This window comes from Mytilus californianus, unplaced genomic scaffold (genome assembly GCF_021869535.1).
Source record: "Mytilus californianus isolate M0D057914Y unplaced genomic scaffold, xbMytCali1.0.p SCAF_2, whole genome shotgun sequence".
NCBI classification, from domain to species: Eukaryota; Metazoa; Mollusca; class Bivalvia; order Mytilida; family Mytilidae; genus Mytilus; species Mytilus californianus.
In genome coordinates, this window is record NW_026262668.1 from 15,405,493 (window position 1) to 15,477,581 (window position 72,089).

The following is a 72,089-nucleotide window of genomic DNA, read 5'->3' on the forward strand; positions in this document are numbered from 1 at the left end:
GTCTACTTTGATGAAATTTCTAAAGGTACAGTTCTCTAACTGTAGAGTACCTCTATAATACAAAAGTGGTCAAATTTGTCTCCAAATAGTATTCGCTTCAATGTTATCTTTGAAATAATATTATCATTAGATTAAGATATATCGGATTATTTGATAAATTTGTATCATACTATTTTTCAGCATATACCATTTTAACAGACAAAATAACCTACCTTTTCAACCAGATTAACCACTCTTTCACATCTTGCCATCATGCCACTCACGTCACTTCCAGCTTGGTTCCAAGCTATCATAGAAGACATTTGACCTTCTTTGTCGGGAATCTGATAACATAAAAAAATGCCATATCTTATATAATTTTGTATCTATGATGAGCTTATTTGAAATAAGAATTTTATCCCAAATTTCCAAACAAATGGATTTTTATACATTATATTAGATCAATTTAAATGCGAAGTTTTAAAAAAATATTTTATGATCTCTGTCTTTGCTTTTTGATGCTAAAATAGTCACTATTCTGATATGTTCTACCTTCGTTATTGGTTTAACTGGGAAATTTATTCAAATAGTGTAAAGATAAGTTGGTTGGAATACTGTAAATCCATGTTCAATGAGGTGTTGATTAACGGAAGCAGAAATAGGTAAGCCAATATTTTGGTATGAGAAAACCCTAAATAACTAAGATCAGAAATAAAATAGCAAGTGCACAAGTTTCTGCTCCTAGGGGATCTGCGCAATGTTTGTTAAGTTCTGCTAATTCGTTTTGGTTAAGTGTGGATTAAAAAAAGAGTTACAAGCAGAAAGGTGTAAGTCCGTGTAAATCCCAAAACTATTTAAAAGAACCAGGAGCCAATGGACTTTCAAACTGATCAATCGAAAAAAAATGACAACCATGACATGGAATGTAAACGACGAAAAGACAATTAAGTCTACAAAATACTGCATAGAAAACTAAGACTGAACATCACGAATGACACCCCAAGAAAACTGGGGATAATCTCAGTTGCTCCGGAAATGATAGAAGATCCTCTCCACATGTGAAACCTGTCGTGTTACTCCTATACAATATGTTGTTATGTCGTATCAAGTTATCAAGAATCACGCAATATCGGATTGGTGATTGACTTTTATCTAACTATTACACATCACCACATTAACTGACGCTGAAACTTGACCGAATGAGAAAGTTTGAGTTGAACAACATTTTTTAGAACAAAGGAAAGACAAAACTGCAGAAACAACGCAGACATTAAAAAATTAATAGCACAAAGTACAACACTGAATCAGGTAGTGGGTATTGAAAATTAAAACCAAAGCAATTTTTTTCAAATTGAGCAAATTTCTGATTACTTACGTCACACTTATACTTTAACATCTCCTCGTTATTCTGTACCATTTCCTTTATTCTATTTATAACTTCTGGTTCAAATAGTTTCCTGCAAAATGCAATGATTAATCATATGTTTGTTGCATCACAGTTATAAAACTTAAGGGTGGTGTGTAATTAATTATGCCAGTACCGAAAAGTGAATACTGAACTGTTGATACCCTCGGTGACTAGCAGTCTACCAGCAGCGGTAACGACTCATTGTTAGCAAGGGAAAAACACTATATAAATTTGGTACGTCCGAAGCGCTATCCTGGATTTAACTTTACTAGGGACGCTCATACTCAAAACTTTAAAAGCCAAGAATGTATAAATACTGTCCAAGTACTACATTTTATTCTATGCATATAGATATAAGAAGATGTGGTATGAGTGCCAATGAGACAACTCTCCATCCAAGTCAAAATTTATAAAAGTAAACCATTATAGGTCAAAGTACGGTCTTCAACACGGAACCTTGGCTCACACCGAACAGCAAGCTATAAAGGGCCTTAAAAATTACTAGTGTAAAACCATTCAAACGGGAAAACCAACGGTCTAATCTATATAAAAAACGAGAAACGAGAAACACTTATGAACCACACAACTACTGAACATCACAACATTTTAAAAGATTCCGTGTGAATATTTAGCTTAGGATTTTAGGATTATATTGTCTTGTCGGCCAATATAATACTTTTATCGGTTATTCGTGCAATTCATTGATTTTCCAAAGAATTGTGCAATGGTTACTACTGCATATCAAAAAATACTTCTTTGTTATGTACATACAAGACCTGTGGAGGCTTCGAAGATTCACTCTTTTATAGGAAAAGTTATGCTATTTAATATACTGTCATTCCATCCACTGCTTTAAGAAGGTAAACATATTGAATTTTGGACTGCTATATCTTGTAAAGAAAAAAATGATTCCGACTGTTTTATCGTGACCAGAAAGCTTGTTTGTATACGATTTTTAAGATTTACTATCTTACCAGGCAAAGATAATCTTACCCAGTTGGAATAATTTGTTTGGCCCTTTAGCTTCCTTTGATATAATGTTTTATTATACTTCACGTAAAAATGCAAAATTTTTATTGGCTTATACGAGGGTGTTAATTTACTCTATTCTATGGTAAATACTCTATTACCCTTCACGGAGACGCTTGATCAAGTGTGCGCTTTATTAAATAAGGATGGTTGTTATGTACAAGACGTCATAGTTTATTACTTTGAATTTGAAATTTAATAGACAGTAATAACAGAACATTCAGTATAATAAATTAAATAACACATATCTGAGAGGGTGATAGAGCAGATTGTTACCCCTCGAAAAGACATTGTCAACCTTGGCTTCGCCTCAGTTGACAATGTTTACTCGGGGTAACAATCTGCTCTATCACCATCTCAGCTATGTGTTATTTATATAATGTTAACTATTTTTTTTTGTCTTTTAGATAATACATAAAAAAAGATTCTGGGAATTACAAAAAGACTTGAACGGTACAAAAGATCATTCTAACCACCAATACCAAACTCTTCCGTTTTGTTGCGAGTGTACCTGATCAAATGTAAATAATGCTGGAAGTATTCAATGACAACAGCTTTACCGAAGAAGAAAAGACTTGATGAATTCACGCTTCCATGTTTTTTTTCAATATTCGGTAGTTAAACTTACATCAACAAAATGTCACGCAACATCATCTTACATTTTATTTTGTTTAGTTCTAAATATATGACATACCTGACTAATATATATCCATATTCATCAAACTTCTGCTGTATTTCATCATTGATCTCAAACGATGCATTATATTCGTATTCTGAAATGGAATCAAATACATTATATAAACAATAAACTAAAAAAAATATTTTGAAGTAATAAGAAGAAATTGTTAAACGGATTGTGTTAGATTTAAGAGCACTATTCGGAAAAACAGTAAAACTTCCCGTTTCGACTTTCCGGGAAAATATTCATAACTTAAATAAAAGTTAATTGAAAGAAGTGTTATATATGGCATAGATACCAATTATGTATATACTGTTTTGGTAACATATAAACAGCGAACAACTCTGCCATCTAAATGTTGACTAGATATTAAAAGAATTCAAAAAAAGGAAAACCAAATTATCGGTAAACACATGGAACTATATTAGAAAACACTACCAATAAAAAGCAAAAAAGTAACAAAAGTATGTATACAATAAACTCAAAATGCTTGCGCATATCTATACAGCAGACACAACAGATGTTTTTTTTTTTTTGTATTTTTTGTAAATTAGCGAAAACGACAGTAAACCGATGTTAAAATCTCATAAATTAACAAAAAAGATTAAAAAACTGAGGAAATCGCATGAATTTCAGAAGCAGCGATACAGGGTTCGTCGACAGCCATGAGAATTAACACTCAGTCAAAATGTCACAATCTGGAATAGGACACAATCGGTAAATTTATAAATCAGGTGACATTTCTTTTATCTAAGGATGTAAGACCGCTAAAACATGTCGCTAGTGAGTAAAGACACATACACAACAGGAACGCATCCCAGTTAATGAAGTCCGTTTAATATGAACATCCAAAAGATTACGTTTAAATTGAGATATGTTTCCATTAAACGATGGAGTAGAGGATATGTTACTGACGAGAAACGGGAAGTTGACTATTGGAAAGTTGAAATCATAAGAATTGCGTTTTTTTCATAGATTTTAGTTTGAAGTCGTCTATATGTGTCAATATTGAGAAAAAAGGTCGTGATATGAGGTAGACCTTCTAGTTTTTTTAGGTATCCTACATTTCAAGTTCACTGGGATATGAAAGAAGCAAGCACTCACTGGAATGTAGGTTTTTGAGTGAAAGGACATCGTCAATATATCTGAAAATGAAATTAAGGAAATGTACAAGATGCTTTTTCTTTTTTGTATTTCAGAAGGTTCTGTATGAATTCTGCTTCTTATGAGTACAAATTAAAGATGTTTCTAAGCTTTGACTATACATCTGTTTAAAGAGCTCAATTCAATTTACAAACCAATATTTTTGACATTAAGAAAATAATGGTTAAAAAATGTTACTTAATTTTTTAAAGTTTCGTTCACTTTAACACGTCTGTATCTAGGAGAGTGATATTTTTGTCGCATAAGGACAGACAATTCTCTTTTGAATTTTGTAACAATACATTTTTCTCCTTCCGGTCCAAAACTGAAATGTACACGCTGATGAATATTGTTATAAATACCTCAGACATGTTTGTTAACATGTGTAAATGTATTTGTTAATAAGTTTGTTTAGCTTTACCCTTTTTGGGGTCGTTTGTGCTATATTTTTTTATGCTTTATGAAGTTTTAGAATTTCTTATGTCTGTCAGCTTTGTGTTGTTGGGTTATTTTTCCAATTGTACACTCTCTTAGGTTATATCTCTACGTGAAAAGTTGTCATCTTCTGTACAAATAGATAAATATATCGCCCAAATATTTGACATATTGTAATATACTGATAAAATACAATAGTATTATACTTTACGGGACACATAAACAATATGTGTATCATCAAAAGTTAACATTATTTGAACATTAAAATAGAACACTACAAAGTGAAAATTTGTTTAAATGTAAAGTTGAAACATTACAACTTACCATTCATGTTCTACATTTATCTAAATCCACGTAATATCAAATTTAGTATTTGATAGCCTTGATAGATATATCTTAAATAGTACGATGGTGCATAGGTGACATATTTATTACACTTTTCAAAAGTATATTGTTAGTAATGTGAGTTTGAATATCCCTTTGGTATCGTTCCCCTCTCTTTTAAGTTCGAATAAAATGTTGACACAGTTTATGTACACTTAATCTGCACAAGGTCTACATTGACTACCGACTGCATGTAATCAAAATCTAACTTAAACTACAAGCATTGATTTTTATCAATGGAAATGTAGTAGAGTTCAGTTAATGTGTTGAAGACAACAACATCGAGTTCAGCTCAATGTTAACACTTCCTAAATTGCTGAGTGGACCTTTCCTTGTATAAACACCCGAGCTTTAACTCCAAACGGATTGTAGATACTATTACCCGTTGATTTTCTTTCTCTCTGAGTGATTGGTTTATCTTCTGACAACAATTGAAAAAGGAACGTGTCGGGCTTTACTTCCTACCCTAATCCAAAACTATGTTGCAGGGGGTTATTGTCTGCTTCTAAGTCTCGGTCAGTAAATTTTGATGCCAAATCTCTGGCATTAAATCCACAATTAGAGATGGTAATGCTTGCTTGGTGTCTTTCATGAATTTAACTGATTCTTCCGTTGTAGCACATGACGCAAAACCGTCGTCGACATCAAATTTCTATGTAAAAAAAATGTGACATGTGATTGATGATGCCTTGGCAATTTTACTGGCCCTGTTAAAACATTTTAGGGAGACTCTGTTATATTTTACGGAAGAATTGAACACATATCTGATCTGCTCAGGTTTCTCAGATCGAAAAATCTAAACCATAGTAAATACCAGCATTCTTCGTGGTCGTTTATATAAACAAAAACAATACAGCTTCTACGTGGTTGTTGTGCAAAATCTTACTCATAAGGTAAGAAAGTGGATTGGTACTATCAAAACGTGTCGTTTATTGATTGGAAACGGCTATCTTGGCACTCGGAACGTTAATGGTGCTACCCTTTAGAGTCTCTTATTAATTCTTTGTTCATTCATTTCATGAATATTTTATCCTCAAGAGACATTTTTATCATCGTCCTTTTTTTTCTCAAAGAGAGCTCGAGGCGTTTGTAAAAACATTTTTTAAAAGGGTCTGTGAAACTTTCCGTAACGTTGATGGTTGTCTGATTGGCAAAATGTTTATTCATTTTAGTGTTCAATGTATACCAAATCCTGTTTCAATTGTTTTACATATCGGTTCATGGTGGTTCCAGGCTTTGGTCATTGACCAAGCGTGCCTCTATTAGGTCTACTCCAGTGAAATGAAAAATCCTCGATCGCCGGAATGCTTCATCTTTGTCCTTTTAAATGAGGTTAATACTTTAGTCTCGAGATAGTCCGTTTTACCGTGTCCCATTTCATTTTAATTCCTGATTAATCGAAGTATCCCAGCAAACATCTAAGTTAAGAGTTTCTTTGACATTAAATCGGATAGTTCGTATAGGAGTTTGTTTTCTTTGTTAGTTAGTCTAGGAAGGTTGACAAGATCATTTTTGGGAGACGCATGACCAATAACGTTCATCAAGCTATCAATGCCATAATCTGTCTACGCCTTTGAGTTTGGAAGACTCAGCTCATGATTAAGTAACATATCTGTTTGTTCAAAGTTATTCTTTTTTAACACTGTTAGCTCCAATGTCTCTCTCCTTCCATGCATTGAAAGATTTAGCCCAGTCATTAACGATGGTTTCGATGTGCATTGTCAATAACTTATACCATTATCAAGGTTGTATAAATTATGATCAAGAAGTCAAGAAGGGCATTATTTGTATTTTGGTGATGAACATGCGCATACCGGAGGTTTTGATCTAAGGTTCTAATTTTTGAAATTTTAAAGAAACATAGACAGATCTATGAATGTCCAGGATTTTCTCAACCTCATGTCGTTTGATTAAAGACATTGGATGCAATAGTTTTAGTCTAGGTATGAGAAATGACAAGTATAGGCATTTAATTTGGACATATTTTTGATTGAAGAAAACTTAATCTCATTCAAATCCGCGTTGAATTCTAGTGCTCCAAAAAATGTATGCAGTTCCTGCTCAAAAGGTGGTATTGTCGTCGTTGACTTTACATTGCTCTTATGTGATGTTGTCATTAGTTCTAATAACTTTGTCTGGCAAATTCATGAAAAGGATTTTAAGAAGCAATTGAAATGCTGCTACATATAAATAAAAGGTTAGAAATATTATTCATTATATATTTGTTATATATATATGTGATGATATCGATATCAGTCACGATTGCAAAGGCTGTATAAAACCCCGTAATCTGTATGACTTCTCGTCATCAATATCAGTCACCTTTGCAAAGGCTTTATCAAACCCTTAATCTGTATTACGTCGACATGTCATGAGAAAAACATTTACTTTTACATTTACATTTAAGTATATAAAAGTGTTATGATCTTTTTTTTAATATCACACAACGTTTCAAACCTCAACCAATATAACCCCTCGAGCAGAGCTCTTGGGATGATATAAGTGTCTCGTGTTGATACAGATGTGATATTGAAAAAGCCATATGAACTTCTCTATTTATTATATAGTTACAATGATTTTTAAGCTGAGTTTGCTGGTTTCTTGCTATAATTTTCTGTCACCAATGCATTGTGTCTCTCATAATCCACAAATGTGGAAATATATGCTAAACATGGTGTTTCTGTAGACTTGGACAGTGGTTCTACCATTTAATAATAAAACAAAATATAAATAAAAGAGAGGAGAAAGATACCAAAGGGACATCACAACCTTCATTACGTTCATATGTTATACTATGATGTTGTCTGTCTTTCGGATGATGTTACAATCTTTTCTATGACCATCGTACGCAATATGAATTAGATACCTTAAAATCCTACACAGACAAAAATATGAAATATCGTTCTGTCATTTTGAGACATTATATGCGGTAGAATTGTAACATTAGTTTTTAATTTGCAATCTTCTTATGTTTACAGTAACCTGCTATTTGGAATTGTAATGTATAGCCTCTATAAAGTTTTGTATACCTAGGAGACGACCAATTATATACATGAACATATGAAAAAACATAGTCTCTGTGTTAAATAATTCCTGCGTTGAGTTGAACGATGCACCATGGTTGTAATCCTTTTAACTCTTCATCATAAATGCGTCTTTTATTGCATGTTTATCAAATCTAAACAAACAGAACACGAAACCATACAATTGGAGATATTTAACAGCAACTGTACTCGAGTTTTCCAGAAAGATTTTATTTTGGCTAATAAATCAAGTATTCGTCCTTGATTGTGCTTCACGTTTTTTAGGAAAATACGAACGGCAACTATGTTTCGAAGATTGAATTCAATGCTCTTAAATTTAAAGTCAGTGCATTAGAGGCAGAGGTGGCTAAAGGTAAGATGGGTAATAGGCATTTATACGTTTAATACAGTCGCTGTTCCAAAGGGTACGAACTGTTAACCCCTACTGGACGACTTGTTTTTGTGCTCATATGACGTAGAATTCATATAATACCTTCTGAAGTATAAAAAGAAAAGCCTCTTTAATTTCAATTTCAGATATATTGATGATGTTCTGTCACTCAATAACCCACATTTCAGTGAGTGTCTGCATCTCATATATCCCAATGAACATAAGATTACGGATACTACCGAAACTAGAATGTCTGCTTCATGCATTAATCTTTTCTCTATATTTAAACAGATGGACGACTATTAATTAGAATCTATCACAAACGTGATGATTTCAACTTTATAACTGTCAACTTCCAATTTCTCAGCACTTACATACCCTCTGCTCAAATGACGTTTACATATTTCAATTGATACGTTGCGCTCGTACATTTTCACACTATACGGACTTCATTAGCAGGGGTATGCTCTAGACACAAAAACTGCTCTAACAGAGTTATGAGGAAGACGCGACTGAAATCGACACTACATGAGTTTTACGGTCACAATCACGAGTTGGTTGACCGATATGATATGTATGTGTCTCAACTCACTAGCAACATGTTTTCGGAGTATTAGATCTTTTAAAGATACCAGAATAGTCATCTAGTCTGTAATTTTACAAATTGTGTACAATCCCCGATTGTGACATTTTGATTAAAGTGTGGATTGGCATGGCGAGAGAAACATGCACAGCAGGAGACGCTTACCCTGTCGACGCACCAGGTCTCACTCCTATTGAAGTGCATGCGATTCCCTCAGCTTTTATTTCTTACCTTGATTTGTCTTCTTTATCGTTTTATGAGATTGAACATCGGTTAACAACTGTTCCATTAATATCCAAGCGAACTTGTGAATGACACTACCGAAACTAAAAGGTCTGCTTCATGTCTCGATCATTTCCTGAATACTAGTATTGACTTTCAATAGAACAAATGACAAACGTGATGATTTCAATTTTCCAATTATCAACGTCTCAACTGATGTGCATCTGACACAAAAACTGCTCCAAAAGTTTTACCGTATTAGTCCTCAACCAATATGATCGACCAGAGCTCTTGAGATTATATTGGTGTGTCGGGTTGATACGGTTGTAATATTGAATTGGCTATATAATATTCTATGTTTATCCAAATAATACTCTTGAAAAAACGGACATCCGTTAAAAAAAAATGTTGGTTTCTAATATTCAGCATAATCTGTAATTAAGTCAACCTAAGGTCGACTAATAATATGCATCCACATTTCCCAGAAAACACGCATACGTTATCAAATCAGTCTCAAAGTCAAGAGAGATGCTATTTATAGAATAACGTAAAATCTACCGTGGGACAAGAAGCTCGATTTAAATCAATGACTGGTTACTTTTTTGTCACCACAAATACTCAATAAATCTCAGAGATTCGTATAAAGTTATGGTGTACGGATGGAAGCTTACAAGACGATGTGACATTAACAGTACATTGCGGCGCTATTATGCACCAAAAACAGAAATGATAACTATTGCATTAAAAAAACATGGACTCCATCTTTTTCTTTTGCAATCGAGAATGTTTGGTCTTAATTTCAAGGAAAAAAACAACGCTAGTTTCTTTTTTTTTTTTTTGCATGCATTTGTAGTAGCACGAAAGCTGTCTGCTGCTTTCTGCTATCGGTAATTGCATGATTTTGCAACAACTTTATTTTATTTCACCTTTAACTTGGAACTATTTTAAAAGCTTACAAAGTAAGTATAAAAGAACCCTTTACAAAACATTGGGTCGAAATTTCTCGTTTCATTTGAAACTTTTGCGATTTTGAATCTTTAGAACAATTATAACGTGAAACTAAATAATACAAGTTTGTGCTTTCTAAAAAGCTGTGGACTGCTTCGCTCTATCCTAATTTAAGGTAACATGTGTGCATGTGGTTGTTGATTTAGTATTGCAAATGTGGTATTTTTACATATTGATTGATATAAAATGGACGTCTTAGACTTGGAATATCAATTTTTGTATATATATTAAGATGAACTTTTCCGAAATTTTAAACTGGCTGTTCAGTGTTTAGTTTTCATTGTGTTTTTGTGGAGTGTGGTTTTCTAGTTCTTTCAGCTGGTCATTGAATTGCGATTTTGATTGCTAGTTCTGTATATAATTTATTTAGATATATATGAATATTTAGATATGTTGATTAAGAGTAACATGATTTCGAGTGATGAAGACAATAACAATCAAAACCAAGGAGTAAACAAAGACTTGTACAACCAAAGATATTTACAACAGTTAAAATAAATAAGAAACAGCAATAAATACTGAAAATGATGTTGTTCTACTTTAAGAGTGTGCGTTATACACCCATGCTTTTAAAATTTGTTCACTTTACTTGTTGAAAATTAAAACATTTACAAATAGACACGACTCTGGAATTGTGCCTCTCTGGGGGTGTGCCTAGATTGACAGAAGTTATAAAATACAGATAATGCATTTGTGTAAACATTATATAGGAACATTGTTTACCAAAACAAATCGTGCATATTGCAGATTAACAAAGCAAATAAACACGTATTAATAATTGATATTTCAATATTGAATTTCAGTGTGCAATATATACATAATAAAAAGAACATGAATTAATGACAGTTGATCGGAACTGAAATACACATAGTTAATTTTCCAGCATTTGATGTCAGACTCTTATCCTGAGACGAGAAAAGTCTGTAATTCTTTATCTCATTTTAGCCAATAGCAGATAGATCTTGACCGGATGAACAATTTCATTCCTGTCAGATTTGCTCTAAATGCTTTGGTTTCAGAGATATAAGCCAAAATCTACATTTTACCCCTATGTTCTATTTTTAGCCATGGATGGCCATCTTGGTTTGCGGGCCAGGTCATCGGACACATTTTTTTAAACTAGATACCCCAATGATGATTGTGGCCAAGTTTGGTTAAATTTGGCCCAGTAGTTTCAGAGAAGATTTTTGTAAAAGTTAACGGAAGACGACGGACGCCAAGTGATGAGAAAAGCTCACTAGGCCCATTGGGCCAGGTGAGCTAAAAATGGAGAGACGGATGATAAAATGGTGTGACGGATTATAAAATGGTTTGACGGTTGATAAAATAGTTTGACGGATTATAAAATTGTGAATACCTCCATTTCAAATTTATGCAATTCATTTTATATACATTTCAATGTTTGTCCGGTTCATACTTGGGATTTCTTATAGTTGGTACACTACCTTTATAACCAGACGCATTGTTTTAAAATCGAATTCTTGTGTGTTTACGGTCATCTATTATTTTAATATGTCATATGCACAGTATCTATACATTTTTGCAGAACTGGAACATCGACAGAAAATTCAAACCATTAACCCACTTTTTAGTCATAAAGCTAAGGAAGTAATTCCTATGTTGATGCATTTTAAATTACTTTGACCTCTTTATCACATACGAGTCTTTTATTGATAAAACAACCATAGAGAGTAAGTTATTCAACAAAAACAGAGCCCAAAATGTGTAGCATAAATCTACTTTGATAATATATCCGTCATTCATCTTTAATCATGCACATTTACTTCTACTGGAAAATACGGACGGATTATATGTTTCCAAGACTGAATTCAATGCACTTAAATCTAAAGTTAGTGCATTAGAGGCAGACATGACTAAAGGTAAGATTAGTAAAGATGAAAGGAATTTAGACGGATTTATTAAATTTATTGAATTTTAATGAACCTTTTCGGGACAAATGTGTACCTTATGAGACTGGGTTGCTAACATGTTCAACTGAGTATTGTCATCCAGATGAGACCGTTGAGCAAACAACAATCAATCCAAACAACACTCGAAAATTAACTTTTCATATTTTTCCTTCAAACAGAGTAAATTGTGAACAAAATGCATTTATAATGCATAACATTAACTATGTTTTTTCAACATTTGGAGAATTTACATATTTACCGATTGGTTTTGAATTTGGTGATATCAAATTGTTATAAACTAGAGATATTCACCATCTGCTATTTTATAATATTTTATCATCTGATATGACTAGTCAGCGAATTTTGGCAGGAGTAAGAAGGCGGGTTACACTAGTGGAACAGGAGCTGCCGACACTTCCGGAGTGCTTGAGTTCATCTCTCGTTTTTAGAGGGCTTTGAATTTCTGGTGGTCGTGGTGTTGTTTGTTTTATGTTTTTATTGTCATTACTGTACCCGCCTTTTTAATTGACTATATCACAAGTTTACCCCCTTTTCAACTGTGCTTTCATCATATCTGGCCTTGCGGTCATAAAACTTTCGAGCACAAATTTTGTACTCCGAGTACTGAGTAAAGTTTTATGACCGAGAGCCCTGGTTAGAACTAAATGTCACATTCAGTTCCCGTTCCTTTCGGTTTCTTCAAGCAGCATTTGACATTTTTCGAATCAACATGCCAGAGGCTGTTATTTGCTGTATATATTAAAAGAAAGCACAAAACAAGCAAATGCTTAATAGAAAACGAGCAAAAATCTATATCAAATATCTTGCCTTATCGATATGTAGCTCCATTATCTTAAAGGAAGTACCTGGATTTAAGACTCAAAGATTGTGGAGTAAATTCGTAATATGTTGAAACACCTGGAAGACGTTTTTGATATGAAATACACTGTAGAAATAAACTTCAAATCTAAAGTTATTCCATTTTCCGTGTCCCCAAATTGAAAATAACGCCACGTTATTGGTTGAATATCCATTGCCAAAGACGTTTTCAACTAATCGAACGTTGTGGTGCATACTTTTGAAAATATAACCCAGAATGCATTACATTCTGAAACGACCAACTGAATACTGATTCAAAAATTTGCCAGTTTTGACGTTACATTTGTATTAACATCACATGTTCAATGATGTCAGTGTACGAGTCGCTAGAAAATTTCCTTTATGTTATGTTGATATAAATTTCTATATTGTATTTAGGGAAATTTTTTGAGTTTTCTAAATGGCGGCCCAATTCATCTTTTTTCGGGTCAGCCGCATATTTATCTATTGGCACTCTTAAACAATGGACATCTGTAAAAAAAGTAACATTGGTTTCATATTACCTGTTATTCTGTTATTTAGTCAACAGATTCTGATCATATTTACTGCGGAACAAATTAGCTAAATTATTAGAGACGTCCGGACATTCTAGTTGTGTTTATATATTTAACAAAGGTGGATATCGTATTAAAATCTAACATCTAAATTTATTAAGTTTGTTACATATAACACCCAATATGGTCCCTTCAAAAGAGTGAGATTTGTTTTAAGCTTCTCGCAATAACTGCCGCTACATACATGTAATATGTTGTTATACAATAATTCTTAATAATGATTTGTTATTGTAACCTTTTAGATTCTTTAACTCACGAATAATTATGGTTCATTTATCTTTCAGAAAAGAAGATAATAGCTTTTGTTGCAGAATTAACAAATGATATTGTTAACCCAGGAATTAATGTCCATATCATTTTTTATCCTTGGTAACAATTATAATTCACGACATGGAATATTTGTTGCACCTATACCAGGATTGTATTATTTTGCAGTAAAAATTACAGCCCCTCCTCAGTCCACATCCGGTCATGCCCTTCATGTTCGTATCATGAAAAAGAATGAAGCAGTTGCCATAACTTTGGTTGATTCAAATACCCATCAATATCTTAGACGAACGGCCTCTATCATTCTTCAGCTGAACAAAGGGGATGATGTGTGGTGCAAGACAGACTATATTGTTGGATCAAATACTTTTACTGCTGGGAATACATTTTCAATGTTCTCAGGGTTTCTTATTCACGCTTTGTAATTCCGCTCGTACTTACGTACAAATAAAAATTGTAATAAAGAGTAAACATAAACGTAGCTGATTTTTCATAACAGTTACAATCTTGGCATCATGCTTTATGTAGTGTTACGCATCAAGTTACAACAAGTGCATGTAAATTTCGTATTTCTATTTCCTATGTATTCCATTAAATTTTAGGTTAATTCGATCAGTATTCCAACTCAAAATTTACATTAGAGAAAATTATAAATTATATATAGGATCGATGATTTATGGAATCTGCTCTATGATTTGTCTATATTTATTACAAACCTGAGTATGGTATAAGCACATATCTAACATATGTGTACTAGCACAATTTGGTTACTAGTTTAGTCAATGGATATCAGAATGTAAAGAGATACTCTAAAATATAGCTATGTGCAGACAAATATATTTTATTTATTGGTCCCCTAACTCGGTTGAGAAGAAAAGTATTACACGATTTTGACTGAGGATTTTGAAATCTAGAAAGAAAATTTCAATTTTCTATTTACCTTTATATATAAATTTACGGTCATTATATAAGTTATGCTATCTTTTCCATTCTTATATTCTTTACTGTCAATTGAATAATACAATGTCAAAAATAAAAAAGATGTGCTATGACTGCCAATGAGACAACTATCCATCGGAGTCAAAATTATGAGCATGTCAGCAACTCTAAGTCACCGTATAGTCAGCTGTAAAAGGCATAGAAGGCCGTACTTTGACCTGTAATTGTTAACTTTTTATACATTGTGACTTGGATGGAGAGTTGTCTCACTGGCACTCATACCACATCTTCTTATTTATATAGACATGACAAAATGGAAAACAGTTCAAACGAGACAACCCATGGCATGATTTATGATAATAAGATAAAATAATTAACGCATTGGAAAAACAAATATGGCAGTCAACTTCCAACTAAAACCATAGAGTTACAGGCTCCTGACTTTGAACAGACACATACAGAATGTAACCGGGTTAAACATATTCTACACATTATATATATATACATTTGCGACTAAGAAATGTTAGTAATTCTTTACATATATATGAACAGCTTTACAAAAAAGAGAGAGGGAAGATACCAATGAGCAATTAAAATCAAAGTCCAATAAAAAAAAAAACAGACAACACTTTGGCAAAAAACAAAAACGATGAACAGATAAACAATAACAATATACTTTGGGTGCTCCGGATAGGGAAGAAGTTCTGGTCCCACCAGTGGCATCCGTTGTCTTACTCACTGCAATTAAAAATACAATGATAAGTTGCATTCGGTAATGTCACAATGAAAATTAAAACGTAAGAATCCTGTTTCCTAGTGTGACCTTTACAACTAAAAGAGTATCAACTTACTAAAATTTCGAGAAACTTATCCAGCACTTTACCACTCGAACTCTACGTGTTTCAGCTATAAACTGGACCCTGGTGTAAGAGAAAAGGGAATTTGGAAGGAATGCCGTTGGATTGCTGTATAATTGAAGTTTATCCCACATATCTTCTTTTATTCATTATATATTGATCTTTCTAAACCGCATAATGTTTATATTTTATGAAAGTTTCTATGTTTATTCATTTGAATACCCTTGTAAACCAAGGTCAATTAATTCACGATTGCGATTAGAGGACACCCATTTCATATTCGGGGGGTGGGGATGGGGGTGGAGGGGGACAAAATTGAATTTAATGCTTACAGAATATTTATTTTCACCACGTCTCGTTATTTTTTTATTTTTTTTTGCAGTGCTTAAAAAATTATCACTTTTGAACACGTTTTATATTTTCCTTTTATTCATTTATATCTTTCTTTTGGGCAAGTTTTTTTTTCAATTCTTACAAGTACAGAAAATCCGAAATTATAATGTCCCCTGCCCCCCCCCCCCCTAAAAAACACCTCCAGAATATCAAATAGTCGTCCCCTTGTCAAGTTCCATAGTAAATCAAATTATATCATTTTATAAGAAGCCTCTAAATCTAAATTCGTCTCATTTGCACCGTTCGTAACGCATAGCTTACTTAGCAGTTTCCTTCATCCTATAGAATTCAAATAATCTGAGGACCAAAGATTTATAAATAACTAACCAACTAACTAACTCATTTAGTACCAAAAACTCATCCAAGATACCAGTCGTATAGTTTTCGGATCGTCGTTAAAATACAAATATCAAAACATTCAAAAGTATCATTTTGAGACGAAACAATAGAAAAAGATACATCAAGTATTCAATCACGTCTATTATTCCCACAAAACAATTTCTGAATATGATACATTATGTATGTATAGAATAAATCTATTGAGAAAATCGGTCTCGGAACAATTCGTTAATTTTTTAAACTGAGCAAAATTACAAAAATATGAAATAATGTTTACTATTTCATCGAAATTTTTTTTTCTAATATCTTGATACAGATTGCATCCAAAAATAAAATAAAATTAGTCGTCAATTTTATTATCAGTACTGTATTTATTATATGTGCCTATTTCAATTGGTAAATTGTGATTAGAGATTATAGCTGTCAAACATTGTTTTGATACATTGAAAAAGAAATCGGGTAGAGACCAAATTCTTCCATACTGGTAAGGTTTGCTGCATATTTATAATTAAAAAGGGAGCTATATGACCTAAAACGGACTGTTCTATTTAAAGTCAATGGTCAAATCAGTCACAGATCAAATATGTTTTCTTCTTTTCCCTATGTTTTTGTTGAGTTCGGATGTGTATTGTAATAAATTTATTTTAATGATAGATTATCTCGCTTTTACTATCATAAATAGTTACATATGAATACACCCTGTGAGGGTAGATAAATCTTGTTTTCCCGACAATTATTTCTAATTTGAGTTAAAGTTCTTGTGACTTAACGCAGCTATTTTACAATGCATCCTCTCTATGGTCATCTCGAACTTCCTTACGTTTTTATTTATTTTTAACAGTTAGAATGATTTCGTTTACTTTAAAATTCTCCAGTTCAGGTGCGAATCCAGGATTTTGAAAAAAAGGGGGCGGGCTTCCAAACTAGAGAAAGTTTGGAGTGGAACAGGTAAAAAGTCTGAATTAACCATAAATATAGCTCCATAAGGGGACATATGTTATAGTTTGTGTCTTTGCTTGACCCATATGGGTTAAATATGCAAATAAAATTATTGTTATATTATCATTTTTGTACAAACTTTTTTAGTTACTTTAACGAGACATCAAGTGAGGGGCAAATATTTCACGCATTTTCAGTGAATTTAAGATAAGAAATAAATTACTACATGTAATACTACTGTATATACATAGACTGAACACCTTTAATGCGACATCAAGATTTTTAAATGATAATGATGATTTCGGCATAATCTTTGATACTAAGTATTCAAATTAATATTATAAGAAAAGTATTTATAAAGTAGTGAAACATTATTTTTTTTAAATAAAATTAGTTGGCGATATTGCTAAAATCTATATTTGGATGACTCTACTTTCAATTGATTTCAGAAATCATACATATGTGATTCTTTGTTCTGTTGAATTCTAAAAATAAATATAGTTTATAATACAATGGACACTGATATCATTTGTAAACCCGGAACTAATTCTCATGTGACAAAGATGTTTCCATCACAGGACAAATTATTCACGTTTTTAGACTTTATATTTCCGACAGTGTGCAAGTTATATAAGATTTTTCTTTTTTCTTCCTGTATTTTTCCTATGGTTTTCACCTTGATTAGTAATAAATGAATATTCAATACCCAATATGTTCATTTATTTATTCCATCTCGAAGATAAAATTTTACAATGTAAAAATCCATTGAATAAACAATGCCACGTTTACATATTTTTTGATAATATCAAAGGTCGTTTTTCATCAACTTGTTTGTATGCCACGTCGTGTCAATACTCGTAGTAAATAGTAAGCACATGACCTACTTTGTAAATAACCTTTTTTCAATTTATCATGCTTTAATGATGACGCTATTTAAAGAGGAAAATAAGTCGGGCATGTTGCAGTGTAAAAAGTTTTTTAATGGTAAAACGAAGTCTCTATGTGAGTGGGTTTATTAGATTAAATCTGTCATGGTTAAAAAGCCTTCATAGGAATGATTAAGGGGTATGAAAAACATACAAAATGTAACAAAAAATATCTAGTAATGTATAAGAATATTAACTAGTTAAAGGAACAATACATCCCATAAAAAATAAGAAAATGCTGTGTTCACCTGTTAGGAAAGTAAAGACTAGGTGCAATGAAATTCAAACGTCGAAGAACAGACAGCACAAGGAAGGGTAAAAGAAAAATACTGTACAGAAAACTCAAGATTGGGTAACACGAAACCACGAAACGCACAAAAAATCGTTACCGGTGCGCGCTCTAGAATAGTAAATTAATTCATGATCATCTAGTGTCACCCGTCGTGATACCACTGATACACATAAATCAGACGATTTATCACATTCAGTAACTCTCTCTCTCTCTCTCTCTCTCTCTCTCTCTGTATAAGATGCTGTATGATGGTTGTCATAACAGAAAAGTGAAATCAATTGTGTCCATTGATTGATGGGTTTGTTTACGTCCAGCGGTGATAGCATGTTTATGTGGTATGAAAATATCACATTCACCAATACGTAGAGTCTGGTGTTAACTTAGTAGCTACAAGGGAAGGAGTTCACAGAAAGATATGTTTTCCTATACTTTATCATGGAAATCTGACTCTGTGCTGTACAATTCTATATGTTATTTCTCCATTATACCAGGTGCTTGGCTATATATTAAGCCTGTTAAAGACTACCTATGACCTGACCAGTGGTCGCGCCCACACCTCTCGCACACAAGGCAAGTGACCTATAGTTGCTAACTTCTACGTCATTTGATATCTGGAGGAAAGTTGTCTCATTGGCAATCATATACCATATCTTCTTATCTTTATATTTATTAGCAATCCAGCGATTGCATGTCAAGACCAATGCTAGCATTATCTGCGAAGTGAACAATCAAGATTAGAATAGCTTTTTAACCCACAGATAAATAAGCGGCTAGAGATATGAGCATAGGGTTTTGTATTGATCAGGAGATTTTGCCGTATGTAAAGCTGCAAATTGTCCATGGCGTGATCAGTCATGCAGCAATAAAACAGAACAAACGTATTGTTCAAGGAAACAGAGGACGCTATATGGGTCATTTTAAAAAAATGTCGAATTTTCAGTACACCTATGCTAAAATCTTTATTTTTAAAGGAAAATGCAGTTGTAAGTGTTTAAATGAAAGTTTGTAGGATTTATGAGTCGGAACATCAATAATAAACACGATTTAGATCTATTTTGATAAGATTAAAATATATTTAAGTAAGAGTTTATTTTGCGTAATTTATGTGCGTACAGTATCAGGGTAACACATTGATTTTTTTTGTTTTTCTGATTGCCTTGGTATCTGCAAAAGGAACTGTTTTAGAATGTTAATAATAACTCTTACAAAAAATCACAGCTTCTGTATTATTCTATGTAACATTTTTTCTACAAACTAAATTCAATCGATGTACATGAAATGCATGTCTATTCTGTTACCGCTACTAAATCAACCGTTAAATTGTTTCTCCCTATAAATATGGAACTATTCAGTGATGATTTCAAAAGCACAAAGCATCCTAAAAATTCAACATAGCACGTTTCTTGCGTAACAGTGTAGAGAAAATAAAGTTCAAGACATTTAGTGAAAAAAATGTGTGGGTACCCTTTTGTCATGTCTGTGCTGTTACCAACATATTTATTAATTACACCAATATTATGCTTGTAAAAAGTGCAATTACGTGTTGGAAACCAAAATCACAGCAGAAAAAACATTATTACTTCATCAAAGGGAGTAGTTATTTCACTACAGCATTCATAAATGAAGACATTTGTCTATCCTGTTACTATGGTTACTATGATTACAGTAATAGGATAGACAATATTAAACTGGACCCCTGTTTTGTACACTTATTGCTACACTAACGGAGCGCAGATTTAGATGGAATGGCGGACCAGTTTAAGACAATATTTGATAGAAACGTCTTTAAAAAGTTTATGATTACATATATTTTTACACATAATGAAAAGTTTGGTTGTTTGAACTCATTTAAGGATTACGACATTTTAATCTTCGCAATGCAGCATGTTCAAATGCATTACTGCTATCGGTAACAGGATAGAACTTAATATGGTGTTATATCGTTAACCGTTACGTTCCTGTTTCAAAAAAAAAAAACCAAAGGCAAACCAACATGCGAGGGAATTACTTGGGTTTATTAGGAAGAGATAAAAATATGAACATTATGAATTACTATCTTAAACTTGCGCTGGTGGTGATTATTTTTGTAACCTTCGAAAGCCAATGTTTAGAGGTATTTTTCAGTACAACATGGAAAATTCAAAAATAATCTATCATTACACAGAATGAAAATATATAGAAGTTTTTACTCTTGAAAACCATGCATCTTATTGGCTATGAAAAACAAGCTTAAAATTTTATCGAAACCCTTTCTAAATAACCCGAAATTTCTTTTGAACATGTTTCAATATATTCCTGTATGACATTATCTAGATAGCATATTTTTATATGTTGTTCCATAAGTTCTGTTTTTGTTGATTTGCTTATTAAGAGGGTTGTTTGAATTAGTAACTTTAATTCAATTTTGCAATTTCAAAATTCAACATTTTTTGAAAATGACCCATATAGACAAACTACAAAAATGGAATCTATACAATGCACTTGTCTGTGTGCAAAAGAGTCCTTACCAAATGCAACAGATGTTTTAAATGGATGTTTAAAATAAGAAATTTTTAAAATTGATAATAGAATGTCTTGCAACATGTTAAAACTTGCCTTAGCGTAAAGTAAAGGTCAATATTTGCCGCTTTATCTATGGGACAACTCTAATTCAAGAACCAGTAAAATCTGAAAAACAAAATAATAACTAGGGAAAACAAACACCAAGGTCTAAAGAAAACAAAAGAAACTCACACAAAGAAAGCACCTGTTCAATGAATTGTGAGTGACAAAGGTATACGATTGATTCCTGGAAAGATTGGTATTATGTTCTCTATGTAATTCTATCCGTCTTTTAATTACCACAGGTAATGAAAATCAATATTTGATGACAGATATAGTTAAAAGTTACAAAGATTAATTTAAAAAGATAAAGATTAAAAGTTTTTCTTTGCTGGTCTTTATAGGGATTTTGTGTCATGAATTATTCTTCATATCCTTCTTTTCAATTAAAAGTACAGGATGAAACTACATTCATCGTTGGTATACAATTTATTTGTTATCAATTGTAAAATTTTGATACATATTTTTTGAATTTCGATCAAATCGCTCAAAACTTTAGTACAGTTAATATTTTTACCTGAAAATTGTCGAACAATGTCAAAACAGGTCTTGCAAATCAAAACTGAATTGTTTCGGTGGTGTTCGCCATGGTTTTTTTTACGACGTTGGCTATTTGTATTGTCACTTTGGTGTCTTCTGTCTTTTTCTCAACTGCTTCAAGTATTTATGGCGTTTAGAGTACTTGTTTTTAACCGCTATATTGGTGAAATATTCGTATTATCTACTAGATTACTGAAAGTGAGAATGAAATGATAATTTACATATAATAACATTATAGCTAAAGGTTAACATAGCATTGGAATACACAAATATGAGGACGACTTGGTTGGAAATAAGATCAAAATATTGACAATCCATAGCAAAATAGAGGACTGAAAAAACTTAAATATGCAATTATTCAAAAACGAAATAGACAACTTTAGATATACGAACTGTTATAGAGACCAACGTTTTCATCAACAAAAATTTTATAGTCCATGAAGAATAATCAAAATTTTAGACAAAAGTTATTGTAAAAATAAGAAATACCAATGCATTGTAAGAGGGGGACAAATTTCCACCTTTATTTGTTTCACTCACAGATCAAAATCTGTGCATTGTTAACACCATCTTAGAACGACTGTGTGACAAGGTAAACCAGTGTGTTATAATACCAGGCTGAAGCTAGCGAACAATAACTAGCGAACAATAAGCCAGCAAACAATAAGGCGATATATCTAAAAGCCGAAAAAATGAATAAGACAGCAACGGCCGTTAAATGAAAAATATTTAAACAGGCAGAAATTCCGTCCAAATATTGCAATTTCAACTCTATCATGAAATGGTATTTATCCCATCCATTGATAAAACAAGTCACATCTCTTTTTAGTCTAATATTCAGTACCACAGTAAATCTGCATCTGTCAACGGATTATTTGTAGGTGTAAAACCACCAATGCACCCACTTCCAATTAGTACGTATGTAAAAGTAGTCCTTCCCTGTAAAATACAGCACCTTTGATGTCATTGTTTAATTGAACTAAGATACACATTTGCAGAAATGGGGGTTGGCCTATTCCATGGCTTCTTGAGAAAAATAATGAGGGGTGTCACGGGGTATGACTATATAGGTCTTGTAGAGGAGAAACAGGCGCATCTTTTGCGCAAGGTATCGAAGGGCGCTATGTTCAAAAATCTGAGACTAGAGCTAAAAATTTGAAAAAAATTTGTTAAAAACAGGGGAAATGGCCTATTCCATGGCTTCTAGAGAAAAATAATGAGGGGTGTCACGGGGTATGACTATATAGGTCTTGTAGAGAAGAAACAGGCGCATCTTTTGCGCAAGGTATCGAAGGGCGCTATGTTCAAAAATCTGAAACTAGAGCTCAAAATTTGAAAAAAAAAATTGTTAAAAACAGGGGGGTTGGCCTATTCCATGGTTTCTAGAGAAAAAATAATGAGGGGTGTCACGGGGTATGACTATATAGGTCTTGTAGAGGAGAAACAGGCGCATCTTTTGCGCAAGGTATTGAAGGGCGCTATGTTCAAAAATCTGAAACTAGAGCTCAAAATTTGAAGAAAAAAAATTGTTAAAAACAGGGGGTTGGCCTATTCAATGGCTTCTAGGGAAAAATAATGAGGGGTGTCACGGGGTATGACTATATAGGTCTTGTAGAGGAGAAACAGGCGCATCTTTTGCGCAAAGTATCGAAGGCCGCTATGTTCGAAAATCTGAAACTAGAGCTCAAAATCTGAAAAAAAATGTTAAAAACAGGAGGGTTGGCCTATTCAATGGCTTCTAAAGAAAAATAATGAGGGATGTCACGGGGTATGACAATATAGGTCTTGTAGAAGAGAAACAGGCGCATCTCTTGCGCAAGGTTTCGAAGAGCGCTATGTTCAAAAATCTGAAACTAGAGCTCAAAATTTGAAAAAAATTGTTAAAAACAGGGGGGTTGGCCTATTCCATGGCTTCTAGAGAAAAATAATGAGGGGTGTCACGGAGTATGACTATATAGGTCTTGTAGAGGAGAAACAGGCGCATCTCTTCGGCAAGGTATCGAAGGGCGCTATGTTAAAAATCTGAATCTAGAGCTCAAAATTTGAAAAAAATTGTTAAAAACAGGGGGATTGGCCTATTCCTTGGTTCCTAGAGAAAGATAATGAGGGATGTCACGGGGTATGTCTATATAGGTCTTTGAGGAGAAACAGGCGCATCTTTTGCGCAAGGTATCGAAGGGCGCTATGTTCAAAAATCTGAAACTAGAGCTCAAAATTTGAAAAAAAAAAATGTTAAAAACAGGGGGGTTGGCCTATTCCATGGCTTCTAGAGAAAAATAATGAGGAGTTTCACGGGGTATGACTATATAGGTCTTGTAGAGGAGAAACAGGCGCATCTTTTGCGCAAGGTATCGAAGGGCGCTATGTTCAAAAATCTGAAACTAGAGCTCAAAATTTGAAAAAAAAATGTTAAAAACAGGGGGGTTGGCCTATTCCATGGCTTCTAGAGAAAAATAATGAGGGGTGTCACGGGGTATATCTATATAGGTCTTGTAGAGGAGAAACAGGCGCATCTTTTGCGCAAGGTATCGAAGGGCGCTATGTTCAAAAATCTGAAACTAGAGCTCAAAATTTGAAAAAAAGTGTTAAAAACAGGGGATTGGCCTATTCCATGGCTTCTAGAGAAAAATAATGAGGGGTATCACGGGGTATTACTATATAGGCCTTGTAGAGGAGAAACAGGCGCATCTTTTGCGCAAGGTATTGATGGGCGCTATGTTCAAAAATCTGAAACCAGAGCTCAAAATTTGAAAAAAAATTGTTAAAAACAGAGGGGTTGGCCTATTCCATGGCTTCCACAGAAAAATAATGAGGGGTGTCACGGGGTATGACTATATAGGTCTTGTAGAGGAGAAACAGGCGCATCTTTTGGGCAAGGTATCGAAGGGCGCTATGTTCAAAAATCTGAAACTAGAGCTCAAAATTTGAAAAAAAATTGTTAAAAACAGGGGGGTTGGCCTATTCCATGGCTTCTAGAGAAAAATAATGAGGGGTGTCACGGGGTATATCTATATAGGTCTTGTAGAGGAGAAACAGGCGCATCTTTTGCGCAAGGTATCGAAGGGCGCTATGTTCAAAAATCTGAAACTAGAGCTCAAAATTTGAAAAAAAGTGTTAAAAACAGGGGATTGGCCTATTCCATGGCTTCTAGAGAAAAATAATGAGGGGTATCACGGGGTATGACTATATAGGTCTTGTAGAGGAGAAACAGGCGCATCTCTTGTGCGAGGTATCGAAGGGCGCTATGTTCAAAAATCTGAGACTAGAGCTCAAAATTTGAAAAAAAATTGTTAAAAACAGGGGGGTTGGCCTATTCCATGGTTTCTAGAGAAAAATAATGAGGGGTGTCACGGGGTATGACTATATAGGTCTTGTAGAGGAGAAACAGGCGCATCTTTTGGGCAAGGTATCGAAGGGCGCTATGTTAAAAAATCTGAAACTAGTGCTAAAAAAATTGAAAAAAATTTGTTAAAAACAGGGGAAATGGCCTATTCCATGGCTTCTAGAGAAAAATAATGAGGGGTGTCACAGGGTTTGACTATATAAGTCTTGTAGAGGAGAAACAGGCGCATCTTTTGCGCAAGGTATCGAAGGGCGCTATGTTCAAAAATCTGAAACTAGAGCTCAAAATTTGAAAAAAAATTGTTAAAAACAGGGGGGTTGGCCTATTCCATGGTTTCTAGAGAAAAATAATGAGGGGTGTCACGGGATATGACTACATAGGTCTTGTAGAGGAGAAACAGTCGCATCTCTTGCGCAAGGTATTGAAGGGCGCTATGTTCAAAAATCTGAAACTAGAGGTCAAAATTTGAAAACAAAATTTGTTAAAAACAGGGGGTTGGCCTATTCAATGGCTTCTAGGGAAAAATAATGAGGGGTGTCACGGGGTATGACTATATAGGTCTTGTAGAAGAGAAACAAGCGCATCTTTTGCGCAAGGTATCGAAGGGCGCTATGTTCAAAAATCTGAAACTAGAGCTCAAAATTTGAAAAATAAATTGTTAAAAACAGGCGGTTGGCCTATTCCATGGCTTCCACAGAAAAATAATGAGGGATGTCACGGGGTATGACTATATAGTTCTTGTAGAGGAGAAACAGGCGCATCTTTTGCGCAAGGTATCGAAGGGCGCTATGTTCAAAAATCTGAAACTAGAGCTCAAAATTTGAAAAAAAATGTTAAAAACAGGAGGGTTGGCCTATTCAATGGCTTCTAAAGAAAAATAATGAGGGATGTCACGGGGTATGACAATATAGGTCTTGTAGAAGAGAAACAGGCGCATCTCTTGCGCAAGGTTTCGAAGAGCGCTATGTTCAAAAATCTGAAACTAGAGCTCAAAATTTGAAAAAAATTGTTAAAAACAGGGGGGTTGGCTTATTCCATGGCTTCTAGAGAAAAATAATGAGGGGTGTCACGGAGTATGACTATATAGGTCTTGTAGAAGAGAAACAGGCGCATCTCTTCGGCAAGGTATCGAAGGGCGCTATGTTCAAAAATCTGAATCTAGAGCTCAAAATTTGAAAAAAATTGTTAAAAACAGGGGGATTGGCCTATTCCTTGGTTCCTAGAGAAAGATAATGAGGGATGTCACGGGGTATGTCTATATAGGTCTTTGAGGAGAAACAGGCGCATCTTTTGCGCAAGGTATCGAAGGGCGCTATGTTCAAAAATCTGAAACTAGAGCTCAAAATTTGAAAAAAAAGTGTTAAAAACAGGGGGGTTGGCCTATTCCATGGCTTCTAGAGAAAAATAATGAGGAGTGTCACGGGGTATGACTATATAGGTCTTGTAGAGGAAAAACAGGCGCATCTTTTGCGCATGGTATCGAAGGGCGCTATGTTCAAAAATCCGAAACTAGAGCTCAAAATTTGAAAAAAATTTGTTAAAAACAGGGGGGTTGGCCTATTCCATGGCTTCTAGAGAAAAATAATGAGGAGTGTCACGGGGTATTACTATATAGGCCTTGTAGAGGAGAAACAGGCGCATCTTTTGCGCAAGGTATTGATGGGCGCTATGTTCAAAAATCTGAAACCAGAGCTCAAAATTTGAAAAAAAAATTGTTAAAAACAGGGGGGTTGGCCTATTCCATGGCTTCTAGAGAAAAATAATGAGGGGTGTCACGGGGTATATCTATATAGGTCTTGTAGAGGAGAAACAGGCGCATCTTTTGCGCAAGGTATTGAAGGGCGCTATGTTCAAAAATCTGAAACTAGAGCTCAAAATTTGAAAAAAAGTGTTAAAAACAGGGGATTGGCCTATTCCATGGCTTCTAGAGAAAAATAATGAGGAGTATCACGGGGTATGACTATATAGGTCTTGTAGAGGAGAAACAGGCGCATCTCTTGTGCGAGGTATCGAAGGGCGCTATGTTCAAAAATCTGAAACTAGAGCTCAAAATTTGAAAAAAAAATTGTTAAAAACAGGGGGGTTGGCCTATTCCATGGTTTCTAGAGAAAAATAATGAGGGGTGTCACGGGGTATGACTATATAGGTCTTGTAGAGGAGAAACAGGCGCATCTTTTGCGCAAGGTATCGAAGGGCGCTATGTTAAAAAATCTGAAACTAGTGCTCAAAAAATTGAAAAAAAATTGTTAAAAACAGGGGAAATGGCCTATTCCATGGCTTCTAGAGAAAAATAATGAGGGGTGTCACAGGGTTTGACTATATAAGTCTTGTAGAAGAGAAACAGGCGCATCTTTTGCGCAAGGTATCGAAGGGCGCTATTTTCAAAAATCTGAAACTAGAGGTCAAAATTTGAAAAAAAATTGTTAAAAACAGGGGGGTTGGCCTATTCCATGGTTTCTAGAGAAAAATAATGAGGGGTGTCACGGGGTATGACTACATAGGTCTTGTAGAGGAGAAACAGGCGCATCTTTTGCGCAAGGTATTGAAGGGCGCTATGTTCAAAAATCTGAAACTAGAGGTCAAAATTTGAAGAAAAAAAATTGTTAAAAACAGGGGGTTTGCCTATTCAATGGCTTCTAGGGAAAAATAATGAGGGGTGTCACGGGGTATGACTATATAGGTCTTGTAGAAGAGAAACAAGCGCATCTTATGCGCAAGGTATCGAAGGGCGCTATGTTCAAAAATCTGAAACTAGAGCTCAAAATTTGAAAAATAAATTGTTAAAAACAGGCGGTTGGCCTATTCCATGGCTTCCACAGAAAAATAATGAGGGATGTCACGGGGTATGACTATGTAGGTCTTGTAGAGGAGAAACAGGCGCATCTTTTGCGCAAGGTATCGAAGGGCGCTATGTTAAAAAATCTGAAACTAGTGCTCAAAAAATTAAAAAAAAAATGGTTAAAAACAGGGGAAATGGCCTATTCCATGGCTTCTAGAGAAAAATAATGAGGGGTGTCACAGGGTTTGACTATATAAGTCTTGTAGAGGAGAAACAGGCGCATCTTTTGCGCAAGGTATCGAAGGGCGCTATGTTCAAAAATCTGAAACTAGAGCTCAAAATTTGAAAAAAAATTGTTAAAAACAGGGGGGTTGGCCTATTCCATGGTTTCTAGAGAAAAATAATCAGGGGTGTCACGGGGTATGACTACATAGGTCTTGTAGAGGAGAAACAGGCGCATCTTTTGCGCAAGGTATTGAAGGGCGCTATGTTCAAAAATCTGAAACTAGAGGTCAAAATTTGAAGAAAAAAAATTGTTAAAAACAGGGGGTTGGCCTATTCAATGGCTTCTAGGGAAAAATAATGAGGGGTGTCACGGGGTATGACTATATAGGTCTTGTAGAAGAGAAACAAGCGCATCTTTTGCGCAAGGTATCGAAGGGCGCTATGTTCAAAAATCTGAAACTAGAGCTCAAAATTTGAAAAATAAATTGTTAAAAACAGGCGGTTGGCCTATTCCATGGCTTCCACAGAAAAATAATGAGGGATGTCACGGGGTATGACTATATAGGTCTTGTAGAGGAGAAACAGGCGCATCTTTTGCGCAAGGTATCGAAGGGCGCTATGTTCAAAAATCTGAAACTAGAGCTCAAAATTTGAAAAAAAAATGTTAAAAACAGGGGGAATGGCCTATTCCATGGTTCTAGAGAAAAATAATGAGGGGTGTCACGGGGTATGACTATATAGGTCTTGTAAAAGAGAAACAAGCGCATCTTTTGCGCAAGGTAACGAAGGGCGCTATGTTCAAAAATCTGAAACTAGAGCTCAAAATTTGAAAAAAAAAATTGTTAAAAACAGGGGGGTTGGTCTATTCCATGGTTTCTAGAGAAAAAATAATGAGGGGTGTCACGGGGTATGACTATATAGGTCTTGTAGAGGAGAAACAGGCGCATCTTTTGTGCAAGGTATTGAAGGGCGGTATGTTCAAAAATCTGAAACTAGAGCTCAAAATTTGAAAAAAAAAAATTGTTAAAAACAGGGGGTTGGCCTATTCAATGGCTTCTAGGGAAAAACAATGAGGGGTGTCACGGGGTATGACTAAATAGGTCTTGTAGAAGAGAAACAGGCGCATCTTTTGCGCAAGGTATTGAAGGGCGCTATGTTCAAAAATCTGAAACTAGAGCTCAAAATTTGAAAAAAAAATGTTAAAAACAGGGGGGTTGGCCTATTCAATGGCTTCTAAAGAAAAATAATGAGGGATCTCACGGGGTAGGAAAATATGGGTCTTGTAGAAGAGAAACAGGCGCATCTTTTGCGCAACATTTCGAAGGGCGCTATGTTCAAAAATCTGAAACTAGAGCTCAAAATTTGAAAAAAAAATGTTAAAAACAGGGGGGTTGGCCTAGTCCATGGCTTCTAGAGAAAAATAATGAGGGGTGTCACGGAGTATGACTATATAGGTCTTGTAGAGGAGAAACAGGCGCATATCTTGCGCAAGGTATTGAAGGGCGCTATGTTCAAAAATTTGAAACTAGAGCTCAAAATTTGAAAAAAAAGTGTTAAAAACACGGGGGTTGGCCTATTCCGTGGCTTCTAGAGAAAAATAATGAGGAGTGTCACGGGGAATGACTATATAGGTCTTGTAGAGGAGAATCAGGCGCATCTTTTGCGCAAGGTATCGAAGGGCGCTATGTTCAAAAATCTGAAACTAGAGCTCAAAATTTAAAAAAAAAATGTTAAAAACAGGGGGGTTGGCCTATTCCATGGCTTCTAGAGAAAAATAATGAGGAGTGTCACGGGGTATTACTATATAGGCCTTGTAGAGGAGAAACAGGCGCATCTTTTGTGCAAGGTATTGAAGGGCGCTATGTTCAAAAATCTGAAACTAGAGCTCAAAATTTGAAAAAAAAATTGTTAAAAATAGGGGGGTTGGCCTATTCCATGGCTTCCACAGAAAAATAATGAGGCGTGTCACGGGGTATGACTATATAGGTCTTGCAGAGGAGAAACAGGCGCATCTTTTGGGCAAGGTATCGAAGGGCGCTATGTTCAAAAATCTGAAACTAGAGCTCAAAATTTGAAAAAAAATTGTTAAAAACAGGGGGAATGGCCTATTCCATGGTTTCTAGAAAAAATAATGATGGGTGTCACGGGGTATGACTATATAGGTCTTGTAGAGGAGAAACAGGCGCACCTTTTGCGCAAGGTATCGAAGCGCGCTATGTTCTAAAATCTGAAACTTGAGCTCAAAATTTGAAAAAAAAATTTGTTCAAAACAGGGGGAATAGCCTATTCCATGGTTTCTAGAGAAAAATAATGAGGGGTGTCACGGGGTATGACTATATAGGTCTTGTAGAGGAGAAACAGGCGCATCTTTTGCGCAAGGTATCGAAGGGCGCTATGTTCAAAAATCTGAAACTAGAGCTCAAAATTTGAAAAAAAAATTGTTAAAAACAGGGGGTTGGCCTATTCAATGCTTCTAGGGAAAAATAATGAGGGGTGTCACGGGATATGACTATATAGGTCTTGTAGAAGAGAAACAGTCGCATCTTTTGCGCAAGGTATCGAAGGGCGCTATGTTAAGAAATCTGAAACTAGAGCTCAAAATTTGAAAAAAAACTGTTAAAACAGGGTGTTGGCCTATTCCATGGCTTCTAGAGAAAAATAATGAGGAGTGTCACGGGGTATGACTATATAGGTCTTGTAGAGGAGAAACAGGCGCATCTTTTGCGCAAGGTATCGAAGGGCGCTATGTTCAAAAATCTGAAACTAGAGCTCAAAATTTGAAAAAAATTGTTAAAAACAGGGGGGTTGGCCTATTCCATGGTTTCTAGAGAAAAATAATGAGGGGTGTCACGGGGAATGACTATATAGGTCTTGTAGAGGAGAACCAGGCGCATCTTTTGCGCATGGTATCGAAGGGCGCTATGTTCAAAAATCTGAAACTAGAGCTCAAAATTTGAAAAAAAATTGTTGAAAACAGGGGGGGTTGGCCTATTCCATGGCTTCTAGAGAAAAATAATGAGGGGTGTCGCGGGGTATGACTATATAGGTCTTGTAGAGGAGAAACAGGCGCATCTCTTGCGCAAGGTATCGAAGGGCGCTATGTTCAAAAATCTGAAACTAGAGCTAAAAATTAAAAAAAAATGTTTAAAACAGGGGGTTGGCCTATTCCATGGCTTCTACAGAAAAATAATGATGGATTGTAGTGTAAAAAGGGGGATTCTGCCGCACTTGCCATTTTTAAACACAAATCCTGCATAGGGACCCCAACCGCAAACATAAAATGCAAATGCATTGTGTTTCAACTAGTCTAAGGGTGGAAACAAGAATATGGCTTTTTGTAAACAATAGTAGAGACACCTTAAAGGGATGTAATCCTAGGGGTAGATGAAAAAATAAAAAATGGGGTGGGTGAGGTACAAAAAAAATTTTGCAATCCGACATTTCTGCCTGATCGGAAAGTTATTTTGTTTTTGTTTTTTTTTTATGCTTTAAACGGAGCACATCGTGAAATGAAGCAGAACGGAGCACATCGTGAAACGATGTGTGTAGTGAAGCGTAATGGAATGATGTGTGCATTTTTACGGCGCATGAGCATTATGGTCCTCACTAAAAGTGGTGGAAGGTTGTCGCAGCTGAATTTTCTCACCATAGTAATTTTTGAGGCAGCTTGCGATCTTATCAAACTCAGCATCATCAATTTGTTCATCATCAGCCAAAGCAGTACTAATACATTGTTCATCCAAGGATTTTGTGGACTGTGCCAATCGCTAGGTGTCGCGGTGTTTTTTCTTCTTTTTCATGATACGCCCTGAGATCAGTGTGAGCACCATCACGCCAGTGGCACTCAAGCAAGCAAGGGATCCTAGGGGAAGGGAGGCTATAATACCTATACCGGTCAAAGCTGAACCCATGGTGCAGCTGGTCAACATCAATCTGGCTACGGAACACACACCCTGTGCTATAGACACTACTTTATCGAGTCGTTTGTAGATCTTCAAGGTACGTTGATACTTAAGAATATCCGCGTTGAGTTGGTCTTCCATACATTCGACTCTGGTCTGCCGGTATCCAGAATCTAAATCATCCATTTATTTATAGGAGCATACCGAGGAGGGAAATGTTTTTGAAGGGCTGTTAGCACCTAAGATCAGACCGGCTCCGTCGTGGAATTGCTGACCACGCTTTATGTAGAGTCCATCACCATAGGTGATCCATGCGTTTGAGGGTTTGAGGTAGAGACCGTTGCCACTAGGTTTCATGGTATAAACACACCCACCACGTTTCAGGTACAATCCAGACCCTAAGGCCTTGTTGATGGCTACACCACCCAGACCGCTCAAGGCTCCAACAACCAAGGCAGATAGAATTGTCTTAGCTACCATGGGAAGTGCCCTCATTACCAGCCCTGCCAACATGGGTAGGAATCCACCTACTTTTTGCATGTTTTCCTTCATTTGGGCGGCACTCAGCTACAGATTCATACCACCAGTACCTTTCTGGAGAAGCTTAATAATCTTTTGAACCTGCCGAGAGGTGAGCCAAATCTTGTGTTCACCTTGCAGGTTTGCGTGGGACAAACGAATGGAGACCGGACAACCTTGGTTGACAGCCCGTTGTAGTTTATCAGCTTGACCTTTTGTCAAGGTCAAACCATGTTCGTGATAAATCATTTATTTATACCTCACGAGGATGAAAGCGGATGGTGAGATGTTCACCCCTGAAATCGATGGGCCTACCATCTTGATCGGTGAGATACGTTTGCATGCGATTGATGGTTCGCAAGGTCACCGGCAAGTATACTAGATTCTTGGGGGTTTGAATTATCTTCATAACAGGACCGTCTGCGGGAAAGAAGCTGTAGATGGTAGACTGCTGTGTACCATTCACATAACTTCCATGGATGATATCACTATTCACCAGAATGCTCTTAATGCTGATGATATTTACAATGTGTTCCCTTTCTGTATAGCCATCTGTGATCATATCGAATGTGTAAATCTGCCGCTTGAATCTCAAGACGGTGTTGATGCTATTGACAACGTTGAAGTATACTTGATAGTGTCTGGCGAGGGTTAGCGTTGCTCTTAGGGTCGCCCGGTTGACATCGATGATGATCTTTGTTTTGTGTTTGTTGAGCCGTATCCGCCGCTGGATCTCATTGTTGATGTCTTCGATGTCATAGAAACCTGTGCTCAGTGCGATGGGAAACCAGTTTGCACCATCGTCGGGGGAGTAGCGGAAGGAATTGTTACCTGTATGAATGTTGGGGATGGAGTTATAGGTTTCCAGGTTCACTAATGTCATCTCATAGGTCTTGGATTCCTTGAGTTCCAGTGGGGGGTTGAACCAGGTAAGGATTTGACTATCGTTTCCAGAGACGATGAACGAGAACCCCTGTTTGGGGTCAGTGTTGTTTGCAATTCGTCGCAAAAATGTTTTATCCATTTATTTATGGTACACCATTGTCACATATTTTTGCTTCCACTCTTCGATACCGTCATACTGCTCCTTGAGTTGTCTACCAGCCTTCACCACGATCGCATAGACTTCGACAGGGCGGATGCAAAGAGGAGTAAATTTTATCCATTTTTTACTTTTAGAACACAACGTTCATCTTCTGACCATCGGATTCAAACTGTAGGATTCTGTCGGAAATGATAAGTGCAAATGCTCTGGTGTTTGCCTCCACGTTACGCTCGAACTGGGACCGGATCTGAATGTCCACCGTGGATTCTTTCTGCCACTCGGACTGGTGACTCTCGTCAATGACAAACAAGGGGTACAGATTGATGAAGTCAGAGGGGTTGATGCCACCGTTGCTGAGGAGGGTGTCCATGTTGTGTAATTTCCACCCTGAAGTCAGCAGCCTCTTTGAACACTCTGGCTACCCTATTTTCGGTGAAAACGGCATTGTAGTCGACGGCCGGGTAGCGTTCAGCGTTGAGAGTGACATGGATGTTTTGCAATCGACAGAAATCGAACACGGCAACTTTGTGCTCCTGGTTTCCACTTCTCTCGGTTTGGAAGGCAACGATGATGTTCCTGGGCTTCTCACGACCGCTCTTGGCAGATAAGCGCCAGCTGAACTGTGAGGCTTGGGGGACGGCTATGGAATCGCACTGTCTCATTCGAAATCCACAGTTGATCTTCGCTTTACTCTGAATGGTTTTGTATAGCTGCATCTTGTTTTCGTCTAAAGGAGTGACGTGGGGGACGAACCATGAGATCTTACGCAGGACAACTTTTCCCACGTCGACGGCGTGGAATTGAGCACGAGTGTGATTTCATGCCTGAACCCGTACACGATCTTGTCGTAGTCATCAGCGAACCCAAAAATGTGCTTCAGGGGGATGGCGAATGAAAACGACCCTTTGTTTGGCAATGATGTAGCCACGGCGCGCTACAAAGCCGGTGTTGTTTGCATGGGCGTCGATGGAGGAATCCTTGAATCACAGTTGGTTGAGACCTTGTGATATGGAAAAGTCGTCGGGGTAGGTCAACATTCCCATCATGGTGGTGGCGACGCCGTTGTCGTTGATGTGCTCGATTTGCTGGCCGGAGAGTCGATAGCTGATGGTTCTGAAGAGATACATGATACCATTATGTACGAGGGACACGAGATCAGTGTCGGCATATGCAGTGCCGTCGTTCTTTAGGAGCCGTCCTTCTACCAAGAGATAACTCTCGTCGGGGTGTAGGAACAAATCCTGGGTTTCGATGTTGATTCGGATTTCAAAACCGGCACTGTTCAGCTGGGCACCGGCTTGTGGTTCGTATTCTCGAACCTGATATTCCTGAAGACTTTCGTGGAAGGTCAACCCTTCGGTGATTGTAAGGATGTCAGTCATAATGTATTTATTTATAGCGTTGGACGAAGTCGTGGATGGTTTTGATACCAGGGCCGGAGATAAGACCGAACTTGCTCTGGCTTCTTGCGGGTCACTTTATCAACCACATGGTCGACGGCTTTGGAGGCCCCATTTTCAACACCTTTCAAGGCTGCATTGGTGGCAGCACTCACGGCCTTACTTCCTAGGGTTTTGGCGGCAGAGGAAGTAAACATGCGTCAAGCCAAACTGGCGATTGTGTCAAACAGTCCTCTACCCCCGTAGGCGTACTTTCGAGCGTAACCTTTTTTGATTTGCAACATTTATTTATAGGATGCTACGATGAAGCGCCTTATATTTCTCGATGCTGATATGTCTACCCTTTCTCATAGCATCGATAATCGACACAATTTCGTTGCGCACACCATTATTTCCTGCTCGGTATGCTGCGGCACACAGTATCAAGCGATCGAGAAGCTGTTTGAAGTTTGAAGGTAAAAACACGGTTTGCAGCCCACTGCCAAACTTATTCTTTTGGCAGATGTGGGACACGATTTCCTTCCACTTGTAACCCTTATTCGCTTTCGGGGTTCTCGAGAGGGTGGAATTGCCTTGATACATGGCACCGGAACTTTTTAGAATCTGTACATAGTCCTCTAGGTCGTCGGGCTCGAACGATTCAGAATTCTTTTTCACCATGAGTTACCAGAGACCAAGGGTTCCTTTGTACCTCACACCATCCACGAAAATATCATCACCGTCAAAAGTAACTGGTGAGCTTCCGATAAAGATACTATCGTTTTCAGATCGCAATCCAAAGGTGTGGTCGGCGGAAGGAGTCATACTGAGCTGCAAATACTGCCATGCTCGGGGTCCAAGGACGGTGTATGTAGCTGGTGCGATGGGTAGTGGGTCGGCAAACTCGGGCGGTGGAGGAGGAATGGCTGGCACTGCTGCAGGAAGGTCTGCGATCGTTTGGTGATCTGTGAAGCTCCCTCTCGCTGAGCCTCAACCACAGGCTTAAACACCTTGGAAAGGTCTCGGCTAAGTCCGATCTTGTCGAGGCGATGCTGCATATTACTGGCTTGAATTTTCCGCTTGGTGTCTTGCAACTCCCTGGCAAGCGCCTCACGCTGCTTAGGGTCGGTAATCTTGATAAACGTCATTTATTTATAGGAGCGAACGCTGTTAACCGCCTCATAGCCTTGGTGTGAACGCCCCATAGCGTTTATAGACGTTTTTCCAAACACCTTATAGCGTTTGAAAAAATATCTTTCATTTAGCGTTTAAAAAGTTGTTGAAACAATGGGGGTAACGAGTATGGTTGTATTCTCTTCGAAAGCTTCAAGTGTCTTAGGCATAGGTCTTTACGCGGTTGGCATGGGTGTGTACACTGGTGGCCTCGAATCGTCTTGGTAGGGCATTGGGGTAGAGGAAAGCGCTCACCTTACCATACTGGCGGCCAGAGTTTCATGCGTCGAAATCACCTACACCGCTATCGATCGGGCGGGGGATCGCGCGAACACACTTCCAACACATACTCCTCATATCGACTCAGTCCCACTCGAACTTACATTTGCAGGGCCACTAAAACTTGTAGGGCTGGGGTTCCTCTGTGTCTTCATACTCAATTTCCAGGAAGAAATCTTCAAACTGATCCATTCTTTATCTTATACCTCATAGAACTCATCTAATTTGTATCGGTATTTCCCTGCTGACTTGGGGCTCGTGAGATCGATGGTTACAAATCCATAGGGTTGGGACCAGCAATGCTTACACAGAGCGTCAAATTGTTACTTGGTAAGATCGTTGCAGTGGTCACGCCGGATATGATCGAGATTCTTAGCATCTTACTGAAAGAGACAGATAAAGTTTGCATTTTCTCGGATCGATTGTCGGGGCAGTTTGAAGTAGTTCTGGCACAGGTAGAAACAATCGCCTTGTTGTGGCGTCCGCGCACGTAGTAATCCTCACACGTGTTCTGTTTGCCTAGCATCAAGTCGTCGAACACTATGAGGTTCTTGCATCTGGGGTCAAGTTCCCGGGGGTCTGGTACATCGCTCCCTTGCTCGAAGAAAAAAGTGTCGATACCATTTGTGTGTCGTGGTTGTGGTAAGGCGTTGACCACATTGAGTAGAGTGACTTGCCCTTGCACTGTAGGAGGTCTCGGATATCTTCCTTAGGGAAGCCTGTTCCCAGCGCTTGCTGCAACAGCTGGTAGATGGGCTGGTGAAGCGATTTTCCGAAAACGTACAATCGATCGTAGTCGAGCCATCCATCGCGCAGGAGTAGGTTGTTCAACAGCGTTGTCTTACCACAGTCCGACTTCCCAATGATCAACACTCTGATCGACCGCTGCGGTAGGAGGTAGTGATTGCTCATTTTGGGGGCTTAGTACTGTAGGAAATGTCTTCGACGTTCATTTATTTAAATAAAATAGCGATGATCTTCTGCGTGAAATACGTAGGAAGACGGACACAGTTAACCCTGGCGAGACAATTACCAGCAACGGGCGATGGAGGAAGTTTGGCAACTGCATGGTGTGCGGTGCCAAGAAGTCTCAGTTTGTTGCTACAACCGGTGCAGGGTTCATGAACAAACTAATCAACCGATTACCCATGGAAATGCATCTGCCCGGACACAACTTCACCGGACCAGGGACTAAACTTAGCAAGCGGCTACTCCCCGATGGCACACCGAAGGCTTAGTCAAAACCCATTAATCGAGTTCACCACGCTGCATATCACCACGATCTCTGTTATGCCCAGCACAAGGATACAGCCTCACGCAACTCCATCTGTGACAAAGCTATGCTAGCCTCGCTTAACACCATTCCCAACCCTACCACACGCGAACGCATGGACCGCAGTATCGTCGGACCCATCATCGGTACCAAAGCTCGATTTGGTCTGGGTATTAAAAAAAAAAGTTCACTGGACCGATGATTTAGCTGAGGAGTTGCACAAACCTGTTCGACGCAAGTTTCAGAAACGCCGTGTGGTAGTGGGTTGTGTGGATGAGACCTGGGCGGCCGACCTTGTTGATATGAGTGCCTTTTCCAGGGACAGCAAAGAAAATAAGTTCATCCTGAGCATCATCGATGTCTTCTCCAAATATGGCTGGTTGATTTCACTCAAAAACAAGAAGGGGGTGACGGTGCGGGATGCCTTTCAAGCGGTGTTCAAGGAGCGCGTTCCTGAGAAATTGTGGACAGACACAGGTACTGAGTTTTACAAGGATGTAAAGCAGCTGCTCCAAAAGCATGATATTGAGCTCTACTCCACTGAGAATGAGGAGAAGTCGAGTGTTGTCGAGCGCTGGAATCGCACCATGAAAGAGAAAATGTTCAAATATTTCTCAGCCAACTCTACACGCACCTACATCAATGTGTTGGATGATCTTGTTCACCAGTACAATACCGCCAAACATAGATCCATTAAAATGACTCCTGTGATTGCAAGCCTCAAGAAACATGAAAACAATGTGTATTGGAATTTGTATGGAGACCTCCCTCCCATGCAGCAGGCACGGTTTCGTATAGGTGATAAGGTTCGAATAACCAAGAAGAAAGGCACATTTGAGAAGGGTCACACACCGCGCTGGACCAAGGAAGTTTTCGAGGTGTCTCAAGTTCTTTCCACCCAGCCACCCACTTATCATCTCAAGGATTTAAATGGGGAGGAAATTCAGGGATCCTTCTATGAGCCTGAACTTCAGAAGACTGATCAGGACGTCTACCGCATAGAAAAGATCCTCCGCAGGCGAACCAAGAACAGGATTAATGAGGTGTTTGTGAAGTGGAAGGGTTATCCTGCAGAGTTTAACTCTTGGATCAAAAAGTCAGATGTACAATAATGTCAAGCTTTCAAGCTTTCCCATCCTTTCAATCAGGACGAGAAAGGTTGTTGAGGTTACCCCAAGAGTTCCTTAATCCTATTAATGTGTTTATCCTCTTCAGACGCAACATCAAGCTCGCGCCGTGACCTTCCTCTCTTAATCTTCTTTTCGAGATCGTTTATCATACCGGTGAGGCTCATGACAAGTTCCTGCCAGTTCTTTGCATACCAGCCTTTAGTCACAGGTTCATTGGCTGATTTTGGAGTTGGGAGATTGGTGATTGGGTGTCCCAGCATATCTATTTCACCATTTACCCTTCCCCCGGTCGAAGGCAAGCACTTCGCCACATCTTTCTCGATGCCGATTAAACGTTTCTTCTCCACCTCAAGCTCTTTCGAGATTGCTTCAAGCGCAGCCTCTAGATCATTGATGTCTTGTATACCATCGTTCAACTGTTGGGTCAACCATCGTTTTGTCACGGCATCCGAGCTGTCCTTGGGATATCCTAGGCTAGTAATGCGATTGTCGTTCATATCCAAATCCTGCAGCATTCGCCAAAGGGATGCGCGCTTTCTTGCATGAGATCCAAACTTATCATTTTATTTATAGAGTGAGAAGATTGTATCTTCCAGCGATTTTCCAGTCGCCAACACTTTCAACACGAATAGGCAAACGTGACCACACACTACCGAGCCTCGTTGCTGTAATCTGTCGGTGCTATATCGAATTTCAGGCTGTAAGTAGTTCACCATCTCTGCAGGCGGTGGCAATCCATAAGAGTCAAAGTAATACTTTACCGGTCCACGTTTATACCAGCAAGTCCAATGCGTTCCAGGACCCTCCCAGCTATTATGATTCAAGATTCCACATTCGATGCGGCGCGGACTGGGTGGTAGGGTATCTCGCAAAAACACCCCTCTAAAACTTGGGATTCCTAGGGCTGTGACGGCGTTCTCCAATTCCTTATTCGACAGAGGCTTGTGGGGAAGAACTACATTTTGCACCTCGAGGTATTTAATTCTTTTCTGAGTTTTACCCATACTTTATTTATTGCAGGCGGTGTTGCTCCTCAATTTTATAATGTCCGTGAGGAAGGGTGCTAGTTCCGTCGGGGAGAATGTGTCGCTTGGTATCTTTAGCCGAAAGTGCAACCTTGTAGAACTGATGGCGGTAACTTCGGAAAATATTCATCGGTCGGTATATTTCCTGCTAGGTGTCAAAACATCTCTTATAGTTGTCAAAGGTAATATGCTGCTTGATGACAGCCTTTGTAACTCCTTGCTTTCTTGGTAGTGTCTCCATCATCCATTTTGTACGCATATAATTTTGGTCGAAGTCCCACGAAGCCAGTCATACTTTTACCACCACATTCGTCCTTAAACATTCCAATTATCTTCTTGTTGACGCCGGATGGAATTCCTGAAGGGTGGTCAGCTGGATAGTTCGAGGTATCGATTTTTTCCTGAACATGGGGGGTAACATTTTTGTAAAAATCCTCGGTCTGAATTTCATAGGCCAAGCTATCTGTATCGGTAAACAGTAGCCGGGCGTTATCACCATACGTCTCCTGTATGAAACGGTAATGGAATTTATACATCAGGAGCTTTGAGATGTCCAGGATACATGCTCCTAAGTAGACTGGCTTGTCGAATTTCAGCTTGGTTCTTTTCATGTGAACGGCTGCCAGATTTTCATTGAATACGACCCGGCGATCAAAATTGGGCTTAGACACCAGTTTTAGGGCTTGTTTTTCACTGTTCACCAGTCGAACATCGACCCTCTTTCGAATATTCTCCATCGTTTTTCCAAACACTGAGTTATTCATGAGTTTGTAAAAACCCTTCTCAGCATCGCTTGTAGCTTGAGCTCTGAGTTCGGTATTCAGGTCGATATACGGTTTAAGCCATGGGGATTGTTCAAATCTGATGATCCGATGAACCTTTTTCAAGATCATTCCCTGGGAGATATAGTATTGGAGGTTCTGAAGATGAAGGCTATATTTTTCACTCTTGCCTAGATGATGAGGTACCAATTTACGAACTCCGTCGATTTCCATGGCTTCCGGCGCGAGAGGGTAGTCGTTATGACTATCGTGAAGGTGTTGAGGATATTCTAGATCACTTTCTACTAACGCCCCATATTTATGATCTTCTGAATATTTTAACATCTCGTCGATCTCCTCTGGATCTACCCATTCAAACCCTCCTGTGGGAAGGGGTTGTGCCATAGCCCCACCATAATTGTTTGCTTCTAGGTAGGTCATAAACTTGGTTGGCTGCGATGGATCGTAATTTCTCATATATAGATTATTGGCCTTTCCGAGTCGGTGAGATATCATGGCCACACCTCCCCTAGTCGCATTTTCGAACATCAACAGCATATCCGGATCGGCCAGAAGTTCCAGTCGGATCCTGCTGTATTTTAGCATCGCTTCGTAAGATAGCCCTGGGGATGTGAAATAGTGTGCGGGATCGAGCTTGTTAGTTTTCATACAGTTATCCCTGAAATTCTCGAAAACATCTTCTAGTAAGGCGACATCACTTTCCAAGTAAAGATTGTGATACTCTTGCATCGTCCGGCAACTTAATTCCTTGAACACCAGCTGGGCGTGGGCGTAATCTTCATTGGAAATATGTTCACCGCGAAGTTTGTTGAAAAACGCCTCCTTAGGTGGTAGCTGTGTTTCCTCCAGCTTGGTGGGACTATCTACATAATCGTATTGATATACTCCCTTCCTAATCATCAGTTCGGTGTGATCACCGAAACAATTCTGCGTTGCCTTGAATTTATCCTTGGTCAGATTCTTTGTCAAGTTTTCAATGGAGGAGAGTAGGAATCGCATGGAGTCAATAAACCTCATCTCGATATCTCCAACCTTCTTGGAGAAGCTAATATATTTTTCATCGGTATTGGAGATACAGTTAATCTTTCCTTCTCCGAATCCTAATTCCCTCACAAAAAAATGGGCATCATACGTACTCAAATTATGAAATACGATGGGGACAAATTTTGGTAGCTGAAACGCTAAATTACACTCATTGTGTGCTGCACCTCGATATTTGCCAGTAAGATGATTGTGATCCCGAACCTTATCCCCACCCAAAGTGTTACCACAAATGTGACAGAGTGTGCTCGCCACGAAATTCTCATTATCTTCATCCGTCATTACCATCGCAATTTTGGTTTCATAGGTTTTGGCAATTTCTCCAATTTCCTTTTTCATACACTCCACAAATGTCTTGGCTGCATATTCTCCACAGTAAACGACTGAATCTGTTTAGTCACCGTGGACATATTTTATGCGGTAACAGAATCCAGATGGCTGATGCAGTTGATATGCCTTGGTGAAGGCTCGTGATGGATCTGGCTGGCAGGTGTCCATTTTTTCCGTAAAGCAGTCAAAATCCGCATAGATTATGAATGGTACCCTCATCTGGCGTTGGTAGTTTCTCTAGAAGGTCTATATTCTTGATGATTCTCCAAGACTGTAAAGGTTATGAGAATGTAAAGGTTACTAGTAACCAATGGGTTTAACGGTTTTCTCTGATATAGCAGGGTTACTAGTATAAAACTATGCTGCATTTTATTGTACAAGAGGTGTCGACCTGAATCAATTAGCGTGCGGGTTCTATTGAGAGGAGTCGCTTGCGGTTACATTATTGCCTGTAGGTGAAATCATGATATGTATGGGTGTATCAGAGGGAGTAAAATGACTAGCTTGAAAAACGGTAGTATTGACGGGTAAATTATGACTAGTTCATTGTGAGGATTGAATAAGTTTTTAATTTGACGGTTTTTTTTAATGTAAACGAACATGTACTGATCTGTTTGCTGAATTTCTTCCACCACGTCTTCATCCGAGCAAGCTTCTATCATTAAGACCTTTCTGAATATCACTTTTCTGTGACACGGAATCTAAAATAGCTGTGACTTCCTCAATTTCTATATCGAAACTATCTCTGCAGTTATGTCTCCAAAATTCTTCCAATGTCTTGTAAGTGCTCGTTTATGTCCGAAACGAATGGCTTTCAGCTTTGTATCCATTTTCCCTTCTTAAGATAGAAATAAAAGACTTCTTGACTATGTGATAGATGTACTAGTCATAGTAACATGTCAAAGTGACGTGACATTACATTAAGTGCGACAATTAGTAAACGTCATGTGTGTGGTATTTACGAGAGGTATGATTATGATGCAACGTATTACCCTCAATTTTTAAGATCTCGATATCTACTCTACTTTATTTTAACACATCTCACTCCGTCAATATATTGAATTTCTCTTTCTTGTTCTTACTATTTCTTTGCATACCAAAATTCATCACCTTGTCCTCTGCCATTTTATTTTCGTGAAGTTAACTAATCAAATGGTTCTGCATGTTTGAGTTTGTGGTCACACTTTTCCAGCTTGTCCATTATTTTTTCTCATGTTCTTTGATTGCTGCATCATATTCTATCTTCATTCATTTTATATCCGTTTAAATCTGGTCGCACTAGGTTTCATACGTGCTGTCTTTTACTTTTTTAATAACCCACCATTTCATTACAGCATCCGAACTGGCCCTCGGAGCTTTCAGAATGGTGATTTGGTTGTCCTTCATGTTCCAGTATTTGAAGGATCTACCCATGATCATCCCTCTTTATCAATGGCCGTCTGTGTTGTTCCATTCCCTGAAAAATGCTGTTCGGAGATTGGCGAGCGTTTCCAATGGATTTTTGCTCTTTCTGATGGGTCGTCCAAGTTCGTCCCAAAAATGTTCCATTGGCGATAATCTGGAGACATTGCTGGCCACAGCAACACACGAATGTGATTATTCTCCAAAAAATCATTAAAATGTGTGCCACGTGACAACGGGCGTTGTCCTGCTGAAAAACGTGGTCAAAACGATGCCTTCGGAGAAACGGGAGAACGAGTGGAGCCAGAATTTCGTTCCTATACCTTTTTGCATTTAGGTTACCTTCAATAATTGTCAGATCGGTGCGTTCCTGGTAGGTTATTCCGTCCCATACAATAATTCCGCCACCCTCAAACAGATCCGTTTCCTGTACGCACGCATCAGAAAATCATGCATTGCACCTCCGGTAGACACTGGCTTTGCCGTCGCTAAATGTCAAGTTGAATTTCTATTCATCGGTAAAAAGGACTTGTCTCCATGTTAGCCTATTCCATCGAATCCGTACCCGAGTCCATTCAAGTCGTGACATCCTGTGACGTTGCGTAAGGATAGGTCCCTTCAACGGACGATGAGCTCTTAGGCAAACTTGATGCAGTCGATTACAAACTGTTAGAGAATAAAGCCTGTTTTTGTTTCTTCCATGAGTTTGTCGTGCTGTTTGTGACAAGTTTACAAATCGATTCCGGAGATGAATAATGCGGATGTGACTGATTTGCCGTAACTTCGTTTCACGTTGCCTGCAACCTCGGGGACGATTATTTGTCGTGCCAGTATCTCTAAGACGAGTCTTAAGCCTTTCAATATTCATTCTAGAGACATTGGGATGATTTGCAACCTGTATTAGAGTCATTTTTGCTGCCAAAAACACAATAGCTCGTTCTCTCTCATTATGACGTAGACGTGGAATTGACTTACGTGTAACTTTTTCAATTTTTTAATGCGACCTTTTGTTAACAATAGTGCTCGACACATTTAATGACCAAAAGGACAACTCAATTCCATCTTGATACAGGTAAATGTTTGAAAAAATGCTTATTTGTTTAAAATCAGAAAATGACGTAACGTCGTCTTCGAATTTTTAACAAATTAGTAAATGATAGATAAATCATTCAGGTCACTAGTTTTAATCTTGAAAATATTATAAATTAATATATGTAAATTCTTTTAATTAAAAGCCAGGGTAACGTTTCTATTTTTGCCTAGTAAACATTTATTTATATCAGACAACGCACGCACGTGGACGATGGTACTTATACCGTCTTTAAGAATGTGGCGCTTGGATTGTCAATGATAAAGTTAACTGGTCTGTATGTAGTTTTACTATCATATCTTTTTAACAACTCAGTACTCTTTGTCGATTTTGTTTTATTCTGGTACAAAACCTCTGATATAAATAGACTTTTGAAAATAATACAAAGTAGACTGTCTATTAAGTCTGTAATAGTATATAGATTTTTAGGTTGTATACCAGCTGGCCTTCGCACTAAAGTTCTTTCATCTTCATCGTTTTCTTCTTCGAAATACCCTTGAAAAAAATTCAGCCAGTGTTCAGCCTTCTTTTTATCAGTACTTACATAACACATTTTACAATCTCTTTCGTCATATAATTCGGATGGGGGAATTTGGATTTTCATTTCGACTTCATATGACAAGAAATTCTTCTTTGCTGACTCTAATATGTCTTTTTCACGATTTTCACGTTCTTGTTTGACATTTGAGTTGGCTTTGTTCCTCACTAAATTTTAGTTCCTTTCGACATAATTAAACATAGGACCTCTTGAAGCTTTGCGCAAACTATGCGCCTGTGTGCACTCTACAAGACCTTTATAGTCTTACCCCGCGACATCCCTCACTATTTTTTCCAGAGGCTATGGAATAGGCAAATTCCAGTTGTTTTTCCCAAATTTTTTTTGAAATTCCGAGCCCTAGTTTCAGTTTTTGGACAAAGCCCAACTCGAAACCTTGCGCAAACCATGCGCCTGTTTCCTCTCTACAACACCTATATAGCTATACCCCGTGAAACTCCACATTATTTTTTTCTCTAGAAGCCATTGAATAGGTGTAATACCACCAATTAATGCATGGTACGTCACATCCGGTTGCATACGAAAATAGGTCGAAAAAATATTCCCTGGAATTTGACAGTTGTAGGTAATTAATTCATCATTTTATTGCAGTAAAAATTTCTGGGTCATAAACATATATATGTATCTTGGGTATTTCAAAGCATCATTTTTTTTTATTTTGGGTTTCTGTAGAATATTTTGGAAACTTGAGGTTGCATGGTTACTAAAGCTTGTACACAGATTATATAAGGGGGGAAATTTGATTGGTTAACTGACAGTTATGGTTATTTTCTTATATGCAATGAAATTTTATGTGAATTTTTTTCTATAGTACTGGACAGGATAAAACTTTACTCATCCCAAGTATTTTTTTAATTTGAAATAAAGATAAATTCTGCACAATTTTTTGAAAAGTGCAAATTTTAAAAAGACTAATAGGGGAAAATCAATGGTGGTATTATACCTAATATGGGGTGCTGTATATGCACCTTTGACCTTGTGAGTACTCTCATGTGTTAAAATTTCTTGCTATTCAAGTGAAATATTACAAATAATGAAATATTCTGAGTGGATTGAGTCTCCAAAACATATTTTATGAGAACATTTCCTTGAAATTGAACTCTTCCATGAATATTAGTTAACAGAACAAGCCATACTTTACGGTGTATTTGGGAGCTTTTTCTCCTTTTTTTCTTATATTCTGCTATATTAGAAAGTTTTCTCTCAGAAATATTTTAATAAATATATAATTATAAGTAAATGTGATTATTTTTTAAAGCAGTACCAACAAATTATTCACTAATAGAGAAGCTTTTTATGTCCCTCTCTGGAACGCAGCGTAAATTTAAGTTTTACGTAAGGACTTATTAAAACCTCCAGTAAACTTTTATATGGATTGTTCATTCTGCTTGAATACTTCAATTACTCAATGTAATTTATTATAACATTTCTATCATAAATGAGTGAAAGTTACTTCATTATTTTTAATTATTGGCCTGAAAAGTTGAAATTTTGAGGAAATGACATGTATAAATGGACCAAAAGAGACCTTATCAAGAAGACAAAGGATCCATTAGTGGTATTTATCATCCTAAAGTCATCTTTTGTATCAAATTCAACTGTTTGTAGACAGATGAGATAAATATTTAATCATTATTGGTCCACACTATATTCTATCATGATGCGGCTTGGTTTTGATTTTTCGAAGAAATTTTGCACGAATCGCTGAAGATGTCGTCGTACATCATACTAGATTTTTCTCAAACTATTGAAATGATTATGACAAAACATGACAGGAATGCTTGAAAAAAACAGTATTACAAAGGAAAAAATCCCTTTCAGTTTATTGAATAAAAATGTCTTCTTCAGGTGTAATACCACCAAATCATGGCACGTCACATCCGGTTGCATACAAAAATAGGTCGAAAAAAATATTCCCTTGAATTTGACAGTTGTAGGTAATTAATCCATCATTTTATTGCAGTAAAATATTTCTGGGTCATAAACATATACATGTATCTTGGGTATTTCAAAGAATCATTATTGTTTTATTTGGGGTTTCTATAGAATATTTTGGAAACTTGAGGTTGCATGGTTACTAAAGCTTGTACACAGGTTAAATAAGGGGCAAATTTGATTGGTTAACTGACAGTGATAGTTATTTTCTTATATGCAATGAAATGTTATGTTAATTTTTTAATTTGAAACAAAGATAAATTCTCCACATTTTTTTGAAAACTGCAAATTTAAAAAAAAAAAAAAAAAGAAAATCAATGGAGGTATTACACCAATAGGCCAACCCCCTCTGTTTTTTCCTTTTTTTTTTAACTTTTGAGCCCTAGTTTCAGATTTTTTAACATAGCGCCATTCGATACCTTGCGCAAAAGATGCGCATGTTTCTTCTCTACAAGACCTATATAGTCCTATCCCGTGACACCCCTCATTATTTTTCTCTAGAAGCCATAGAATAGGCCAACCCCCCTGTTTTTAACAATTTTTTTTCAAATTTTGAGCTCTAGTTTCAGATTTTTGAACATAGCGCCCTTCAATACCTTGCGCAAGAGATGCGCCTGTTTCTCCTCTACAAGACCTATATAGTCATACCCCGTGACACCCTCAATATTTTTCTCTAGAAGCCATTGAATAGGCTAACCCCATGTTTTTAACAATTTTTTTTTCAAATTTTGAGCTCTAGTTTCAGATTTTTGAACATAACGCCCTTCGATATCTTGCGCAAAAGATGCGCCTGTTTCTCCTCTACAAGAACTTTATAGTCATACTCCGTGAAACCCCTCATTATTTTTCTGTAGAAGCCATTGAATAGGCCAACCCCCCTGTTTTTAACAAATTTTTTTTTAAATTTTGAGCTCTAGTTTCAGATTTTTGAACATAGCGCCCTTCGATACCTTGCGCAAAAGATGCGCCTGTTTCTCCTCTACAAGACCTATATAGTCATACCCCGTGACACTCCTCATTATTTTCTCTAGAAGCCATCGAATAGGCCAACTCCCCTGTTTTTAACACTTTTTTTTCAAATTTTGAGCTCTAGTTTCAGATTTTTGAACATAGCGCCCTTCGATACCTTAAGCAAAAGATGCGCGTGTTTCTCTTCTACAAGACCTATATAGTCATACCCCGTGACACCCCTCATTATTTTTCTCTAGAAGCCATGGAATAGGCCATTCCCCCTGTTTTTAACAAATATTTTTCAAATTTTGAGCTGTAGTTTCAGATTTTTGAACATAGCGCCCTATAATACCTTGCGCAAGAGATGCGCCTGTTTCTCCTCTACAAGACCTATATAGTCATACCCCGTGACACCCCTCATTATTTTTCTCTAGAAACCATGGAATAGGCCAACCCCCCTGTTTTAACATTTTTTTTTCAAATTTTGAGCTCTAGTTTCATATTTTTGAACATAGTGCCCTAGAATACCTTGCGCAAGAGATGCGCCTGTTTCTCCTCTACAAGACCTATATAGTCATACCCCGTGACACCCCTCGTTATTTTTCTCTAGAAGCCATGGAATAGGCCAACACCCCTGTTTTTAACAATTTTTTTCAAATTTTGAGCTCTAGTTTCAGATTTTTGAACATAGCGCCCTTCAAAACCTTGCTCAAGATATGCGCCTGTTTCTCCTCTACAAAACCTATATAGTCATACCCCGTGACACCCCTCGTTATTTTTCTCTACAAGCCATGGAATAGGCCAACCCCCCTGTTTTTAACAATTTGTTTTCAAATTTTGAGCTCTAGTTTCAGATTTTTGAACATAGCGCCCTTCGATACCTTGCGCAAAAGATGTGCCTGTTTCTCTTCTACAAGACCTATATAGTCATACCCCGTGACACCTCTCATTATTTTTCTTTGGAAGCCATGGAATAGGCCAACCCCCCTGTTTTTAACAATTTATTTTTCAAATTTTGAGCTCTAGTTTCAGATTTTTGAACATAGCGCCCTTCAATACCTTGCGCAAAAGATGCGCCTGTTTCTCCTCTACAAGGCCTATATAGTCATACCCCGTGACACCTCTTAATATTTTTCTCTAGAAGCCATGGAATAGGCCAACCCCCCTGTTTTTAACATTTTTTTTTCAAATTTTGAGCTCTAGTTTCAGATTTTTGAACATAGCGCCCTTCAATACCTTGCACAAAAGATGCGCCTGTTTCTCTTCTACAAGACCTATATAGACATACCCCGTGACACCCCTCATTATTTTTCGCTAGAAACCAAGGAATAGGCCAACCCCCCTGTTTTTAACAATTTTTTTCAAATTTTGAGCTCTAGTTTCAGATTTTTTAACATAGCGCCCTTCAAAACCTTGCGCAAGAGATGCGCCTGTTTCTCCTCTACAAGACCTATGTTGTCATACCCCGTGACACCTCTCATTATTTTTCTTTGGAAGCCATGGAATAGGCCAACCCCCCTGTTTTTAACAATTTATTTTTCAAATTTTGAGCTCTAGTTTCAGATTTTTGAACATAGCGCCCTTCAATACCTTGCGCAAAAGATGCGCCTGTTTCTCCTCTACAAGGCCTATATAGTCATACCCCGTGACACCTCTCATTTTTTTTCTCTAGAAGCCATGGAATAGGCCAACCCCCCTGTTTTTAACATTTTTTTTTCAAATTTTGAGCTGTAGTTTCAGATTTTTGAACATAGCGCCCTTCAATACCTTGCACAAAAGATGCGCCTGTTTCTCCTCTACAAGACCTATATTGTCATACCCCGTGACACTCCTCATTATTTTTCTCTAGAAGCCATGGAATAGGCCAACCCCCCTGTTTTTAACACTTTTTTTTCAAATTTTGAGCTCTAGTTTCAGATTTTTTAACATAGCGCCCTTCGATACCTTGCGCAAAAGATGCGCCTGTTTCTCCTCTTCAAGACCTATATAGATATACCCCGTGACACCCCTCATTATTTTTCTCTAGAAACCAAGGAATAGGCCAACCCCCCTGTTTTTAACAATTTTTTTCAAATTTTGAGCTCTAGTTTCAGATTTTTTAACATAGCGCCCTTCGATACCTTGCGCAAAAGATGCGCCTGTTTCTCTTCTACAAGACCTATATAGTCATACCCCGTGACACCCCTCATTATTTTTCTGTAGAAGCCATGGAATAGGCCAACCCCCCTGTTTTTAACAATTTATTTTTCAAATTTTGAGCTCTAGTTTCAGATTTTTGAACATAGCGCCCTTCGATACCTTGCGCAAAAGATGCGCCTGTTTCTCCTCTACAAGGCCTATATAGTCATACCCCGTGACACCTCTCATTATTTTTCTCTAGAAGCCATGGAATAGGCCAACCCCCCTGTTTTGAAAACTTTTTTTTTCAAATTTTGAGCTCTAGTTTCAGATTTTTGAACATAGCGCCCTTCGATACCTTGCGCAAAAGATGCGCCTGTTTCTTCTCTACAAGACCTATATAGTCATACCCCGTGACACCCCTCATTATTTTTCTCTAGAAACCATGGAATTGGCCAACCCCCGTGTTTTTAACAATTTTTTTTCAAATTTTGAGCTCTAGTTTCAGATTTTTGAACATAGCGCCCTTCGATACCTCGCACAAGAGATGCGCCTGTTTCTCTTCTACAAGACCTATATAGTCATACCCCGTGACATCCCTCATTATTTTTCTCTAGAAGCCATAGAATAGGCCAACCCCCCTGTTTTTAACACTTTTTTTCAAATTTTGAGCTCTAGTTTCAGATTTTTGAACATAGCGCCCTTCGATACCTTGCGCAAAAGATGCGCCTGTTTCTCCTCTACAAGACCTATATAGACATACCCCGTGACATCCCTCATTATTTTTCTTTAGAAGCCATGGAATAGGCCAACCCCCCTGTTTTTAACAATTTTTTTCAAAATTTGAGCTCTAGTTTCAGATTTTTGAACATAGCGCCTTTCGAAACCTTGCGCAAGAGATGCGCCTGTTTCTCTTCTGCAAGACCTATATTGTCATACCCCGTGACGCCCCTCATTATTTTTCTGTAGAAGCCATGGAATAGGCCAACCCCCTGTTTTTAACATTTTTTTTCAAATTTTAGCTCTAGTTTCAGATTTTTGAACATAGCGCTCTTCGATACCTTGCGCAAAAGATGCGCCTGTTTCTCTCCTACAAGACCTATATAGTCATACCCCGTGACACCCCTCATTATTTTTCCCTAGAAGCATTGAATAGGCCAACCCCCTGTTTTTAACAATTTTTTTTTCAAATTTTGAGCTCTAGTTTCAGATTTTTGAACATAGCGCCCTTCGATACCTTGCGCAAAAGATGCGCCTGTTTCTCTTCTTCAAGACCTATATAGTCATACCCCGTGACACCCCTCATTATTTTTCTCTAGAAACCATGGAATAGGCCAACCCCCCTGTTTTTAACAAATTTTTTTCAAATTTTGAGCTCTAGTTTCAGATTTTTTAACATAGCGCCCTTCGATACCTCGCACAAGAGATGCGCCTGTTTCTCCTCTACAAGACCTATATAGTCATACCCCGTGACATCCCTCATTATTTTTCTCTAGAAGCCATAGAATAGGCCAACCCCCCTGTTTTTAACACTTTTTTTTTTCAAATTTTGAGCTCTAGTTTCAGATTTTTTTACATAGCGCCCTTCGATACCTCGCACAAGAGATGTGCCTGTTTCTCCTCTACAAGACCTATATAGACATACCCCGTGACATCCCTCAATTTTTTTCTCTAGAAGCCAAGGAATAGGCCAACCCCCCTGTTTTTAACATTTTTTTTCAAAATTTGAGCTCTAGTTTCAGATTTTTGAACATAGCGCCTTTCGAAACCTTGCGCAAGAGATGCGCCTGTTTCTCTTCTACAAGACCTATATTGTCATACCCCGTGACGCCCCTCATTATTTTTCTGTAGAAGCCATGGAATAGGCCAACCCCCTGTTTTTAACATTTTTTTTCAAATTTTAGCTCTAGTTTCAGATTTTTGAACATAGCGCCCTTCGATACCTTGCGCAAAAGATGCGCCTGTTTCTCTCCTACAAGACCTATATAGTCATACCCCGTGACACCCCTCATTATTTTTCCCTAGAAGCATTGAAAAGGCCAACCCCCTGTTTTAACAATTTTTTTTTCAAATTTTGAGCTCTAGTTTCAGATTTTTGAACATAGCGCCCTTCGATATCTTGCGCAAGAGATGCGCCTGTTTCTCCTCTACAAGACCTATATAGTCATACCCCGTGACATCCTTCATTATTTTTCTCTAGAAGCCATGGAATAGGCCAACCCCCTGTTTTTAATATTATTTTTTTCAAATTTTGAGCTCTAGTTTCAGATTTTTGAACATAGCGCCCTTCGTTACCTTGCGCAAAAGATGCGCTTGTTTCTCCTCTACAAGACCTATATAGTCATACCCCGTGACACTCCTCATTATTTTTCTCTAGAAACCATGGAATTGGCCAACCCCCGTGTTTTTAACAATTTTTTTTCAAATTTTGAGCTCTAGTTTCAGATTTTTGAACATAGCGCCCTTCGATACCTCGCACAAGAGATGCGCCTGTTTCTCCTCTACAAGACCTATATAGTCATACCCCGTGACATCCCTCATTATTTTTCTCTAGAAGCCATAGAATAGGCCAACCCCCCTGTTTTTAACATTTTTTTTCAAATTTTGAGCTCTAGTTTCAGATTTTTGAACATAGCGCCCTTCGATACCTTGCGCAAAAGATGCGCCTGTTTCTCTTCTTCAAGACCTATATAGTCATACCCCGTGACACCCCTCATTATTTTTCTCTAGAAACCATGGAATAGGCCAACCCCCCTGTTTTTAACAAATTTTTTTCAAATTTTGAGCTCTAGTTTCAGATTTTTGAACATAGCGCCCTTCGATATCTTGCGCAAGAGATGCGCCTGTTTCTCCTCTACAAGACCTATATAGTCATACCCCGTGACATCCTTCATTATTTTTCTCTAGAAGCCATGGAATAGGCCAACCCCCTGTTTTTAATATTATTTTTTTCAAATTTTGAGCTCTAGTTTCAGCTTTTTGAACATAGCGCCCTTCGTTACCTTGCGCAAAAGATGCGCTTGTTTCTCCTCTACAAGACCTATATAGTCATAACCCGTGACACCCCTCATTATTTTTCTGTAGAAGCCATGGAATAGGCCATTCCCCCTGTTTTTAACAATTTTTTTTAAATTTTGAGCTCTAGTATCAGATTTTTGAACATAGCGCCCTTCGATACCTTGCGCAAAAGATGCGCCTGTTTCTCCTCTACAAGACCTATATAGTCATACCCCGTGACACCCCTCATTATTTTTCTTTGGAAGCCATGGAATAGGCCAACCCCCCTGTTTTTAACAATTTATTTTTCAAATTTTGAGCTCTAGTTTCAGATTTTTGAACATAGCGCCCTTCGATATCTTGCGCAAGAGATGCGCCTGTTTCTCCTCTACAAGACCTATATAGTCATACCCCGTGACATCCTTCATTATTTTTCTCTAGAAGCCATGGAATAGGCCAACCCCCTGTTTTTAATATTATTTTTTTCAAATTTTGAGCTCTAGTTTCAGATTTTTGAACATAGTGCCCTTCGTTACCTTGCGCAAAAGATGCGCTTGTTTCTCCTCTACAAGACCTATATAGTCATACCCCGTGACACCCCTCATTATTTTTCTCTAGAAGCCATGGAATAGGCCATTCCTCCTGTTTTTAACAATTTTTTTTAAATTTTGAGCTCTAGTTTCAGATTTTTGAACATAGCGCCCTTCGATACCTTGCGCAAAAGATGCGCCTGTTTCTCCTCTACAAGACCTATATAGTCATACCCCGTGACACCCCTCATTATTTTTCTCAAGAAGCCATGGAATAGGCCAACCCCCCTGTTTTTAACAATTTATTTTTCAAATTTTGAGCTCTAGTTTCAGATTTTTGAACATAGCGCCCTTCGATACCTTGCGCAAATGATGCGCCTGTTTCTCCTCTACAAGACCTATATAGTCATACCCCGTGACACCCCTCATTATTTTTCTCTAGAAACCATGGAATTGGCCAACCCCCGTGTTTTTAAAAAATTTTTTTCAAATTTTGAGCTCTAGTTTCAGATTTTTGAACATAGCGCCCTTCGATACCTCGCACAAGAGATGCGCCTGTTTCTCCTCTACGAGACCTATATAGTCATACCCCGTGACATCCCTCATTATTTTTCTCTAGAAGCCATAGAATAGGCCAACCCCCCTGTTTTTAACAATTTTTTTCAAATTTTGAGCTCTAGTTTCAGATTTTTGAACATAGCGCCCTTCGATACCTTGCGCAAAAGATGCGCCTGTTTCTCCTCTACAAGACCTATATAGACATACCCCGAGACATCCCTCATTATTTTTCTCTAGAAGCCATGGAATAGGCCAACCCCCTGTTTTTAACACTTTTTTTTCAAATTTTGAGCTCTAGTTTCAGATTTTTGAACATAGCGCCTTTCGAAACCTTGCGCAAGAGATGCGCCTGTTTCTCTTCTACAAGACCTATATTGTCATACCCCGTGACACCCCTCATTATTTTTCTGTAGAAGCCATGGAATAGGCCAACCCCCCTGTTTTTAACATTTTTTTTCAAATTTTAGCTCTAGTTTCAGATTTTTGAACATAGCGCCCTTCGATACCTTGCGCAAAAGATGCGCCTGTTTCTCTCCTACAAGACCTATATAGACATACCCCGTGACATCCCTCATTATTTTTCTCTAGAAGCCATATAATAGGCCAACCCCCCTGTTTTTAACAATTTTTTTAAAAATTTGAGCTCTAGTTTCAGATTTTTGAACATAGCGCCTTTCGAAACCTTGCGCAAGAGATGCGCCTGTTTCTCTTCTACGAGACCTATATTGTCATACCCCGTGACGCCCCTCATTATTTTTCTGTAGAAGCCATGGAATAGGCCAACCCCCTGTTTTTAACATTTTTTTTCAAATTTTAACTCTAGTTTCAGATTTTTGAACATAGCGCCCTTCGATACCTTGCGTAAAAGATGCGCCTGTTTCTCTCCTACAAGACCTATATAGTCATACCCCGTGACACCCCTCATTATTTTTCCCTAGAAGCATTGAATAGGCCAACCCCCTGTTTTTAACAATTTTTTTTTCAAATTTTGAGCTCTAGTTTCAGATTTTTGAACATAGCGCCCTTCGATACCTTGCGCAAAAGATGCGCCTGTTTCTCTTCTTCAAGACCTATATAGTCATACCCCGTGACACCCCTCATTATTTTTCTCTAGAAACCATGGAATAGGCCAACCCCCCTGTTTTTAACAAATTTTTTTCAAATTTTGAGCTCTAGTTTCAGATTTTTGAACATAGCGCCCTTCGATATCTTGCGCAAGAGATGCGCCTGTTTCTCCTCTACAAGACCTATATAGTCATACCCCGTGACATCCTTCATTATTTTTCTCTAGAAGCCATGGAATAGGCCAACCCCCTGTTTTTAATATTATTTTTTTCAAATTTTGAGCTCTAGTTTCAGATTTTTGAACATAGCGCCTTTCGAAACCTTGCGCAAGAGATGCGCCTGTTTCTCTTCTACAAGACCTATATTGTCATACCCCGTGACACCCCTCATTATTTTTCTGTAGAAGCCATGGAATAGGCCAACCCCCCTGTTTTTAACATTTTTTTTCAAATTTTAGCTCTAGTTTCAGATTTTTGAACATAGCGCCCTTCGATACCTTGCGCAAAAGATGCGCCTGTTTCTCTCCTACAAGACCTATATAGACATACCCCGTGACATCCCTCATTATTTTTCTCTAGAAGCCATATAATAGGCCAACCCCCCTGTTTTTAACAATTTTTTTAAAAATTTGAGCTCTAGTTTCAGATTTTTGAACATAGCGCCTTTCGAAACCTTGCGCAAGAGATGCGCCTGTTTCTCTTCTACGAGACCTATATTGTCATACCCCGTGACGCCCCTCATTATTTTTCTGTAGAAGCCATGGAATAGGCCAACCCCCTGTTTTTAACATTTTTTTTCAAATTTTAGCTCTAGTTTCAGATTTTTGAACATAGCGCCCTTCGATACCTTGCGTAAAAGATGCGCCTGTTTCTCTCCTACAAGACCTATATAGTCATACCCCGTGACACCCCTCATTATTTTTCCCTAGAAGCATTGAATAGGCCAACCCCCTGTTTTTAACAATTTTTTTTTCAAATTTTGAGCTCTAGTTTCAGATTTTTGAACATAGTGCCCTTCGTTACCTTGCGCAAAAGATGCGCTTGTTTCTCCTCTACAAGACCTATATAGTCATACCCCGTGACACCCCTCATTATTTTTCTCTAGAAGCCATGGAATAGGCCATTCCTCCTGTTTTTAACAATTTTTTTTAAATTTTGAGCTCTAGTTTCAGATTTTTGAACATAGCGCCCTTCGATACCTTGCGCAAAAGATGCGCCTGTTTCTCCTCTACAAGACCTATATAGTCATACCCCGTGACACCCCTCATTATTTTTCTCAAGAAGCCATGGAATAGGCCAACCCCCCTGTTTTTAACAATTTATTTTTCAAATTTTGAGCTCTAGTTTCAGATTTTTGAACATAGCGCCCTTCGATACCTTGCGCAAATGATGCGCCTGTTTCTCCTCTACAAGACCTATATAGTCATACCCCGTGACACCCCTCATTATTTTTCTCTAGAAACCATGGAATTGGCCAACCCCCATGTTTTTAAAAATTTTTTTTCAAATTTTGAGCTCTAGTTTCAGATTTTTGAACATAGCGCCCTTCGATACCTCGCACAAGAGATGCGCCTGTTTCTCCTCTACGAGACCTATATAGTCATACCCCGTGACATCCCTCATTATTTTTCTCTAGAAGCCATAGAATAGGCCAACCCCCCTGTTTTTAACAATTTTTTTCAAATTTTGAGCTCTAGTTTCAGATTTTTGAACATAGCGCCCTTCGATACCTTGCGCAAAAGATGCGCCTGTTTCTTCTCTACAAGACCTATATAGACATACCCCGAGACATCCCTCATTATTTTTCTCTAGAAGCCATGGAATAGGCCAACCCCCTGTTTTTAACACTTTTTTTTCAAATTTTGAGCTCTAGTTTCAGATTTTTGAACATAGCGCCTTTCGAAACCTTGCGCAAGAGATGCGCCTGTTTCTCTTCTACAAGACCTATATTGTCATACCCCGTGACACCCCTCATTATTTTTCTGTAGAAGCCATGGAATAGGCCAACCCCCCTGTTTTTAACATTTTTTTTCAAATTTTAGCTCTAGTTTCAGATTTTTGAACATAGCGCCCTTCGATACCTTGCGCAAAAGATGCGCCTGTTTCTCTCCTACAAGACCTATATAGACATACCCCGTGACATCCCTCATTATTTTTCTCTAGAAGCCATATAATAGGCCAACCCCCCTGTTTTTAACAATTTTTTTAAAAATTTGAGCTCTAGTTTCAGATTTTTGAACATAGCGCCTTTCGAAACCTTGCGCAAGAGATGCGCCTGTTTCTCTTCTACGAGACCTATATTGTCATACCCCGTGACGCCCCTCATTATTTTTCTGTAGACGCCATGGAATAGGCCAACCCCCTGTTTTTAACATTTTTTTTCAAATTTTAGCTCTAGTTTCAGATTTTTGAACATAGCGCCCTTCGATACCTTGCGTAAAAGATGCGCCTGTTTCTCTCCTACAAGACCTATATAGTCATACCCCGTGACACCCCTCATTATTTTTCCCTAGAAGCATTGAATAGGCCAACCCCCTGTTTTTAACAATTTTTTTTTCAAATTTTGAGCTCTAGTTTCAGATTTTTGAACATAGCGCCCTTCGATACCTTGCGCAAAAGATGCGCCTGTTTCTCTTCTTCAAGACCTATATAGTCATACCCCGTGACACCCCTCATTATTTTTCTCTAGAAACCATGGAATAGGCCAACCCCCCTGTTTTTAACAAATTTTTTTCAAATTTTGAGCTCTAGTTTCAGATTTTTGAACATAGCGCCCTTCGATATCTTGCGCAAGAGATGCGCCTGTTTCTCCTCTACAAGACCTATATAGTCATACCCCGTGACATCCTTCATTATTTTTCTCTAGAAGCCATGGAATAGGCCAACCCCCTGTTTTTAATATTATTTTTTTCAAATTTTGAGCTCTAGTTTCAGCTTTTTGAACATAGCGCCCTTCGTTACCTTGCGCAAAAGATGCGCTTGTTTCTCCTCTACAAGACCTATATAGTCATAACCCGTGACACCCCTCATTATTTTTCTGTAGAAGCCATGGAATAGGCCATTCCCCCTGTTTTTAACAATTTTTTTTAAATTTTGAGCTCTAGTATCAGATTTTTGAACATAGCGCCCTTCGATACCTTGCGCAAAAGATGCGCCTGTTTCTCCTCTACAAGACCTATATAGTCATACCCCGTGACACCCCTCATTATTTTTCTTTGGAAGCCATGGAATAGGCCAACCCCCCTGTTTTTAACAATTTATTTTTCAAATTTTGAGCTCTAGTTTCAGATTTTTGAACATAGCGCCCTTCGATATCTTGCGCAAGAGATGCGCCTGTTTCTCCTCTACAAGACCTATATAGTCATACCCCGTGACATCCTTCATTATTTTTCTCTAGAAGCCATGGAATAGGCCAACCCCCTGTTTTTAATATTATTTTTTTCAAATTTTGAGCTCTAGTTTCAGATTTTTGAACATAGTGCCCTTCGTTACCTTGCGCAAAAGATGCGCTTGTTTCTCCTCTACAAGACCTATATAGTCATACCCCGTGACACCCCTCATTATTTTTCTCTAGAAGCCATGGAATAGGCCATTCCTCCTGTTTTTAACAATTTTTTTTAAATTTTGAGCTCTAGTTTCAGATTTTTGAACATAGCGCCCTTCGATACCTTGCGCAAAAGATGCGCCTGTTTCTCCTCTACAAGACCTATATAGTCATACCCCGAGACACCCCTCATTATTTTTCTCAAGAAGCCATGGAATAGGCCAACCCCCCTGTTTTTAACAATTTATTTTTCAAATTTTGAGCTCTAGTTTCAGATTTTTGAACATAGCGCCCTTCGATACCTTGCGCAAATGATGCGCCTGTTTCTCCTCTACAAGACCTATATAGTCATACCCCGTGACACCCCTCATTATTTTTCTCTAGAAACCATGGAATTGGCCAACCCCCGTGTTTTTAAAAAATTTTTTTCAAATTTTGAGCTCTAGTTTCAGATTTTTGAACATAGCGCCCTTCGATACCTCGCACAAGAGATGCGCCTGTTTCTCCTCTACGAGACCTATATAGTCATACCCCGTGACATCCCTCATTATTTTTCTCTAGAAGCCATAGAATAGGCCAACCCCCCTGTTTTTAACAATTTTTTTCAAATTTTGAGCTCTAGTTTCAGATTTTTGAACATAGCGCCCTTCGATACCTTGCGCAAAAGATGCGCCTCTTTCTCCTCTACAAGACCTATATAGACATACCCCGAGACATCCCTCATTATTTTTCTCTAGAAGCCATGGAATAGGCCAACCCCCTGTTTTTAACACTTTTTTTTTCAAATTTTGAGCTCTAGTTTCAGATTTTTGAACATAGCGCCTTTCGAAACCTTGCGCAAGAGATGCGCCTGTTTCTCTTCTACAAGACCTATATTGTCATACCCCGTGACACCCCTCATTATTTTTCTGTAGAAGCCATGGAATAGGCCAACCCCTCAGTTTTTAACATTTTTTTTCAAATTTTAGCTCTAGTTTCAGATTTTTGAACATAGCGCCCTTCGATACCTTGCGCAAAAGATGCGCCTGTTTCTCTCCTACAAGACCTATATAGTCATACCCCGTGACACCCCTCATTATTTTTCCCTAGAAGCATTGGATAGGCCAACCCCCTGTTTTTAACAATTTTTTTTTCAAATTTTGAGCTCTAGTTTCAGATTTTTAAACATAGCGCCTTTCGATACCTTGCGCAAAAGATGCGCCTGTTTCTCTTCTTCAAAACCTATATAGTCATACCCCGTGACACCCCTCATTATTTTTCTCTAGAAACCATGGGATAGGCCAACCCCCCTGTTTTTAACAAAAATTTTTCAAATTTTGAGCTCTAGTTTCAGATTTTTGAACATAGCGCCCTTCGATACCTTGCGCAAGAGATGCGCCTGTTTCTCCTCTACAAGACCTATATAGTCATACCCCGTGACATCCTTCATTATTTTTCTCTAGAAGCCATGGAATAGGCCAACCCCCTGTTTTTAATATTATTTTTTTCAAATTTTGAGCTCTAGTTTCAGATTTTTGAACATAGCACCCTTCGTTACCTTGCGCAAAAGATGCGCTTGTTTCTCCTCTACAAGACCTATATAGTCATACCCCGTGACACCCCTCATTATTTTTCTCTAGAAGCCATGGAATAGGCCATTCCCCCTGTTTTTAACAATTTTTTTTAAATTTTGAGCTCTAGTTTCAGATTTTTGAACATAGCGCCCTTCGATACCTTGCGCAAAAGATGCGCTTGTTTCTCCTCTACAAGACCTATATAGTCATACCCCGTGACACCCCTCATTATTTTTCTCAAGAAGCCATGGAATAGGCCAACCCCCCTGTTTTTAACAATTTATTTTTCAAATTTTGAGCTCTAGTTTCAGATTTTTGAACATAGCGCCCTTCGATACCTTGCGCAAATGATGCGCCTGTTTCTCCTCTACAAGACCTATATAGTCATACCCCGTGACACCCCTCATTATTTTTCTCTAGAAACCATGGAATTGGCCAACCCCCGTGTTTTTAACAATTTTTTTCAAATTTTGAGCTCTAGTTTCAGATTTTTGAACATAGCGATACCTCGCACAAGAGATGCGCCTGTTTCTCCTCTACAAGACCTATATAGTCATACCCCGTGACATCCCTCATTATTTTTCTCTAGAAGCCATAGAATAGGCCAACCTTCCTGTTTTTAACAATTTTTTTCAAATTTTGAGCTCTAGTTTTAGATTTTTGAACATAGCGCCTTTCGAAACCTTGCGCAAGAGATGCGCCTGTTTCTCTTCTACAAGACCTATATTGTCATACCCCGTGACACCCCTCATTATTTTTTCTGTAGAAGCCATGGAATAGGCCAACCCCCCTGTTTTTAACATTTTTTTTCAAATTTTGAGCTCTAGTTTCAGATTTTTGAACAAAGCGCCTTTCGATACCTTGCGCAAAAGATGCGCCTGTTTCTCTTCTACAAGACCTATATAGACATACCCCGTGACATCCCTCATTATTTTTCTCTAGAAGCCATGGAATAGGCCAACCCCCCTGTTTTTAACAATTTTTTTCAAATTTTGAGCTCTAGTTTCAGATTTTTGAACATAGCGCCTTTCGAAACCTTGCGCAAGAGATGCGCCTGTTTCTCTTCTACAAGACCTATATTGTCATACCCCGTGACACACCCCTCATTATTTTTCTGTAGAAGCCATGGAATAGGCCAACCCCCCTGTTTTTAACATTTTTTTTCAAATTTTAGCTCTAGTTTCAGATTTTTGAACATAGCGCCCTTCGATACCTTGCGCAAAAGATGCGCCTGTTTCTCTCCTACAAGACCTATATAGTCATACCCCGTGACACCCCTCATTATTTTTCCATAGAAGCATTGAATAGGCCAACCCCCTGTTTTTAACAATTTTTTTTTTCAAATTTTGAGCTCTAGTTTCAGATTTTTGAACATAGCGCCCTTCGATACCTTGCGCAAAAGATGCGCCTGTTTCTCCTCTACAAGACCTATATTGTCATACCCCGTGACACCCCTCATTATTTTTCTGTAGAAGCCATGGAATAGGCCAACACCCCTGTTTTTTACCTTTTTTTTCAAATTTTGAGCTCTAGTTTCAGATTTTTGAACATAGCGCCCTTCGATACCTTGCGCAATAAATGCGCCTGTTTCTCTTCTACAAGACCTATATTGTCATACCCCGTGACACCCCTCATTATTTTTCCCTAGAAACCATTGAATAGGCCAACCCCCTGTTTTTAACAATTTTTTTTTTTCAAATTTTGAGCTCTAGTTTCAGATTTTTGAACATAGCGCCCTTCAATACCTTGCTCAAAAGATGCGCCTGTTTCTCCTCTACAAGACCTAGTGACACCCCTCATTATTTTTCTCTAGAAACCATGGAATAGGCCAACCCCCTGTTTTTAACAATTTTTTTTTCAAATTTTGAGCTCTAGTATCAGATTTTTGAACATAGCGCCCTTCGATACCTTGCGCAAAAGATGCGCCTGTTACTCCTCTACAAGACCTATATAGTCATACCCCGTGACACCCCTCATTATTTTTCTCTAGAAGCCATGGAATAGGCCATTTCCCCTGTTTTTAACAAAAAATTTTCAAATTTTGAGCTCTAGTTTCAGATTTTTGAACATAGCGCCCTTCGATACCTTGCGCAAAAGATGCGCATGTTTCTCCTCTACAAGACCTATATAGTCATACCCCGTGACACCCCTCATTATTTTTCTCAAGAAGCCATGGAATAGGCCAACCCCCATTTCTGCAAATGTGTATCTTAGTTCAATTAAACAATGACATCAAAGGTGCTGTATTTTACAGGGAAGGACTACTTTTACATACGTACTAAATGGAAGTGGGTGCATTGGTGGTTTTACAACTACAAATAATCCGTTGACAGATGCAGATTTACTGTGGTACTGAATATTAGCCTAAAAAGAGATGTGACTTGTTTTATCAATGGATGGGATAAATACCATTTCATGATAGAGTTGAAATTGCAATATTTGGACGGAATTTCTGCCTGTTTAAATATTTTTCATTTAACGGCCGTTGCTGTCTTATTCATTTTTTCGGTTTTTAGATATATCGCTTTATTGTTCGCTGGCTTATTGTTCGCTAGTTATTGTTCGCTAGCTTCAGCCTGGTTGTTATAATCCATTGTATAATACAAGTCCGAGACGAAAAAAGACAAGGATGGACTCAAGGAAATTTGAAAATTAACCTCTAGATTACATATCTTTTGTTTAAGTAGCTGTTTCTTTGACATAAAGGGTTTTTCATGCAAGAACATAACAACACTGATTGCTAAAACTGAAGTACTTGATCTAATCAAAATAAATTGTAGTACATCGGGGTGTGAAAATCCTCTATAGAAAGTTATCGAGCAAAAAAGAATCTTCAATGTTTAAGACAAATATAGGGCTTCTGGAATGTCAGTGCTTTGAAATCGCCACCCAGCACCGTTTTGATTATTGTTCAAAAATTCAATTAGTGTTAATTCTAACTTGAAAACAAAATCCAGTCAATTGTCAACAATAAATTTGATGTGAAACCAGTGTTTTTTTGCAAGAAACTAATTGCAAACATGTTAACAGTATGCGACGTTTGGTGTGAACACGCCTAAGTAATTCTTTGGTGATTTAAATAATGGTATATGCGTTGCTTCTAGAATGATGGTTACCATCTTAACTAAGTATGAGGTTTGTTTATTTTTTTCATTACTGTTATCTATTTAGTAGAGGATTTTAATTTTGATCGTAAATTGGTCAATCTTTTCTGAATTTTACGATAAAGAAAGTTGATATGGAAGAATTTAGTTTAACAACGGTATTTCCCACTCAGTATTCCATGGTGATGCAGTCAACAAAGCAGGTACATTTAAGTGTATTCCTGTGAATCTTATTATAAAGTTAATTATACCTAGCGGCAAAGGATAGTTACTAAAGTACACTAAAATACGCTTTTGCTGTGAATGCCTTCTATCACTTTATTGTTTGACGAATTACAAACTTCAATTGCTAATGAAACAGCAATCAGCCATTTACAAAAAGAACGATGATGTAAACATCTAGTCTTCAACAATGAGCAAAACTCATACCGAGTGTCCAGGTATTACAAAATGTGAAACAAAAGAGAAAACCAACGGCCTGATTTATGAACAAAACAAGAAGCCGGCCCTATACTAACCTTGGACAGTGATGTAACAGTACAACATAAGAACAAACACAAAAAAATCAGTTGTTACTCGTCAGATCGGCATAAAGCACCAAAAACATTTAAAAAAAATAAAGACATAAGACACAAAATACCGACCTAAGAGCACTCACAGTTACTTAAAGCTAAAACGAAGCCAGTGTCAACTAAAATAATAAAAGAAAGTTGGACCATGTCTGTTTTTCATTTCTTTTGTACAAAATTTTTTTCAGCCAGCTTGGAAGAAAAACGGATACAAAAATAAAAAGACTATAAAAATAAGCTAAACCTTATTAGAGTTTGAAGTCAATTTTCATCAACTAAACTTCACGTCCGTATACAATGATTTTATTTGGGACCAAAATCCACTAAGCACATACATGTGGCGAAAGTTCAAATGTTATTGAAAAACTCATTGTGGCTTATACATCTTTGCTTTTCTTCATTATGTGCATTAATTGATGATGAGTTTGGGTTTTGTGTACTTCAATATGTTGCTTTGTATGCTAATATCAATAATTTATTGTAATGCAATGTTTTAATATCAAATCCATACTTTTAAATTATAGGAGATGACAGCTTTAATTTGTATAATGTTAGTTAATATCTTATTTATGACAGTACATACAACAGTTAGTGGGGTTTTTTTTCTAACAGCATCTTGTTTGGTAACTCATTGGTCAATTAACGACGAAGGAATACAAAAGATTTTTTTTTTTGCAAGCATTTTTTTTTTTTTTTGGCAAATCTAATGGTTCATAAATGAAAAGGAATTTGTGTTCCGTCTGGTGGGTTTAAGTTGTTGATACTTCTGGTTTTTGACGGAATTTAAATCACTCTTTTCTTGTTTGGTGCATAGAAAGTTTTCACTTGTATAGACACACTGCGATTAAGAACTTGGCACCTCTTAATCGTTAATAAACGTATGTTAACCTCTACATGTATATTTGTTTATATTGTTGGGTTGCTGTCTCGTTGAAGATTGTTTCACATTGAGGTTTTAAAAAATATTTGTTGATATTATTTTGTACTTTTGTGGTAAGACTGGTTCAAATTAATTCGCCTTCTTTTTTGCAAACTTGCTTTCGGGATATAAAAAGTAATTTGTGACTAATTAGAATGTGTCGTTACTTTCTGCCTGTTTTAATCAAGTAATGTCTCCAGTATAGATTTTTGTATTGAGAGAAAAGGTTGGTGTCTCCTAGATTGATGCCTTTTCATTAGATATTGATTTTATTCAGGTGAATGGCCGTACATGACCTCCACTCCTTTCTGCTTAACAGAACATCTCAGTAGGACAATTTAAGAACTGGAAAAAAATATGTTGTGCGGGAAAGTGTACTTTTCAGCGATATATTGTTACTAATTCAAATAAAGGTGACGGATGTCATTGAGACAGCAACCCGAAAGTTCATTATAAAGAACCTTGCCATTGGTTGTTTTGTTACATATTTTATATTTTTTGTGGTATGTAGTGAATTTTGTGTTCAAGTGATGACAGATCTTTGAAAGTATCTGTTAAATTTATTCACAACTTATTTGGAATCGTTGTGATTAAGATCTGAATTCTGTCATACTATGAGGGACTGGATGGTTTACAGAATATATATATATATATATAGGGAGAGAGAGAATAATTGGCCAAAAAGAAAATAAAGAATAGAAAATAATAGGGGCGAAAATATTCATAAAAAGAGAATAATGGACAAAAATATAAATAATACAGAAAAATGACCTAAAAATTAAAGAATACCGAAATGAAGGACCCCACTCAGACCCTCATACTATACTAGCTGTCTGTATATGGTCATCGCATTATCTATGTCGTAGGACTGCTGTGTCATTGACGCATTATAACATCAAATAAAAAATAACTGCTTTGTTCATTTCTTTATATGACGGATGAATATCTAATAACTTGGAAACAAAGAAAGGATATATTGACATCCAGATTTATAAAAATAAGTTGCGTTTATTAAGATTATCGTGTAGTAATAACGATCAAACCGTAGCCAATTGTGGGTTTTGGTGGGTTTTTAGTTTTGTTTTTATTTTTTTTGGGGGGAGGGGTACTTTACTTACTAGTATCTCAGATGACAAGAGCGCCATTGAGACCGTCAATAAAATATGCAAACGTAAGGACTTTAAGATAAAGATAGAGAAAGTATTGTATTGTCACAAAATGACAATCGGGTTTCCAATGGCTAAAATCGCTCAAATACTTAAAACAAGACCTAGTGCAGAGGGCGGTTTGACATTTATATAAAGAGGCATGATACTTTGCGACATGCATGGTTGGGCATTTATAAGTTATAATTGCAAAGTTGCCTAAATTTCAAATAATTATTTGAACGGAGATTCGTAATCAGCAAATATTAAAAAAAAAAAAAATCTTAATTTCTGTATCCCCTTTTAACATTTTATGTGACTCCAACTCAAGGATAATATATGTTTGTAGAGAGTTGATTGGCGATACCAGCAGGATAATCAGATGATCCAAACAATGAAAGTATATCATCCTCATAGTCGCTCCAAAACAACAGTGTTAATGTATTGACGAATGCATCCTTCCTGGATATGTATTTTCATCCAATAAATGATAATAGTCATGTGCATTATACTGAATCTGCATTTACGATCCTTAAAACATACCACTATAGACTCTTTGTTTTAACAGTTATTTAATTAAACACAAATTCTTTAAACTGCGTTGGCGGATATTCGGAAACAATTAATTTGCATATTACTTATAAAAGTATTATTAACATCTTCATAAAACACAAGTTCTTACAATCGTGTTATAAATTCTGACTATTTCCGCTGTACACCTACGTATGAGCGTAGGAGGGGATGGGAATCGATAGAAATCTGTAAATCTGTGATATCTAATTGCGTTGTCGTTCAAATCAAATTTTACAGTGTACAAGTTATTCGAACCAGATTTCATAGAATCTATTCCATTATTTCCACAAATCATCAGTTTTATACATAATTAAACACAAACTTTTGTCAATTATGGACAATCTTCAAAAAAGTAAAATACCATAAGAAGTTAGATGTCATTCTCATGCACATTAATTTCTGTATGGTTTTATGCGAGTTTACAGGCTTGCGGCAGATGCATGTACTATTTATTTATTGATGAATTGGCGAAATACAGTGACATAATTTTAATCAATTATTTAAGAATGTTGAAAGTTTTCTCATTGTAATCTAACATATATATTTACTCAGATTTATTATGTTTTTTTTTATCTTATCTAATTATTTTTCTATTTCCTTCTACAGCGGCTGTAAACATATTTATTTTGTTCTTAAACTTTTATGAATAAGAAAATAGAATTTGAAGACACATGTATACATGTACAGAATAAACGAAAGATTAAGTAACATAATAGACAGTCAAATAAAGTATTATTTCCTTGTCATTGTAGTCCGACTATTTCCTGGAAAATCCACAATACACCATCACTTATCTCGTGTGAAATATGACAGACACATTTGACCGAATAGGGCCATTTTATATATAGTCTAACCTCAAAAACATTTATCTTGAATCAAAATCTTTGTTTACGACGACCTGTAGAAAAATATGTTTTATGATGATAAGCATTGTTTTCGTTTATATCTAAATATATTCTAATGCAAAATGTCAGACAAAAATCAAATATATCCTTACTGACAGGCTATAATGTCTTGTGAGCATATCTGAATGATCGATGCTCTGTGATATGGTTTTATTTATTTTGCTTTCTTAACATTTAACAGCGCGAAGGTTATTTCAAAAACATGTATATGTAATGCGCGCGCCTCGTTATGACACGTTTATCTTGTGAATTTTTCCCACCCAAAAGAAGGATTATCATACTTTCTTCTAAAAATATCTATAGATCTGATCAAACACTTTTATCTCTCCTTGTTCATTTCTTAAGGGCATACGATACGGTTTTGATCCCACAGTGAATTTTTGACGAAAGTTTGCATACAAGCTACTTTTTCACCTAGTCAATTCAAATATATAATTAAAAATATACCTTCATGTGCTACTTTTGGAGATAAATGTGATCAACATTTTAGAACTTTGCTGGAAATTTCGGTTTCTTGGACATTTCTATTCATTCATTGGAAAGACATACTTAACTTTTTTGTTTCAAAGATAAACGCAAGCGGATTTTTGAAAAAAAAGCATCTGGAATATCTTTTCTACATAAGTGTGCTTTGAATTTGTGTAACAATTTTTGGGAAATCATTCGTTTTATCAAACTTTCATGATTTTAGTCAAAGAACGGCATTTTTGCTGTATATTTATCTAACTTAAAAATAAAATCATCGGTGATTTATTCTTAAAAATTGGCACAAATAAGCTTCATACATAGTCAATAAAGCCAAATGTCATTTTTAAAAAGAGGGGTCCATGAACTCGTTTTCGAGTTAAATCAGTCTGAATTATAAAAATCAGTCGAAATTGCATCTTTTCCCTTTATGTCACAGTTTGACGTCGTGAAAAATAGCATTTTACGTTAGCAACGTCATTTCCTCCCCTGTAACTGTATCGTACGTCCTTAACAGTGAATGTGCTGGCAGTCATACATGTGTTGTGTGCACTGTGACAGAGTGTAATTTGTCATTGTCAGTTTCTTTTACCTTTTCAGTCCATTCGAAAGGCTAGAGGTATATAGTGACGCGATTTTCCATTCATTTCGGGTTATTTAGTGACGCACATGTCCTTTTTGTTGGGGTATTCAGTGACGCACATGTCCTTTCGATTCGGGGTATTTATTGACGAACATGTCCTTTCGGTTCGGGGTATTTAGTGACGCACGTGTCCTTTCGGTTCGGGATATTTAGTGACGAACATGCCCTTTCGGTTCAAGGTATTTAGTGACGAACATGTCCTTTTGGTTCGGAGTATTTAGTGACGCACATGTCCTTTCGGTTCAGGGTATTTATTGACGAATATGTCCTTTCGTTCTGTGTATTTATTGACGAACATGTCCTTTCGGTTTGGGGTATTAAGTAAGGAACATTTCCTTTCGGTTCGGGGTAATTAGTGACGAACATGTCCTTTCGGTTCGGGGTATTTAATGACGCACTAGTCCTTTCGGTTCGGTGTATTTATTGACGAACATGTCCTTTCGGTTTGGAATAATTAGTGACTCACATGTCCTTTCGGTTCGGAGTATTAATGACGCACTAGTCCTTTCGGTTCGGTGTATTTATTGACGAACATATGCATGTCCTTTCGGTTTGGGATAATTAGTGACGCACATGTCCTAACGGTTCGGGGTATTCAGTGGCGCAGTTGTCCTTTTAGTTCGGGGTATTTGTTGACTCCTGTATTTAGTGACGCACACGTTCTTTCTGTTCGGAGTATTTAGTGACGCACATGTTCTTTCGGTTCGGGGTACTCAGTGACGCGCTTGTCCTTTTGGTTCGGGGTATTTATTGACGCACATGTCCTTTCGGTTTGGGGTAGTAAGTTACGAGCATATCCTTTTGATTCGGAGAATTTAGTGACGCACATATCTTTTCGATTCGGGGTATTTTTTGACGACCATATCCTTTCGATTCGGGGTATTTAGAGACGCACATGTCCTTCCAGTTCGGGGTATTTAGTGCGCACATGTCCTTTCGGTTCGGAGTATGTAGTGACGCACATTTTCTTTTGATTCGGGGTATTTATTGACGAACATATCCTTTCAATTCAAAGTATTTAGTGACGCACATGTCCTTTCTGTTCGGAGCATGTAGTGACACACATGTCCTTTCGGTTCGGGGTACTTTGTGACGCACATGTCCAATTGGTTCTGGGTATTTATTGACGAACATATCCTTTCAGTTCGGAGTATTTAGGACGCACATGTCTTTTTGTTAGTAAACTGCTACACCAAATTCAAAGCAGAGGATGCCTCCCCCTCCCCCTTTTGTGGGAAAAATTTGGTTGATTATATAGGGAATCACTGAAGCATGACTAAGCGGGCCCCTTCTTATGGCAGTCAGCAGTCAGTGCCCCCCTCCCTATGAAAATTTCTGGATCCGCCACTGCAAATGAATTGTTATTGACCCTAGAAGAGTATACTTTTCATTGATTTTACTTTTACAATTCAAAGTTATGATCAATCCATTTTTAACAAAATTGTGAATATCATATATATAATTGAACTAAGGATTGAGCAACCCGAATCATTCGAAACCAGGTGATTTCAGATGTCCAAGAAGGAAAATCGGTTCCTGCTCCATGGCAGGTAAAATTACGATGAGAAGTCGCAGTCGGTGATGACACAACGGAGAAAAAAATAGGGGTTATGAACACTTCCATGGTCATTTGTGACACAAATATTTTAAAATGGCCGACCAAATCATAATGGCGTCCGAAAAACTTTCGAAATCTTAAAGGATAACTGCAGTCTCCATTAGAAACCATTGGTTCAACAACTTCCTTGTTAGCAACCAGCCTCTATCAAGGAAATGATGGTAGGAAACGTGAACCCTGCATGGAATATACGATGGACAGTTCTATTGCTCTTTGAAATAATACATAAAAGCCGGGGACTTTAGAATGAATATCAAATACGGAACGTTAACATCATAGTTATAGGATATAAACAAAGGTGTTCTCATAATTTAGGATTTTTTAGAAAGACATCATCAGTTAGTCACAAGTATTAAAACAAATAACTTGTCAATACAAAGTCCATATAATTTCTGACATAAATCTTAAAATATCTCACCCTTCATACATATAATCATTTATATATAGTAACTTATGCTCAACTTTTTATTCTAACGAACTGTGGCTATTAATAGCTAATTCCAAAAAATCCTTTAGTTTCGGTAACCACGAGAAACACCAATCAATGCATGTATATCGTTCTGATTAAATACCCGGACGATTAAATATAAACAATATAAAATTTTGGACTTCCGGGAAACATGTTACCTGTATTACTTTTATGAATTACGTACTTGTGTATTATATATCAGTCAATGACCCATTTCTTGTACAATATGTTGACGTGTACAGTTTACGTAAATAATGTTATTAATCAACAATAGACCGAACCTTTCTTATGTATGTACATGTATATATATATTAATATACTGGCTTCAATCCCTCCACCCTTGTAGGTAGTCTCACAGTAGTTCTGAAGCCTGGTTTCGGTTGCACTGATAGAATATATGTTTATAATTTGGAAAGAGGAATTTTTGAGAATTCGGCAAACACGACAAATAAAATGTTTGTAAGGACCTTTAATTTGGGTATTCAGTACATTGAAGGTAGATCCAGTTCAAAAGCCCACACTGTACACTTTTACAACTGGGTGAATTATATGACTTCCAATGATCTGTCAGATACATACAATTAAAATCCCTCTCCTCATCCAATAGTATATATATAGGAACATTGACTTCTCTACCCTTTAAATATATTCCTAATTTTGCTTGACGCTTTGAAGATAGATTGAAACATTATACAAACTTTCATCAACAGGAAGCAGCACAACGCAGATACAAACAGCTTGTTGAAGAAAAGAAAAAAATTATACCTAGTAAAAAAAATCTGATTCAAACAAAATGTGCTCCTTCTCTTCCTCCTTTATTCATATGAGGCAGACAGTATATGAGGGATTCTCACGAAAATTGAAAACAAGCAGGTTCTTTTCTTTTAATTTCCAGTTTTTATACATAGATGTGTCTTATTTATGAATATTTCAAAGTTTTGTGACGATCTTGATCGCTTGAAATATAGAAGAGACGACGGATATATATATCTACGTCTAATTTATATCTTGACTATACATAGATTGAAAAGTGAAAGTGAGGGTAGATTGGGAAACAAATCTTAACGACAAAAAATATGGATATCTTTGGCAGATTGACTTTTCATTTTCACCTGTTGCCACTTGTTGGAGAATATCCTCATTTTCATCCTGTCTTAAGGATATTAATTTTCAAAATTCTCCCCCCCCCCCAAGAAAAATCAAATGGTCGTCACCTTATGAAATATATGTGTCACATATTACCACGGATATGTTCCAGAGTGTGCATGCATGAGATGAAGTTTACATTTTATATCGTTCTTCCCTTCCCCTGCTCAGTCGCTCCGTATCAAGTCTATTAGATGTGAGTAGAACTTATCAGCGACATCACAATGTGTGAGGAGATATTATCAAGCTTGCTTTCGTTGAGCGTAAACATGTATAAGGGTGGGGTGGTAA

General features: G+C 37.4%; 1 protein-coding gene and 3 long non-coding RNA genes across 4 annotated transcripts in view; 1 reads left to right on the plus strand and 3 right to left on the minus strand.

Moving 5' to 3' along the window:
* Positions 1–5,113, minus strand: part of LOC127728767 (L-proline trans-4-hydroxylase-like) — a 12,795-nt gene extending 7,682 nt beyond the window's left edge. The window contains exons 1-4 of the mRNA XM_052236390.1: positions 4,998–5,113; positions 3,111–3,189; positions 1,355–1,436; positions 213–323 (exon numbers count right to left, since the gene is read on the minus strand). Coding sequence (XP_052092350.1) covers positions 213–323; positions 1,355–1,436; positions 3,111–3,189; positions 4,998–5,004 — 279 coding nt within the window. The 5' untranslated portion in view covers positions 5,005–5,113. The remainder of the gene's footprint in view (positions 1–212; positions 324–1,354; positions 1,437–3,110; positions 3,190–4,997) is intronic.
* A 17,535-nt stretch (positions 5,114–22,648) lies between these two features.
* On the plus strand, positions 22,649–31,203 carry LOC127729323 (uncharacterized). Its single transcript, XR_007994587.1, has 10 exons — positions 22,649–23,364; positions 23,890–24,420; positions 24,598–25,088; positions 25,444–26,150; positions 26,502–26,716; positions 27,070–27,247; positions 27,426–27,602; positions 28,494–29,026; positions 29,206–29,559; positions 30,798–31,203. It is a non-coding gene; the product is annotated as an uncharacterized LOC127729323 (long non-coding RNA).
* A 17,397-nt stretch (positions 31,204–48,600) lies between these two features.
* On the minus strand, positions 48,601–54,699 carry LOC127729325 (uncharacterized). The gene is made up of 3 exons (XR_007994589.1): positions 54,099–54,699; positions 49,885–50,036; positions 48,601–48,821 (listed from the first exon to the last, which is right to left on the minus strand). It is a non-coding gene; the product is annotated as an uncharacterized LOC127729325 (long non-coding RNA).
* LOC127729324 (uncharacterized) lies at positions 50,551–53,991 on the minus strand. The gene is made up of 3 exons (XR_007994588.1): positions 51,940–53,991; positions 51,272–51,410; positions 50,551–50,569 (listed from the first exon to the last, which is right to left on the minus strand). It is a non-coding gene; the product is annotated as an uncharacterized LOC127729324 (long non-coding RNA).
* Positions 54,700–72,089: the final 17,390 nt, after the last annotated feature.